The 72,089-nt window shown below is 40.0% G+C and overlaps 1 pseudogene; it reads right to left on the reverse strand.

Annotated features, from left to right (window-relative positions):
• Positions 1–29,820: 29,820 nt before the first annotated feature.
• LOC126021680 (uncharacterized) lies at positions 29,821–29,920 on the reverse strand (annotated as a pseudogene).
• Positions 29,921–72,089: the final 42,169 nt, after the last annotated feature.

Genomic DNA, 72,089 nt, shown 5'->3' on the forward strand with positions numbered 1-72,089 from the left:
TGCTGTTAAGAAATATTATAATGTGTTATAATCTGGGGACTTGAGGGACAAAGTAATTGTACATGGATTCTGTTTTATTTATCTTAATGTTCTTTGGCTGAAAGTTCATAGTTAAGATATCAGCAAGGGGACTTCTTCTGAGAATTATGTTATGGGTGATTGTTTTTCCACTGTAACTTTACCTGTCTTCTTTCTTTGCATCTTTGTTCTCATAATTAAAAATAAAAAATAAAAAAAAAAAGAATGTCTGACATGAGAAAAAGGACCTTGTACAGAGTCTTATGCATATTCACACCCAGTGAGTTTTAGGTGTCATTGCTGAGCTTCAGGAAGCATTGAGCTGAGCTCTGGGCAAAAGGAAAACAAGGGACAGGATGAAGAGATAAACACAGACAATTATAAGATGGCAGTTGATCTACTGGCTGCAATAGAAGGCTCATGGTACTACATGGTCAGGAACATCTTTCACATACACAATTCTACTTAATTTTCACAAGCCAAACATGCACAGCTGTTTTCTTTGTGAAATTTGTAGGACAGATCTAGATTTACCTGAATTCTCTTATTTTTCTGCATTTTCCAAGTTTATATCCTTGTTTATAATGGTGGGGCTTACTCCCCAAATTCCTGTACTTAATGTCCCAAGAGATTGGAGGCAGGATTTGAAGGGTGATCTTTTTTTTTTGTTTTTGTTTTTGGGCCACACCCGGTAATGCTCAGGGGTTACTCCTGGCTATGCGCTCAGAAGTTGCTCCTGGCTTGGGGGACCATATGGGATGCCGGGGGATCGAACTGTGGTCCGTCCAAGGCTAGCGCAGGCAAGGCAGGCACCTTACCTCTTGCGCCACCACCCGGCCCCATTTTTTTTTTTGGGTTGAAGGGTGATCTTAACATTTTTGGGGAGAATGGGGAAGGACTTTTGGGCCACACCCTATAGGGTGTGCTCAGAGCTTACCCCTGGCTCTAAGCTCAGGGATCACTCTTAGCAGTGCTGAGGGAGCATATGGGATGCCTGAGATCAAACTCGGGTCTGCCCTGTGCAAGGCAAAGTTCTTACTCACTGTATTATTGCGGGGGCAATTATAATTCTTTGTGATTCTCAGCTGTAGTAATCCCCCCTCCTTCAGGTGCCCTTTATTTACTTATGTGGTTGGCAAGAAAGGAGATGAGAAAGAAAGATGATAGATTCCTGAATATCCTTTTGATTCATAGCTTGAGGAATGAGTTGGTGGACATAAAATTCTGGAAGAGAAAAGTCACTCAGCCTCAAGCCTTGTTCTCAAGAAGTTTTTAATGTAACAAGGAGACAGACAAGAAGTGGTGCTCAGTCAGCATTTGCAGAGAAGGTGAATAATTCTGCCTGGGCAGGGTGTAGCTTCAGAAGGGAAGGCTGTCTGAGCACTCACTTTGGATCTGAGTCTAACTCAGGTGAAAAATACAAGTGCTAGAGAAACAGTCTCAGGATGTGGAAACTGCACACAGACTTCTTAATTCAGTAAATGAGTAGCAATATAAATAACGAAAGGTGTGGTTTAGAATAACTAGAAAATAGAACAGTATTTTTGTGTTTGTTTTTGGGTCACACCTGGCAGCGCTCAGGGGTTACTCCTGAGTACACTCAGAAATTGGCAGGCTCAGGGGACCCTATGGGATGCCGGGATTTGAACCACCATCCTTCTGCATGCAAGGCAAACACCCAACTCCATGCTTCTCTCTGGCCCCTCCCTCCCTCCTTTTTTCCATACAGCAATACCCTTGGCTTCTGCAGTTGATATTTTCATAGACAGTTATATTATGGAACTATGATCAAGCATTATGTATTTGGGGCCACACCTAGAAGTGCTCATTGCTTCTTCCATGAGTGCTCAAGGAACCAACCACACAGCACCAGGGATTAATCCTGTGTCCCTTAAGCAAAGCATGTACTCCAGGTTTTTGAGCTATCTTCCTGGCTTCCTAAACATTATATACTTATATATTTGGAAATTTGGGCCAACCGATAGTGCTTGGGGGCTATTCCTGCTGGTGCTTCGAGCAGTGCTCAGGGGACCATGTGGTGGTGGGCACTAAATTTGAGCCTCCTGTGTACAGGGCCTACACTCCAGCTCATTTCTCTCTCTCTCTCTCTCTCTCTCTCTCTCTCTCTCTCTCTCTCTCTCACCCTTTAACATTATGTCTATGCTTTACCTGTAGAGACCATGGTTTGGTTAAAACAGTTGCATCATTAATTGATATTGATATATTTAAAAACATAGCATGTGGCTTTGGGAATATTTTCTAAGGCTGTGTCTGTCCTTAGGTAACTCTTGGAAGATGGAGAAGGGAAAGAGGGAAAGTCTTACCGTGCTTTAAAGCCCAGTAAAGCAGAACATATGCCAGTGGTGCTCAGTTCACCTGCAATAGGTCCATAGAGTTCTTGCCAGTGACTGTTTTCTCTTTGTTATTAGGAAATCAGATTTGAGGACTCCTATGTAAGAGAGATACTGGGGTGGTCCTGGACCACACTCAGGAGAAATTCTGGAGGCTTTGTAGGTGGTGTGTAGAAATGAGGGTGTTCGGGGAGCATCAACTCTCAGGGCCAGGGTCAGGTTCTGTCTCCTGCTCTGTCTTCTGCTCTGTCTCAGTGCAGTTGCCAACCAGCTGGGCAGCTCCAGTGTGAAATATTTCACCTCCAGGGAAAGAACCAGTTTTAAGGTAGGAGGGAAAGCTATTTATTCCTCTTTTTAAAAATAGAAAATGGGCTTGGTAGGCATGGAACCTGTGTTCAATCCCTGGCAAGCCAGAATAAAATAATACAATAGGGGCTGGTGAGCTAGTACAGGGGTTTAAGCACTTGCCTGGCATGAGGTGACCTAGGTTTATCCCAGAATTTCTATCTGGTTCTCCAACAGCACTAGGGGCTTCTACTGATTTCTCCACTCTACCCCTCCCAAAACAAATACATTTGTAAAGATTTAAAATAATTAAACAGGGGCTGGAGAGATAGCATGGAGATAAGGCATTTGCCTTTTATGCAGAAGGTCAGTGGTTCAAATCCCGGCATCCCATATGGTCCCCTGAGCCTGCCAGGAGCGATTTTTGAGCATAGAGCCAGGAATAACCCCTGAGCACTGCCGGGTGTGACTTAAAAAACAAAAAATTAAACAAAATAAGGCAAAATTGTTCTCAGCTTTCAACATTCTTTTTGCTTGATGCTGGACCATTCTTCTCTGCACATCCTACCTTAGGTTTCGGGGGAAAGCAAACCTAACTCCTATATTCATGGATTATAATGTATTCCAGGACACACAGATATTACAAAAGGAGGTCGAGTGTAGTCTTCAGATGATGAGAATTTTGGTGAACGTATGAGTTTATGATGATACTCGAGCATGAGCCGAATAATAGGGAATTAAGGCATTTTATCATAATTCTTATTCATTTCTAGAAAAAATTTGCTCAACATAACATAAGCTGGGCCCACTCAGATGGGGGGCATGCATATGTTCCCCGTTCTGCTAGCTCATGGCCAATTGGAGTGTTAGCTATTTATAAATTCAAGGTTGGTGGCACCATTTCCCCACCGCCCAGCGCTGCCTCCTTCATCAAAGATCTACTGGTAGGTGTCGGGAGCAAATTTTTTCACAAGCGTTTTCCGGCCTGAAATATGGACGGGGGAGGAAACGTATGGTGCTGGCAAGAGTAGGCCAGAGCCTGGGAGGGGAGGACGGGTAGTGAGGGCCATGGGAGTGGGGTGTCCGAGGACAGATGGGACCTTCCCTCTGGGAGGGAAAGGCCGCAAAGAGATGGGCTGGAGGGGATCTTTGTCTCCTTTTTCAAGAAGAGGAAGAGAAGGAGAGCATGTTTTTGCCTGGAGATGAACTGGACCTCAAGAGGCCTGCAGGCCCTTATTTTGGAAGGGGAGTCAGGAAGGCAGGACACTGCTTCTGGGTATTGCTCTGTTGTCTGGAAGAGGGACCCCAAAGACAAAATCTTTTTCTTTGTTCAGAGAACCATTTCAGCTTGCGAACTTGTTGTGGTGGAAGGGTAAGAAACATGAACGATTTTTTTTTATTAGTACCAGAGACTTAAGTCCAGGACAGGAAAGATTCAAGGCCACAGCTTGCAGTTTAATTTCTCTGGGGTTGCTTTGGATTACATGCTCAGGCTTGAGCCAATCAGGAGAGCCAGGAGGAGGGTGGTATGGGCCAATTGGCTTAGACTGGGTCACATGGATGCCTAGTGGGTGGACCTTTCCAGTGAAGCATAAGGATTGACAGCCTAGAGTTGGAAGGATAAAGGATGTCATAAAAGATAAAGGATGTTACAGAGGTGGGGTTTGGGGTTTGTGGAGTGTCATTTGCTGAAGTTTTGCTAACTTGTCTTATAAATGCTCCACGGAGTTCATAGTTACTTTAAAAGATGAGTCTGGTAGGTAATACCCAAGATGGTGTCTTTGCTACTGATTTTACCCAGTCGGTTTTAAGCATCTAGACAACCTTTAAAAATCAGATCCTATCAATGTACTAACCATGCTAATCATCCTCTGCCATTTGCCATTTCTCCGTCTCCAGGACCAAGTGTGGTTCTATCTAGGCATGGGATAACAGAGGCATTGGGTCTGTAGAGTGGTGAAGACTAGGGTATTACCTCAGCTCTAAACGAAGAGGCCAATCTAAACTGCCATCTAGTGAAGAGGAGTGTCCCCATTTCTTTTTCTCCTCCTCCATTCTCAGATCATCATCTCACTTGTATTTCTACCTGGGCATCCTGGACGCTCAGCCATGTCCTCTCCACACTCTTACATCACCTCACTAGTAGCTCACTAGTACCTCATTAATTGGCACTGAGTCCTGCTCTCCCTACTGGAGTCCTTCTGGGTTGCACAAGCCTGTGTGATCTGGCCCCTCACCCTCCCGCCTCACCCCACAAATCATTCTGCACATCTCCTTTTCTAGTCTTCCTTTCCCTGCCAGTCAGGTTTGTCCCTCTGCTACTCCACAAAATATGGAAGGCCCACTTTCGTCTTTGACCACAACTTTCTGTTGAGAGTTACCCTCTACTCCCTTTTCCTCTCCAGGGCTTTTAGGGTCCATCTATATTCAGTGACCTATTCTTTGACTCTGCCCATTCTCTGGGTTATCTCTTCCCCTAAAATCACGACATTTTTTAAACTTCTTCTATATTTATTAGTATGATAGCACAATAACCCCCAAATTGCTTAACATCACTCCATTTTGCACGATCACACACACCTGAGTTTACATGTATTTCTATACATGCTATATATGCTTGCATCTACTTAGATATTATAATGGCTCTGTAAAAACATGAGTTCCTTGAAGATAGAATATATGCCGCAATATAAGAAATTCCTTACATTTTTTCCCCCTTTAGTAATTATGTTGACTATGATTCCATACAAAGCTGGCTGTGATGCTTTTGCATATTTTTTGGGTTGTAAGCTCACAAGGGGTTGGTTTCTTTAGTTTCAGTGCATTTACACACCTGATTCCTGGCAGTCAGAAACTGATTTCTGTGCTAGGAATCAGAGAAAACAGAGTTGCCAGGCACAAACTGCAGATATTGGAACTGTACTCTGAGAGTGTTGTACTGTGGATGGAATGTACAAGTGCTTGCATGGCAGATAGCCCAGGGGTCTCAAACTCAATTTACCTTGGGGCCACAGGAGGCAAAGTCGGGGTGATCCTTGAGTGTAAAGTCAGTAGTAAGCCTTGAACATTGGAGGGTGTGTCAAAACAACTAAAACAAAACAAAACAAAAAAAGATTCCTCTGGGGCAGGGCCACAAAATGTTGTACGGAGGGCCGCAAACGGCCTGCGGGCAGCGAGTTTGAGACCCCTGGTAGCTATTGTCTATATCCTAGGTGTTAATTAAAAATTTTGGGGGAAGCATTCCTGTTTCTATTTAGTCAATCAGGCCAGATATTTCACTGCTTACATCTAGGGTTGATGTCTTAGGCCTGGTCTTAGGTCGAGAGATGTTGGGGGATTGCCAAGCTATATATGCTGGTGCTTGAAGTGATCATGTGGTCCTGGGAATTAAAACTTGGGTCCCTGCATATTTCAAGGCATGAACCCTCAAGTCTTAAATAATTTCCCCAGTTCTCAGTTATTTTTTTGGGGGGAGGGACTCACCCGGTGACGCTCAGGGGTTGCTTCTGGCTATGCGCTCAGAAATCACTCCTGGCTTGGGGGACCATTTGGGATGCCAGGGGATTGAACCGCAGACTGTCCTAAGCTAGCATGGGCAAGGCAGATGCTTTACCACTTGTGCCACTGCTCTGGCCTCATTCCAGTTCTCAGTTTTAAAGTTAACTTTATTGATATATGTTGGGGGTATCTTTCTGCTTGAGCTCATTATTGACTACTACAAAACTATTGTCAAATAATATGACAGAAAAATTAAATAATAAAGAACTCATGATAGAGAGCAACACTCTTGATTCTCTCATCAGCAGAGTTGGTCTTTATTTCCATTGAGCATTATTCTCTCCACAACTTCAATCTAGACAATTTACTGGTATTGGCTTATATAATCTTAGACTTTATTACTGGTTCTTTGTAGAAGTGAAAAAATGCCTGTTTTATTAATACTTCAACTAGACTTTGATGGTTGCATTACTGTTTTGCTCTTTTGTATTCTTCTAATTCTGAATCTTATCCTAATATTTTATTCAGTTTTTGTTTTAAATATGTAAATTTATATATTGATGGATGATTTAATGGAGTTTAACAATGGGTGGGTCTAATAATTAGCTTCTGTCTATAACATTGTGTATACATCAGAGAATATAGTTCCATGATGACCTTTTCCATATTGTGTTACAGTAAAAAAATTGTACTGATCAAAATAATGAAATAAATTAAAATCTTTACAACACATTTTTGTTAAAAGTGTTAAAAATAAAATATGTTGAAAATATGCAATTATTTTTCTATTACACACACATAACAATTGATATTCTCTTATCCCTGTTCCACAGAGCTTAGGTATTAATACATAACATTGTGGAATGGAAAGACTGGCCTTTTGCATGACCCTTTATTGTTATAAATTTAATTTAAATCATTTACTATGGAAAGGAGTTGCCTTATTCTGAAGAGGAACAAAATGAACAGACAAATTGCTGAGACATGGTAAAACAAAGTTGTGTCCATTGGGGACAAGACTGAGAAACAGCTGGGGATTGCTGTGAGGGGAGACAAACAGACAAAAGAGCTACCTTTAACAGCATGTTTACTTAGATTCAGGCAAATTTGGGCCACATTCTTGATATGGTACAGCTCCAAGAGACATGAAACAAAATGACAATAGTATATAAAAATCCATGGTGGAAAAACTGGCCTTCCTCTCAATCCAGTATTTTAGGAACTCAGTCAATCTGTTTTGCAAGTATCTTGGTAGAAACATGTATTTACAAAGACCTAAGATCTTTGTTTTCCTTCTTATATTGGAGCCTTCTGTAAACATGCCTCCTCCTCCTCCTCCTCCTCCTCCTCCTCCTCCTCTTCTTCTTTTTCTTCTTCTTCTTCTTCTTCTTCTTCTTCTTCTTCTTCTTCTTCTTCTTCTTCTTCTTCTTCTTCTTCTTCTTCTTCTTCTTCTTCTTCTTCTTCTTCTTCTTCTTCTTCTTCTTCTTCTTCTTCACCAGTATAACTGGACCGATTCTTAAAAACTTAATTATTATTTTTTTACCTTTAAAATGTATTTAAAAATGCATCACATAGTTGACATAATTGATTATAATACATTTGTTTCTAGAACAGCGAAAGCAAAGTTATTTAAAAAAATTAAAGAGGGGACTGGAGCGGCACTGGCTCCCAGGAGTTCTTAACCCATTAGGTATCAAGACTGACCTCCTACCCCAATAAGCCATCACCCTGCACCCAAGCGAAGGGACACCTACTCAGACACACACCTCGTACCCAGCAAGAAGCTACAACCAACACCTCTACTGGCTCATGCTATGTGGCCCTCCACATCCTTCCCAAATATGGACTGTTGTTTGATACTGGACTCAGTACCAGAAGGATCCCCAGTGCAAGAACTCTACCTGAGCCCTTTCTGCTGCAAATTTTCTCTCAATCTCAAGTAGACCAGGGTGTGTGATGAAAATGTGCCCTGGACCCCACACCCCACAAGAAAATCTTTTTTTAAAATTTTTTTCTTTATTTCAACATCTTGGTTACATATATGATTGTGATTAGGTTTCAGTCATGTAAGAACACCCCCTTCATCAGTGCAACATTCCCACCACCAATGTCCCAAATCTCCCTCCATCCCACTCTACCCCCACCTGTTCTCCAGACAGGCTTTCCAGTTCCCTCATTCATTCACATGATTGTGTTAGTTCTCTGTGTAGTTATTTCTATAACTGCACTCACCACTCTTTGTGTTGAGTTTTATGAAGTGAGCTGGAAGTTCCAGCCCTCCTCTCATTGTCTCTGAGGATTGTTGCAAAAATGACATTCATTTTTTCTTAAAACCCATAGGTGAGTGAGACTATTCTGTGTGTCTCTCTCTCCCTCTGACTTATTTCACTCAGCATGATAGATTCCATGTACATCCATGTATAGGAAAATTTCATGACTTCATCTCTCCTGACAGCTGCATAATATTCCATTGTGTATATGTACCACAGTTTCTTTAGCCATTCGTCTGTTGAAGGGCATCTTGGTTGTTTCCAGAGCCTGGCTATTGTGAATAGTGCTGCAATAAATATAGGTGTGAGGAAGGGGTTTTTGTATTGTATTCTTGTGTTCTTAGGGTATATCCCTAGGAGTAGAATAGCTGGGTCAAAGGGGAGCTCAATTTCCAGATTTTGGAGGAATCTCCATATCGCTTTCCATAGTGGCTGGACTAGATGGCACTCCCACCAGCAATGGATAAGAGTTCCTTTCTCTCCACATCCCCGCCAGCACTGATTGTCCTCATTCTTTGTGATGTGTGCCAATCTCTGTGGTGTGAGGTGGTATCTCAGCGTTGTTTTGATTTGCATCTCTATGATGATTAGTGATGAGGAGCATTTTTTCATGTGCCTTTTGACCATTTGTATTTCTTTCTAATAAAAGCGTCTGTTCATTTCTTCTCCCCATTTTTTGATGGGATTAGATTTTTTTTTTGTAAAGTTCTATCTGTGCCCTGTATATTTTGGATATTAGCCCCTTATCTGGTGGGTGTTGGGTGAATAGTTTCTCCCACTCGGTGGGTGATTCTTGTATCCTGGGCACTATTTCTTTTGAGGTGCAGAAGCTTCTCAGTTTAATGTATTCCCATCTGTTGATCTCTGCTTCCACTTGTTTGGAAAGTGCAATTTCCTCCTTGAAGATGTCTATAGTCTCAATATCATGGAGTGTTTTACCTACATGTTGTTCTATATACCTTCTGGTATCAGGTCTGATATCAAGCTCTTTAATCCATTTGGATTTTACCTTCATACATGATGTTAACTGGGGGTCTATGTTTGCTTTTTTGCAAGTGGCTAACCAGTTCTGCCAGCACCACTGTTGAAGAGGTTTTCCCTGCTCCACTTAGGACTTTTTGCTCCTTTGTCAAAAATTAGGTAATTGTATGTCTGGGGGACAATGTCTGAGAACTCAAGCCTATTCCACTGACCTGAGGGTCTGTCTTTATTCACATACCATGCTGTTTTGATAACTATTGCTTTGTAGTACAGTTTAAAGTTGGGGAAAGTAATGCCTCCCATTTTCCTTTTCCCTAGGAGTGCTTTAGCTATTCGAGGGTGTTTATTGTTCCAGATGAACTTCATAAGTGTTTGATCCACTTCTTTGAAGAATGTCATGGGTATTTTTAAGGGGATCACATTAAATCTGTACAATGCTTTGGGGAGTATTGCCATTTTAATGATGTTAATCATGCCAATCCATGGGCAGGGTATGTGTTTCCATTTCCATGTGTCCTCTCTTATTTTTTTGAGCAGGGCTTTATAGTTTTCTTTGTAAAGGTCCTTCACGTCTTTGGTCAAGTTGACTCCAAGATATTTGCGTTTGTGTGGCACTAATGTGAATGGGATTGCCTTCTTGACTTCCTTCTCTTCCCTTTCATTATTGATGTATAAAAAGGCCATTGATTTCTGTGTGTTAATTTTGTAGCCTGCCACCTTGCTATATGAGTCTATTGTTTCTAGAAGTTTTTTGGTAGAGTCTTTAGGGTTTTCTAAGTAGAGTATCATGCCATCTGCAAACAATGAGAACTTGACTTCTTCCTTTTCTACCTGGATTTCCTTGATATCTTTTTCTTGCCTGATCGCTATAGCAAGAACTTTCAGTACTATGTTGAAGAGGAGTGGTGAGAGCGGACAGTCTTGTCTTGTACCAGAATTTAGAGGGAAGGTATTTAATTTTTCTTCATTGAGGATAATATTTGCCATTGGCTTCCACAAGAAAATCTTAAAAGACGATGGGAAAGCCTATATTTTTTTGATAAGTTAAAGACATATATGACACTACTTCTTAATCTGTTTATCACCAAATGTAAGGTAGTCTCCGGCATCACCTTATTCCCTTACTTTTTAAACTTATTTTCTCTATTTTTTCCTTTATATATGTGAGTATGTATGTATATATGTCTTGTTTCTGTTTTCTTTTCTTCCTTAATTCCACTTGTATTGGTTCTGATTGATACAAAAACCTACAAGAAAAAGTCTTGCCTGGGATAATAGCTCAGGTCAAAACCAGGGCACAGAGGGAATGGAATCTGACACTCTCACCCCAAAATACACCAGCAGTATAATATAACACTATGTCTTCTTTCAAAGGCATACTAAAGAAGGGGAAATTTTATGTATAGAAATAAGCTCTTATATACTAGGGATAAGAACTCATACACTTTACAATACAGGAGCACCTCTCACCTTGAACATATGTCATGTGGACCCAACTTAGATTCCAGGTGATTGAACAGTGACCATCCAACCCCGAACCCAAAGATCTCAGACATAGAACTGACATAGCTCTCTGCCACAGCTCCAGGAATCAATCTCCCTCTGGGACATTCCTAATACTGCTCTGACACCAATGTATACCGTCTTTGATATGACATCCTGACAACAGGAAATGGCAACAACTTGGTCTAAGACAGGTAGTCTTACCTCACCTCCTAACAATAAGGTGAAAGCAGAAGACATGTCATTCTTTGATTTGTACAAAAGCTAAGTTCATTATCTACAGAAGACTGACTCTGATAACCATGACTGGACAGAACTCATCCTGGGATTAATAAAAAGAACCCTAGTCTAGGCTCTGGCCTATGATATGTACAACAATCAAGATCTTTAATTTCAGAGGTCTGACTGAAACAACTACAAAAGAGCAGATCATCCAGAAACATAATGAAAGACTCTATCCTAGGCTTTGTCCTAGGATCGGGGCAGAAACCCAAGACCACTAATTACAGAAGACTTATTAAAACAACAGTGATGGATCACAACACTGAGAACCATAAAGAAAGACTTCATCCTAGGCTCCATCCTTTGACCTGTGCAAATATCAAGATCTCTAGCTACAGAGGCATGATTTTATCACCCATGACAGAGCAGAAAGTTTCCAAACACCACAGAAGGACCTAGGGGAGAGTAAAAGAGCATGTACAGAGCCTGTAATTATTCCCATGACAGTATACTTTAAGGGTGGAAAAACCCTGTATCTCTTAGGTCAAGGGAATTCTCTTTCTAATCTCCCCAATATTTACTGTGCCTATGCAAGAAAAAAAAATAGAAGCATAAATAATTTTTTCAGTTGTGTTATTTTGTTGTTTGTTGCTGTTTGTTTTTATTTTTTTTGTGCTTTGTTTTGTTTTTATTTCAGGACTGTAGTTATTGTATGGCTGCTGTCTATATTACTCTGGTGCTTTTTGAGTTTTTTGTTTGATTTTTTTATCTTTTATTTTATTTATCTATTTTTTATTGTTGTTATATTTTTCTTCTTTCTCCTTCCCTGCTCTTAAACTGATAGATATAGCCTCTAGAGGGACTCCTCTCATTTTTGCTTGTTTCATTTTTGCCCCATTTTATTTTATTATTATTTTATTACTAATATTATTATTTTTCTCTTTCCTTCAAACAGAATCACACAACTTGAACCAGCTTGTTTTGCCCCCCCCAATGGAGGGGGAAATAATGGAGGGTAACAAGACCAAACAGTCATATGAACACTAAGTAGAAATAAAAAAAAGGATCAAACTTAAGCACCAAATCCAAAGCCAATGACAACAGAATTGATACCCAATTTACAACATACTAGACACAGAGCGGACCACCTATACTAGCAGCCTGCGGGGTCATAGAGGGGAATAAGGAATGTATGCTGGGAACAGGAGTGGAGGACAATATTGGTGGTGGGAATGCCCCTGATTCAATATCACTATGTACCTAAGATATTACTGTGAAAGATTTGTAATCCACTCTGATCAAAATAAAAACTATAATTAAAAAATGAAAAGAGGGGTGGTAGGGGCCGGAGAGATAGCATGGAGGTAGTGAGTTTGCCTTGCATGCAAAGGACAGTGGTTCAAATTCTGGCATCCCATATAATCCCGAGCCTGCAAGGAGCGATTTCTGAGCATAGAGTCAGGAGTAACCCTTGAGCGCTGCCGGGTGTGACCCAAAAACCAAAAAAAAAAAAAAAAAAAAAAAAAAAAGAGGGGTGGTGAAAATAAAAATGTGTGCTCTATTACTGAGCTATATCTGTGGCCCCTGTACTTAATTTTTTGATGGGCTGTCATACTGTTTATCATTTTGGCTACACTTGCCTCTACACGCAAGGTTTTTAGTTTATCTCCATTGAGAATAATATTTGCTATTGGCTTGTGGTAGATGGCCTTGACTATATTGAGAAAAGTTTCTTCCATTCCCATTTGGATGAGAGCTTTTATAAAGAATGGGTGTTGGACCTTATTGAATGCTTTCTCTGCATCTATTAATATGATCATATGGGTTTTTTTTTCTTTTTTTGTTGATATGGTGTATTATGTTGATTGATTTACATATGTTAAACCATCTTTGCATTCCTGGAATGAATCCTACTTGATCGTGGTGTATGATCTTCTTGATGAGGCATTGGATCCTATTTGCTAGAACTTTGTTGAGGATCTTTGCATCTGTGTTCATCAGGGATAATAATAATATTGTTATTATTATCATTAGTAATAATATAGACCCACCAATATTGCACACTTATACTATCTTTGTAAATGAGAATGCAGACTTTCCAATCCTTCTTTCTAATAAAGTATATGAAGAACAACTTCTGCCTTTGTCAAATTAAGAGACAAAGATAGCTTAATTTTAGGTGGCATTAATTCCCTTTTCCCCTGAATTTCTCTCTTTATAATTGAGTTTGAGCACCTTTTCATCTATTAATAAGCTCACCTTAACTGAAAACAGAGATAAATCTTTTGTCAATTTTTATGTTGTTATTAACCTTTTAAAATATTTTGACAATTTCCTTTTTTTAATGTTTGACTCATTGCAAAATGTGGATTCATTCTGTTCTAAGGAGTAAGGTAATTATGAAGCTTAATTTTCATATTCCATTTATTGTATGAGAAATTACACACATATTATATACCAGTACACACACACACACACACACACACACACACACACACACACATATATATATATATATATATATTGAAATATAGAATAATTAGGACTGGAAATCTGTTTTTAAGTATGGTCTGCAAATCCATTTGATCTTATATTTTTATCTTCCTTATTCTATAGTAAGCTTATGAATATAATATAACCTGCTTTGCAGAGATGGAAGAATCAAGGATTTTGTGTGTGTGAAGCAAGAGAGTTTTTATTAAAATTTATTTAGAAATATGTGAGGAGAGGGTGTGTGATGAAAAGATGCCCAGGAACCCACACACCACAAGAAAATCTCAAAAGACAATGGGGAAATGTATAGTTCCATTATAAGTATAAGACCTGTATAGCACTCCCTCTTTACCTGCTTTTCCCCAAATGAATCATTTTGTTCCTTTAATTACTTTGTTATTTCATTTTTTTAAATCTTTGTTCCATATATATATGGAACAAAGATTTATGAAATATATGAGCACATATATTTTTATTTCTATTTTTATCTTTTTTGGGTGTGTGACCTATTTCCGTTTTCTTCTTTTTCCACCCCCAAATGCACTGGCAATATAATGTAGCACCATTTCCCCCTGCAAAGACACACTAAAAAAAAGGGGAAATCTTACATAAAAAAACGAGCTCTTATCTACTAGGGATAAGAACTCATACTTGTTTACAATACAGGGACATCTTCTACCTTGAAAATATGTCATGTGGACCCAACTTAGACCCCAGATGATTAGACACCATCCATCCAGCCTTGAACCTTGGATCCCAGACATAGAAACGACACAGTTCTTCATGACAGCTACAGGAAACAAATCCCATCCGGGACATCCTTAATACTGCTCGGACACCAACAAGTGCCAGCTCTAATATGATATCCTGACAACGAGGAAAATGGGAACAACTTGACCTAAGAGCACGTTATCCTACCCCTCCAGCTGACGATAAGACAAAATCAGAAGACTTGTCACCCTTTGCTCAGTCCAAAAGCCAAGATCGCAATTTACAGATGACTGGCTGATAGAACCAAGACCGGACTGTATGTATCCTGTGACCAATAAAAAAGTCCTAGTCTAGGGTTTGAGCTACGACCTGCACAACCATGATCTCCAGTTCCAAAGGTCCTTCTGAGACAATTGCAACGAAATGGGTCTTCTGGAAATACAATGAAAGACACTATCATAGGCTCCATCCTAAGATCAGTTCAAAGACCAAGACCACCAAACACAGAAGACGGATTAAAATGACACTGAGGGAACAGAACTTCTAGAACCACAAAGAAAGGCTTCATCATAAGTTCCACCCCTTGACCTGTGCAGATATTGAGATTTCTAGATACAAAGATCTGATTTTATCACCCAGGACGAAGCAAAAGTCTTCCAAACACCATGAAAGCACCAAGGGGAGAGAGTAAATGAACCTGAACGGAGTCTATAGTTAATCCCATGACAATATACTCCAAGGGGGGCTGGGCGGTGGCGCTAAAGGTAAGGTGCCTGCCTTGCCTGCGCTAGCCTTGGTCCCCCAAGCCAGGAGCAACTTCTGAGCGCATAGCCAGGAGTAACCCCTGAGCGTTACTGGGTGTGGCCCAAAAACCAAAACAAACAAACAAACAAACAAACAAAAAAAAACAAACAAAAAACACAATATACTCCAAGGGTGGAGAAACCCTGTATCTCTTAGGCCAAGGGAATTCCTTTTCGAATGACCCCAATATTTACTGTGCCTGTGCAGGAGGGAAAAAATAAAGGGCACAAAACAATTTTTTTCTTATATCTATCTAGGTTTTGTCGATTTCTTCGTTTTGGTATGGTTATTGAAGTTGTCTCCATTTATATTTATTTATTTTCTTCTTTTCTTTTTCTTTAGGTGCTCTGCCATGTTTTTTTTTTTATCTCAAGACCATGGCTTTTATGTGGTGCTTATCTTTATTGTTGGAGTGCTCACTGATATTTTATTTGACACTTTTTTTTTGTACTGTTGAGGTGTTTCTCCTTCTTTTTCCTCTTCGTCTCTCAAACCGAGGATGAGAGCCTTGACTTCGCCCATTTTTGGCGTATTTGATTTTTACCCAGTTTATCACTTTTCTCTTCTTCAAACAAAACCACATAACTGGAACTATCTAGTACCGCCTCCCAGTTAGAGGAGAAAACAAGGGAGGTACCAAGACCAAAACATGTGTAGGACCACTAAGTAGTAAGCTAGGCTCAGAGGGTACCACGTATTCTAGCAGCCCCGGGGGTGAGGGAGGAGGATATGGGAGGTAGGATGGGAATGGAGGTGTAGGGAGGATAATTTGGTGATGGGAATCCCCCTGATATTATGTTACTATGTACCTAAAATATTATTGTCAACAATATGTAAGCCACTATGATCAAAATAAAAATTATATTTAAAAAAAGAAATATGTGAGGAGGAGCTGGAGCGATGGTGCAGTGCTAGGGCATTAGACCCAGGACAGACATGGGTTCGATCCCCGGAGTCCCATATGGTCCCCTGAGCCAGGAGCGATTTCTGAATGCATAGCCAGGAGTAACCCTGAGCATCACTAGGTGTGGCCTCCCCCCCCCCCCCCGCAAAGAAATATGTGAGAAAAAAGAAATTTAAGTGAGAACACAAGTTTCTCCAGAGTGGAACTAGGCAAGCAGAGACATAGAGAAAAGCAAGTGAGATACAGATTCAAGTGAGAGCACGGACTTGAAGAGCAAGCCAAAGTAGAGTTTTTTACCCATGCTCTGGCCGGAATTTTAAGAGAGATGTGTTCATATGGGGGTTACAGTAAGAGCAAGAATGAAAGTGAAAACATTCACTGAGAAAATGCTGAGTGTCTTAAAAAAAATTAGGCCACGTGCATAGCTTTTCCTTATCCAAGAAGCTGGAACTTTAGGCCTGTCTCTCATATATTAGTAATCACAATGTCTTTGTGGATTATGTGACGGGTACTGTGGTAGCTGTCTTTTTTGATAGACTACAAACTCCAGAAGGGCAGGAAGCATGACTGCGCGTCTTTAGCAGCCAGCCAAATACTTGCTTCAGGAAGTAAATAGTGAATGATTACATTGCTGGAGTCACCAAACATACCCATCTCCTGTGCTGGGGACTACTCACAGTTTGGTACTCAGGAGTGTTCCAGGTGGTACTTGAGGGACCACGTGGCATAGTATAAAGTCAGGGGCTCCCACAGGCAATGTTTGCAAAGCAAACACTGAACAGTCTTTCTGTCTTCTCTCCTCCTTTCAACCCTGCAGTTTGTGGACTCTTCAGGGAGAGAAACTGCATCTTGATTTTCATTTTTCTGACGGTGACCAGCCTTAAGTGTTCATGCTATGCTTTGGGAAGAAATAAATTCACACTATTCATAGCAGTGACAGTGATCAGTCACTGCTGGTCTAGTCACGACTTTATGAAATCAAATTTTGTTCACGCAATCATTTAGATCCCAGGAACTTAGGAAGTTGAGGAAAATTTCAGTGTTTCCTGTGAGCCCTTTCATTAAAACTGCATAGACATTAATACATCAATTCTATTTTCTTATTGTCTAAGGAAAGGATGAAGAAAGACTGGATATTCCCATTGCTGTCTGATAACTTTGAAGAGGTCTTAGGAGAAGATCAAACACTGGTATTTCCACTCGAATTCAAATGAATTATACTGGCTTAAAAATTAAAAAAAATTAGGGGCCCGGAGAGATAGTACAGCGGCATTTGCCTTGCAAGCAGCCGATCCAGGACCAAAGGTGGTTGGTTTGAATCCCGTTATCCCATATGGTCCCCCGTGCCTGCCAGGAGCTATTTCTGAGCAGACAGTCAGGAGTAACCCCTGAGCATCGCTGGGTGTGGCCCAAAAACCAAAAAAAAAAAAATTAAATATTAACAAAAGAAATTATTTTATTTAAAAATATATCCCTTATCAATTCAGTAATTTTTGTAGTTCTTTTTTTTTTTCGGGCCACACCCATTTGACGCTCAGGGGTTACTCCTGGCTATGCACTCAGAAATCGCCCCTGGCTTGGGGGGACCATATGGGACGCGGGGGGATCGAACTGCGGTCCGTCCTACGCTAGCGCTTGCAAGGCAGACACCTTACCTCTAGCGCCACCTTTCTGGCTCCATTTTTGGAGTTCTTAACAAATTTTAAAATGTGACCAAAGCCTATTTTGGTGAAATTGTGCCTTTGGGAAATGAAGGTTGCTGCTTCATTTTCAGAAGACAAAAAAGAAATCAAAAGTATTTTCGAACTTCAAAAACTTATTTTTCAGTTCTAGACCATATCATCTCATTGTGAAGAGCTGACTGCAATGCTCAACTTGCAAGGAATTAATTTGTGAACTGAAAATCAGTAAAATGTAGTTCCAGAGTTATCTAATTAAGTGAGGTCACTTAAAAAAAAGGGGGCTGCTTTCTAGGGAATGATAAAAATACACCCAAACAAAAAAAAAACCTTTCAAAGAACCTACAGTCAGGAGATCACCAAGATAGAGCAATTGAGAAGGGAACCCATCTGAGAAAGAAACAGCAGCTTCTGCTACGGAATCTGGTGAAAATGTTACCATATAAGTAGAGAGGGCACTTGCCTTGCATGCTGTCAACATATGTTTGATCTCTGCATCCCACATGGTCCTGAGCACTGCCCGGATTGATTCCTGTTTGCAGAGCCAGGAGTAACTACTGATTATTATCTGTTATGCCCCTCCCCAAAGAAAAATCACCCCCCCCAAACTCACAAATCACAAACTAAAAGAATGAATTTACTACTGAACTCACAAGTTCTTGTATAGTATATGAAAGATTTGTATACAAAACTTAGTTGGCTTAAGAAGTTTTGGGGCTGGAATGGCCACACAGCAAGCCTTGCAGGCAGCATCATGCAGGCAGCATCATGCAGGCAGCTGACACAGGACAGACCCTGCTTCCATCCCTCTCCCAAGCAATCTAGGAGCAATTTCTGAGCCCAGAGTCAGCAGTAACTCTTGAGCACCGCCAGGTGTGGCCCATAACCAAAAACCAAACCAAAACCAAAAAAGAAGTAATAGCTTTTGGGCTATAGCTATAGCAGAGTGGGGAGGTGTCTGCCTTGCATTCAGCTGACCGAGTTTGATCACTGGCATCCCATATAGTTCCCTGAGCCTGCCAGGAGTAATCCCTGAGTGCTGCTGCCAGGTGTGGTCCCCAAACGAAAAAATAACAACAAAATTTGCAGTTTATTGTATGGTTTAAGTAGCCAGGTCCTGGTCTCTCCCCAGTGTCCTGACCTCTCCTTTTAGGCATGCCTGATGTCATCTATCCTGTCCCTATGCCATCTCTCACCTCCAGTGGAAGATGGCCTGATCTTGACCCTATGGCATTCTCTGTCCTGTGTTCCTGGTTGAAATCTGCAGCAGAAACCTTCTGTCTGTTCTGTAATCTTTCACCCTGTGGGCTGTGCTGTAGCAACTTTCTTCACCTCAGGCTTTCCTAGTCTCCATCCCAGCCACATGAGAGCACCCTCTGCTGTCCTGCCATTCCTCTGGAGGTAAGTGAGGAGGCAAAGACAGAGCATTGCTCAGCTGGGGGCTTCCTTTTATCTTCTACATCTCCTACCCCCAGCCCTCCATTATCTAACCTTTGCAGTAGGTGAGATTTAAAATAAGCATTTAAATGAACTAACTCACCTGTCACTCCTCCCACAGCCACTGTAATAATAGTATGTCCAAATTAGGCAAATCAACATTATAGAAAATTTCTGAGTTGTATACCACCTTGAAAATAATGTTGAATCTTCCTTGTATGTGGCACCTGATAGATAAAAAAAAAAGCTCCATTAAGGCCAAGTCCCCACTATTTGCATTACTTTGTATACGGTTGCTTTGAGTTCTGTTCCATATTCTACTCTTTTCATTGGACATGCTTTTTGAATCTGTATTTGCTCAGAGCAACATAGACCGGCACTCATGTTCTTTTAGTAAATATATAGTTCATGGGAGTCTAAAAATTATTTAAGGAAAGGAGTTTTATGACTTTCAAATGCATGCGGCTGTAACTGCTGACAGCACCAGGGGAAGTGGGGAAGTGGAAGTTACCTCTGCATTTAAGAGACTCCTGTAAGCGCCTTAACAGGCAGATAAGATGTGCTTGGAATGAACTCATCCCTGGTTTGAATGAAAACTGCTGGGAAGGTGGTGCTTAAGCAGTTTATGGTCTTCGATGCAAATAGAGCTGGCATTCCCTTTGCTGACATTATTGTTCAAGCTGCCTTTCAGAGCAGGTGCACCCACATTTCTGCAAAGGTGTGCGCCTATAACCTTAGAAGGCCTTGCACCTTTAGAATGCTGGAGAAACTGAGTTCAGAGGCCATACCCTGTTTCCGATCAAATGCTTCAAGAAGGATTGAGGTTTTATTATTTTCATAGACACTACCCACCCCCACAAACATCTGCCCCTCATATATACACATCTGATTATCTATCATGTGTAGCCAGGGCTGAGAAACATTAGTACAGAGAATGTGTTAACAATTCCATCATCTGCATCTTCTGACTTCTATAAACTTCTATAAGGTTATTTTTCATCCCCTTCATGATGCATTTGTCACATTGTCCAGTTGCTATGATGAAAAGGAAGCATCCTGAAGGACATATGTGCTAGGATAGAAAAATTAGACAACAGAACAACGTTTAGGAAATTTCTAGTTCTGTTTTAGGTAATTCGAATGACTCACTGAATATGTAAATAAGACATGATTTCGATAACAAAAGGTCAAAAGAATGATAATATTGCAAATTGGATTTTAACTGAGGGTAGCTATTGAAGCATAATGCCCCTCATGAATAGAACTCTTTGGGAAGGGCTTTGGAGAACACATGTCTGGTCTGAATAACTACTAGGGGCTAGAAAGAATTGTAGTTCTTGAGGTGCGGGAGGAGTGAAAAGGGCAAGAAAGATCCAAATAGAGGGTACAGTCACCCAATAGTGATATTAAAGACCAGATGGGGTAGGTGGGTGGCATGGTTGAGGAAACCTGAGATACTTTGGTGGAGGGTATGGTAGTGGAATGTTTTTTGCATGATATCCTGTCACTATTAAGAGTATAAATCATGGTTCCTAAAATAAGATTAAGCAAACAAACATGTGTCAACAAGGCCAGTGGAAAGGAAAATGTGAGCTTAGTCACCCCTAAATAAGTTGGATAGACTTTTCTCAATATAGTTCTCTTCCAAAAAGTGTCACTTTAGGAAAAATTAGACTTGTAGTTAGCCAACCTTTTCTCCTACTATTTGTGGTTAGTTAAGAAACATTTGATTCAGAATTTTTATTTAATATTATATTTTTCCATGTTCATTGGGTATAGAATAACAATATGAAAGGTCAGTGGGAGCTTGGGAATTATGGTTCCATTATTTCAAAAATGCAAGTTTAAAAACGACAAGTTCCTTTTCTTAAAAATAAAATTTTATTTAAACACCTTAATTACAAACATGATTACGGTTGGGTTTTAATCATGTAAAGAACACCCCACTTCACCAGTGCAACATTCCTATCACCAATGTCCCAAATCTCCCTCCTTCCCACCTCCCCCACCTGTAATCTAGACAGGCTTTCTATTTCCCTCATACATTCTCATTGTTGGATAGTTCTCAATGTAGTTATTTCTCTAACTAAACTCATCGCTCTTTGTGGTGAGTTTCATGAAGTGAGCTGTAACTTCCAACCCTCTTCTCTTTTAACAAACAAGTTCCTAAAAGCCAAGAAGCTCTTGTCCTCTTCTCAGTCTTTTTCTTTTCTTTAATTAAAAAAAAAATGGGGGGCTGGAGAGATAGTATGGAGGTAGGGCATTTGCCTTGCATGCAGAAGGATGGTAGTTCGAATTCCAGCATCCCATATCGTACCCTGAGCCTGCAAGGAGCGATTTCTAAGTATGGATCCAGTACTAACCCCTGAGCACTGCCAGTTGTGACCCAAAAACCAAAAAAAAAAAAAGTTTGACATTAGGAGTTATAGTATATTAGTAGTATTGTCTTAGGTATCAGGTTTCCACACCAAATTCATCTCTAGCATGTCAGAGTCTCTCCATCAATGTCTCAAGGTCCCTGTCTGTTGCAAGTCAGCCCCTGAAGAGGTTGGCTGATGGAGGGATGGAGGATGAGGTCTTTCCCCTCCAGCTCGGAGCACGCGCCTGCCACCCTGTCCAACCGACAGTTCTGAGGTGAAATGGCGGGTAAACAGCTCGCAGACAGTCAGGCTTGTGGAAATATTAGCTTTATTCAGTGGACAAGACTGAAGTCCAAAGACTCAGCATAAGTTCCAGCCAAAAGCCTCTCGCCTTCCACAGACCCTTGTTTTTATCCCCCAGAATCAGGTACCACCCAATGGTGGGATCAGATACCACCCAATGGTGGAAGCAGAATCAGGTACCACCCTAGGGTGGGGGCAGAATGCCAGGTCACACCCTAGGGTAGGGCACAATCACCAATCAGGGTAGGGTCAGTAACATAATAATCCCCTAAAATATTTACATACACAACACCAGTCCACATCCCATCCTTTAATGAACAGACTCAGTTCTGTAGGCCGACTCTCAGGTCTGTTATCACTATTTAATATCCTCTTAGAGTGTATCTGTATGATAGTCACATTTGAGAGATCATTCTGTATTTGTCTTCCTTCCTCTTAACTAACTCCACTCAGCATAATCCTCTAGTTGTATTCATGTAACAGAGAACTGCAGGATATTTTTGTAATCACAGTACTTAAATTTAAATTAAAAATATTAATAAGGAAAAAGATTTAGAGGGAAAACATTAAAAGTATTCAGAAAGCCACTTGTGGATCACTGACTCTTGCGATCATATAATGCTAGATTTAAAAAGACATAATCTAGTATAGTTCCCTAGTTACACAGATGAAGAAATTGATCACCATAAGAAAAATCTGGCATAATATTCATAAACCTGCTACCAGGTACAAGATGATAAGTAGCACAGCTGCTTTGAAAGAAAAATGTTATTTGATTCCCTACTTAACCTTAATCAAGAATAAATCATTCAACCATATCTCCTGTTTGGACACTTGATTTTTGCCAAACATCAGTATTTTTGTCAATATATTTAAGAAGACTTAAAAAGGAGGCCCAGAAAGATAGTACATCAGTAAAGCAGTCAGAACTGCAGGAATTTGAACTGGCTTTTGCTGGAAGCCAACTTGGGCATTTCTTGCTTTCCCATGCCTGAGAATTTGATCTCTTCAGCATTCTTCCCTGAGGGCCTGCCTTCTCCAGAGGTGAGTTAACCCGCCCACAGACTTTGGACCTTGCTGGGTTCTGCTGGGTGGCAGAAACGCAGCCATTCAGCCTTATCATGGCTGTGCATCTTCTATCTGATGAATATCACCATAACACATAGAAAACCCCACAATACAAGCGTGACAATGGGGAAATCTCGTAGGCAAACACCATGTACAGATGATATTTTCATCAATGGTGTATGGTCTAAATTTTTTTAAAAAAAAATAAGCCTAAATATAGGTCATATATACAAAACTTTGTTTTTAGTTTTAAATGTTGACACAAAGTATTTTACTGCATATATTGTTTGAAACTGCCCTTTTCTCTCTCAGTATTATCCTATGATATTTACTCATATTGATTTCCTTTTTCCCTTTAAAATATTTTTGGGCCAAATTTGGTGGTGATTAGGGCTTTCTCTTTGTTTTGTGCTCAGAGATCACTCATAATGGTGCTCAGGAGACCATAGTGGTGCTGGGTATTGAATACAGGTTGGCCACATGCAAGGCAAGTGCTCTTCCCACTGTACTATTGCTCTGGCCTTTCATATTGAGTCCTCAAGTGCTCTTCCCCACTATGCTAGCACAATTGTCTTCGTATTGATTCTTCAAGTTTATTCACCTTATTATGAATTATTTTTATTTTTTGGGCCACTCTCCATAATATTTAGGGATTATTCCTGGCTTGCATGCAGGAATCACTCCTGGCAGGGCTTGGAAACCATAAAGGATGCCAAGGATCTAATCTATGATGGCTATGTGCAAGACAAATGTTCTATCTGTTTTATGATCACTCTGGTCTCTCAATTGGTGCCCAGGAAGCTACACAGCCCTTTTCTCTTGATTCTCAATCTACTAATGGGTCCAACATGAAGATGATGTGAGGATGTGGTAGTGCTGCGGCCCAGTGTATGGAGACTGAATGAGAATTGGCTGCAAGGAAGGCATGTACCTAAACTTCTATACCATCTTTCTGGGCTTGAATTTTTTTCCTGACCTCAAATATTTTAAAATGTAAGCTCCTGTACAAATATAAGAAGGCCTTTTGGGTGAGTAGCTAGAAGAGGGATATCTAGAATTCTGGATATGAGGATTTACAATTTTATATGACAAATTTTTCTTAAAGTGATGGTGTCCATTTAAGTTACTTGCTGCTTATCACAAATATCTTCACTCTATCAAGTCTCTTATGAAGATGTGAGTTTAGTGGTTTAGATATGGGCACTACATGGAGGATACCTGGAGGCTAATACATTTGTTGTTATTGTTGTTATTGTTTGGGCCACACATGGTGATAGTTAGGAGTAACTTACATCTCTGCACTCAGAAATTCCTTTTGACAGGCTTGGGGGACTATATAGGGATCCAGGGATTGAACTTGGTTAGCCATGTACATGACAAGTACCTTATCTGCTGTACTATTTCTCCAGCCCCAACAAAAATCTTCTTAAATTGGATTGTGTTGATGGTTATATTAAGATATAAAGTGATTTTTTTAAAAATCAGGGTTAAAAGTCAAAATGGGACTGGAGTGATTTCTGAGCACAGAGCCAGGAGTAATGCCTGAGGGCTGCTGGGTGTGGTCCAGAAGCCAACCCTCCTAAAAAGGTTATTTTTTTCATTGACCTTGGTCTTCCACCTCTTCCCCCACCCTCACTCTGCCTCATGTCTATAAGAATTTCATCAGTTTATCTTGTGTCTGGCCTTCTTTTATATTCACCTAAGTAAAATCAACTCTTCCCCTGCCAAAGTTTAGACAGGTGGATACAAAGTTATTAATGATTATAATGGTTTATTTGTATTTGAAACAAAATCATTGAAAAATTCCTAGAGCAAAGATCTTGCATTAATCAGCCCAGGTTGCCATAATACAATACAGATTGAGGTAGTTAAATAACAGAGAATAGATTTTCTCACAGTTCTGGATGCTGGAGGTCCAGATGGAGTGTGAGCGGGTTGAAAGTGATGGGGTCTTGTCCTGGCTGGCAGGCACCGACCTTCTCCCTGAGTCTCCCACAGTTTTTCCTCTGCTTTGTGCAGACCAGGGGTCTCAGACATCCCTGAGGTCCCTCTCTATGTGGTCTCCATGTATAGACACCAGGTCTATTTTATAAGGCTCTCGACTCTTTGGTTTTATTTAACCTTATTTACCAGCAGAAAGGCTCCATCTCTGAATACAGTTATACTGCAAACTAGGGCTTCAACATATAAATTTAAGGGAAAAAACAGACCTTACACCAGTTTATTTACTTAGGACAGGTCATTTTGCCTGGGTATTTTGCAGATTCCAAAGATGTATAGTAGGAAACCTTTAGTCAGGCCAACAGAAATGATCAATAGCTTACTTGGGTCTACTTATTTGGGTTTGTATCCATGTCAGCCATTTAAAAGGCAAGTGCCTTACCCACTATCTTATCTCTCTAGTTCTAGATTTACTTTTTGGAAGAAGCAAAGTCAAAGTAGCATCAGAAAGATCCAATTAGACTATTTATTTTTTAGTTATTTTGTGTTGCATAGCAATTTACCCTATAACTATGTATATTAAAAAAACAAAAACCTTCTCATTATATTTATATCTTTTGTGGGTCATGAATTTAGGAGGTGCCTGGTCTCAGTGGTTTTGACTCCCAGTCTTGTACTATATTGATGTGATGTGACTATATTGACTGGAGCCCATGCACTGGTGGCTGGTGGGAAGCTCTTTATTCTTATAGTCTCAGAGCCTCTCCTCTATGTTCTCCAGTGGCCTTGGGTCACCTATGGGTGCTATACTCTCCAGATTGTGCTCTAAAGATATTAGGGAGCCAGCTAACTAGCTTTTCATGACCTCACCCAAGTTTTCATGTAACAGCACTTCCCCACTGAGAGTCAAAGGGAGAGAACACAGATGATGAAAATCCTCTTGCAACAAGACTATGTTGGATGGAAACTATTGTGGCTATGCTTAGAAAATGTAATTGGCTAGAATTTTGGAAAGAATTGTTTTTATAGTTTTCTGTATGTACAAAAATAGATCCTGACCAAAGAAAAATTTTCACAGTGAAGATGTATTGCTCTACCTGGGGGTTTCATTCACTTGGGTCTAAGCAGGGAGTGGAGAGCTTTGGAATCAGTGCTTGTTCTTGTAAAGCCTTTCATAGGTTGTGAATTAGTTTCCTGTTTCTTCAGTTAAATCTCAGTAAAGTCTATTGCTTCTCTTGATGGGTCCCAGAGAAGATCTTGGAGCTTATCTACCAGGTCAAGGCCACTCAATGTTGAATGTTATTAGCTTAGTTATTCTCTTTCTAAGTCAAAGTCCTAACACCTTGTGCTTCGGAATGGGGCACAATTTGGGTCATTTATTTGAAGTTAGGTCAGAAAAGTAGTCCTAATCCAATCTGACTGTCTTTCTTATGAGAAGAAGAAGTGTGAACATATTCCAGTAGCTCTTCTGCAGACAATCATATATGTAATATATATTATATACAGCAGAGTATCTTACTCATATAAGATTTCCTTAGAAGCTTAAAATCTTGCCTTTAGTTCCCTCAAACATATAGCAACTGGGCCAAAGGTGGTTGCTAACCCAACCTGTATACTTCCCATGACCACCCTATTTGCTCACAAAATTTGACATTCTTTTATTTCTAAGGCACTTCTGTTACCCACTCACTTCCTTCTTTTTTCCCCTCCCCTCACTCCCTTTCTTCTTCCCTCCCTTCCTTCCTTTAAACTTTTTAAAATTGAATCATCATGAAGTTCACTGTTATTAAGTTGATTATGGTTGAGTTTCAGTCATACATTGTTCTAATACCCTTCACAAGTGCACATTTCCTACCACCAATGTCCCCAGTTTTTTTCTTGCTTGCCATCCCCAGACTGCCTTTATGAGAGATATTCCTCCCCCCCACACAAACACATACCAAGAACTTTTAAAAAATGAATTCACCACATTAAAATAATCCTTGTACAAGAAATTGTATATAAATCTGCAAGGAATATAGTTGTGGGATGTAAACAACAGATGGGTCCGAATGTGTTGGTTTTCCTTGAATGATCTTGAGTTAGCATCATAGATACTGAAAGTGGTGTAAGATAATGCTGCCCTCTGCCAAAAGGGACAGCTGGGTCCTTAGGAGCTTTTGGACTGACCTAAGGGCCTCCTCTGCTGTGCTTTGGGTTCCAATATTCATCTTTGCCTCTCCCCTTGCAGGTGGTCCAAGTTTATTGTAGACTCTCCCCACCCTCCTGGATTCCAACTGTGAAATCATTTATTTATTTATTTTTAAGAAATACTGGAAAGGAAAGGCTTAAGATTTTAAGTATTTCTAAAGATCCCCCAAACCCCAATTTTATGTTTATGTTGGGGCTGCCTTCTGGATAAATTGTTTTTCCCCCTTCTCCTGTCTTTACTGGCTGGCTTTGAACAAGTAAGTATCTCTGGCAGAGTGTATAGGTAGGAGAAGCTAATGGGGTATATTTTGGTCTGAAGTAGCTACTTGCTCCTTTGTCTGAAAGCCCCCATTTATGGGCTTTTATAGATTTTCCAGAACGCAGTTTCCTTTCAGCATAAAACTTCTCTGAATGCTGTTCACCTTACCAAATAAAATCTCAGCCAGAGGCTAACACAATAGTAGACTTGCTTAGAAAATATATTTCCGGAGGTGACTGGTTGGAAGAAAAGGGGATACATGACTGTGAAATGGTTCTGAACCCCCTGCACATTTCCTCTTCAGGGAAAATAGACTGAAACAGAGGGAAGGATTGATTAAATGCTGTTGCTTTGTTTTCTAAATATAAGCATGATCAAATGAGATCAAATTTGACTCAGTGTGAGAATAAAAGGGAGGAGGACTTATTTTTAGATTTTTCATTTTGACTGATTGTGTGTGTGTACCCCACAATAATTAATGACAGTTGATATTAGGAACCTAAGAGAGGTGACAATGAGAAAAGTCTGAACTCACCTGTTTTGAGTGAAAGGGTTCCAGCTATAAGGTGGGGGGTCTGAAGATATGTGAGAATGGGACTTACCTTATACAACTCTTTTACCCAACATAGGATACACAAGGGTTTGAGAGAAATGTAAACTGCAATAGGAGTCCTGTATAATTAGAACCTAATGGGGCAGTAAAACAACCTGGTATTCAGTCAAAGTCTGAGTGCTATCTTCCTAGAAAAAGCACCAAAACAATGGAATAAAAAAGAAGTGGAACTTTATTGGCAATGAAACAATTTAAATGGGGATGAATGTTCACCAGCATGGGCTGGACAAGAGTTTCAAAAAGAACGAGAAAGGGATCTGGCTTTATGTCCAGCATTAATAGAGTGATGGAATAGCTTCTGCATATTCTAATATTTCAGGTATTGCACACATTCACGAGAATAAATGGCAGGCATGTGCAGTTAAAGGGCATACAAAAAACATATCTGCCACGTATATAGAAATACAGACATTTTATGGAAGTGCCTTTTAGCGTGTAACAGAGACCCAGGAGGCTGGAGGCTCTACTGTGCAGACTCCACTGGCCAGTCTTATAATTGCAAAGATGCTCTTAAGATCCCACTTTGACCCAAACAGGGCTCATAGAAGACAGCTTCTCTCAGAGAGAGGTTGTCACACCCTCCAAACTACATGCCTCAGGTTGTCTGTTTAGCTTTCCTTATCTTCAGAGAGTCCTTATATAGGTGGGAAGACTAAAGGTGCAGCTGCAGAAGGTATTGATAGTAGGTTAAAGGGTATTCAGAAAAGCAGCTTAAGGAAACCCTTATAATGAGTTTTAAAGAATGGGGAGGCTCACACAGAGAGAAGGCAGTTCCCCAGGTCTATCTAGAGAGCAAGAAAGTGGGTGGAAGAGTGTTTTGGCACCCAGAATTTGTCAAGGAGATGAGAAGCTGAAAGATTGAGGAAGGTCATTTGGGAGAGATCTTGGTAAACTTTTGGGGGTGTTTTTAAGGGGGTAAGAAAATGGTCATGAAGAAGGACACAACAGCTTTCTCTGGAAGAAGGTGACATGGCTTTGGAGAGACCCAATATCCCATTAAGACCTTTGGCAGGGGAGGGTGATATTCTCAGTGTTGGGTGGGTGTCTGGTATGCTCTTGACCTTCTAGGGAGATTCCTGCAACATGTGGAGCAGACAACTCAGAGATTCTCACCATCAGCTCCTTTCAAGTTACTGTGTTATTACTTTCATATTAAAAAATTCTTAGGATAATTTTAAACAACCATTTGCCTGGGTAGTTCAAAGAATAGTTTTATTATAAGCATAATTACAGTTTATTATAATTTTTCATTTTAAACCATCTTAAGGTTAGTTGCCAGCTCCATATTTTATCCAAATACATTTGTTCCAAATACTATGGATTTTCTACAAGACAGGAGGTTCTACACGTCCCACAGTGCCACTCTTTAAACCAGGAGATAAACCTGATCTTTTCCTGACATCTGAGCCTCAGACTACACTCACACTCAAGTGCTTCCAGTTGTTCCAACAGTGATCGTGAGAGTGAGAGAACCCAGTTTTCTTTTGTAGTTGTGTGTGATACTATGTGTGTTTCTAGGGAAGAAAGGATAGGGACAAGAAGAAATAAAAAAGGAAGTTCTTTCTAGATTTCAAAACCATTAGCCACAACAGAAAGCAATGCAAAAACCTTTTTTTTTTTTTTTTTTACAACCAATAACATAACAATCTATAGTTGGCCCAAATGAATAGTAGCCTGGAGAAAGTTGGATTCTTTTTTTTTTGTTTTTGTTTTTGGTTTTTGTTTGGAGGGAGCACACCCTGTGATGCTCAGGGGTTACTCCTGGCTATGTGCTCAGAAATTGCTCCTGGTTCAGGATACGATATAGGACGCTGGGGGATCAAACCAAGGTCCATCCTAGTTCAGTTGCATATAAGGCAGATGCCCTACCTCTGTGCTATACTCAGCCCTGAAAGTTTGAGTCATTTTGAAATCTTTAAATGCATTTTTTTTTAATATGGAATCCTTCACGAATTTGCATGTCATTCTTGTGCAGGGGCCATGCTAGTCTTCTCTGTATCGTTCCAATTTTAGTATATATACATTCTTACTCTTTTAAGGTTTTGTTTAACTTATATAACAAGTCTATATGCAAGTTCTTGGTGATCAGTTAACACTCCACCTAGTAGAAAACTGAGGTGCTTTCATGCTGCTGCAGTTTCAGACAGCTGAACTAAGCACAGTTCTTAAGACAAAGAATCTGCCCCCAGGTGACCCGAGGAGTCCGCTTGTTTGAGTGGCATCTGCCCTGTCAATTTTGTCCTAGAATACTGAGTCTTAGACTTGCCCTAATTGCTTATTTCTTACAGCCTTCATCTTTTATTTTGCAAACATGATTTATTTATCTCTGTGTGATTACTTGTCCGGAAATTTCTCTTCCTCTGATATGATTATTTTTTTTTTTGCATATGCATACACATACAAATGGACTTTTTTGATCAGCGAGTGACCTGTTTCTTTGGTGTGAATGGTTGCTCTGGTTCCTTTATTGCTTCCTTCATCTGGCTGACCTTCAGCCTGCCATAAATGGGCACCCAGCCATCATCACAGTTGTCCTCACAATACTTAACACTGGCAAATGACCTACATGGCAGAGACTGGTAGCAAAGACTGAACTGCTTTGCTGATGCAGGAGGGTGTGGAAGAGGGCACTGAGTTGGGGCGTGAAGAGGGACAGGGCTTGGATTTGAGAAAAGTGACGAGTCTGCTTTAAGCTGGTTCCTGGCTTTCTTGCAAAGAACACAAACATTTAGCCAGCTTCATGCCTTACATTATATATCTCCATGAGCTACATAGAAATCAACCATACTTTGACTCATGCAAAGAACTAAACCACTTCCAGGGCTTCCAGGGAGGGCAGGCCCTTCACCTTTCACACCTGCACTGGGCAGGCAGGGTAAGATACAGGAGCTTGTATCTAGATCTTGGATCATCTTTCCTCTGTCTCAATCTTCCTTCTGTTCTTCCTGGCATCCACCACCAAATGAGCTCAGCCTGGCACATAAGCTAGTCTGGCCCCTTTGTGGATTCTGGGAACATGCCTTTGCAGTTCATCATGACATGTGGCAAAGGGACTTGTGGCTGTTGGGCACTGTAGTTGTTGCCTCTCTTGGCAGCTACTTGGAGCCCCAAAGGGAGTGGGTAACCCTGGATGGTCATAAAATTTAGGCAGTGGAGATAAGGGCAGAGACTGGGCAAAGTGTTTTTCTTTTCAAGGGCCATTCTTCATCCAAATATGCTTGTTTCAAAGTAATACTCTATTTTGGAATAATATTTTGTTTTCAGAATGTTGAGAAAAAGGAATATAGAGGTTGGAAAGACAAGACATTTGGTTGGTTAGGGACACATGCTTTGTATGCACCAAAGCTGAGTTTGAACTCACACCACGTCCTCTTTCCACTTGCACTACAGGGCAGAGCCCTGGCAGCCCTGTCTGAGCATCCCGAGGGACGCGCTCTGGAGGTCCCTGGGAGCTGCAGCATCCTGGGGCCTCACATGGAACCAGCAGGCCCAATTGACTGAATATTTATTGCCAGAATTGACTCCCTGAGCACAGCTTAGGAGATTCCACTTACCTAGAAAATAAAAGGTCTCAGACCTTCTTCACTCAGTTTCCACTGCTCAATGGTTATGTCTTACATATGTAACTTGTACAATCACATATTCTTTTCCTCCTAATTTTTTGCCCCTTTCCAGTATCCTTACCACCAGATAAAGTCCTCAGCATCTTTACTGCACCAATATATTATATGCACCATTTAAGGGCAATATAATCTTCCAGGTCCTGAATATACAAATTCAAGTGGAGAAATACACTTGTCCTGATAATGGTGCACATGCTAAGTGAATGGTGGCTGCTGTATTTAGCTGGGACTACAGGACTCCTTGAATTTGGAGGCAAAAATTTGACTTGTGCTTCAGTACCCAGAGGGCTGTGATGTTCCTAGAAGCCTCAGCATCACTGGGCAGAATGAATCTTAGTCCTGGGATTTGATTCCAGTCTTGTCCAGCCTGGGAAAGGAACAAAGAGAAAGGGATCCTTTGCATTTGCTGTTTCCGAAGTCTGTATTCTGTTGATGGAGGTAGGGGGTAGCAGTGCCCTCAAGCTATCCCTGTCCCTGGCAGCTTCTTCCTTCTTTACCACATCTTGAAACAGAACAGGCCTCCTCTTCTCAGTACCCTGTGGCTTTTTTTTTTTTCAAGAAATGTCTATAAACCTTGTTATTGAAGTCTCCTTCCAAGTATGTTGCCTGCTACTGCCAGTTCCTTCTTCATATGGCCCCACTGTTTATATGCACCTTTGGATGAACAGCTTTCAGTGTTGCTCTCTTAGCTCATGACCCTCATAAGGGGCTTTGGGCTGGCCTTCCCCATGCCATTCTCCAACAACATCCTTCCTGAAACTTCCTATCCTTCAGGAGATCTCTAGGTCTGATTCCCATTCCTGATGCCTGTTCTGTTTTCTTTGAACCCCCATCCCCAATCTATATTGTTAGTTGATTTTTTTACTGTTGGTTTCTCAATACAGTTTAGCTGTAGCTGGACTTCAACTCCACCACCAGGACTCCCTTTCCTATTATATTTCATTGTGTCCGGCACTCAGACGGGAAGTTTGATGAATCCGTGCCTGTTCTCTCTGTGCTTGCAGGAGGAAGTGTTCCCATGTCTTTAGGGTGAACCAACAATTCTAGGCCCTTCTAGAACTATCTGGAAAAAGGCAATCTATAATCAAATTATTCCATAGCCACAGAAAAGCAAATGATCAGTTAATGCTAAATATGTGATAAATTTTATGTGGTGTATATATTAAATTTAAAATGTCTTGACTTCCAGTTTTTCTTTCTGTGAACTAGGAATACTAATTTAGTAAGTATTTACTTGACATTGTTGATATATTATTGATAATTGTGACTTTAATGAAATGATGTATAATGAAACAAGTTTACTTATTTATTTATTTATTTATTTAGTTTTGGGGCCATGCTTGGTGATGCATAATGTTTACTCCTATCTCTGTGCTCAGGGATCACTCCTGGCAGGGTTATCAGGAACTATATGGAGTACTGGGGATAGAATACTGGGTCAACTTCATATAAGGCAATTTTTTTTTAAATTTTTATTGTGACCAAAGTGCATTACAAATCTTTCACTGCATCATTTATGGTACATAGTGATAATGAATGAGGGGCATTCCCACCACCAGTGCTGTCCTCCCTCCGCCCCTATTCCCAGCATGCATCCCACATCTCCCTCCTTTACCCCCCCAGTATGCCAATGCAACTGGTCTCCACTTTACAGTTTATTGTAGATTGAGCATCCATTCCACCGTCATTGGAGATAAAAAGGATAAGAAAAAGGGGAGAAAAAAATTTGGTGACAACTACCAAAAAAAGAAAGGAGAAAAGAAAAAAAAAAAAGAAAAATGTAAGAAAAAAGAAAAAAAATGGACCTGGCAAATAAAAATAAAAATAAATCTCTAAATAATAGCCACAAGTGTGAAAAGAAAGAGAAAAGTGGAAGAACAAAGAGAAGAAAAATAAAGTCAAAAACTAACAAATCAAAACAAAACAAGAAAAAGTATGGGTGCTGGAGTGGTAGGGTTTGGCGTTCCCCCCACTTTTTTTTTTTTGCATAGGCACAGTACACATTGGGGAAAAAAGGGAATTCCCGTGGCCTAAGAGATTCAGGGTTTCTCCATCCCTGAAGCATACCATAATGGGATCAACTCCTGGCTCCATAGATACTCATTACCCCATCCCAAAGGCTTTTTTGTGATGCCAGGAAAGTTTCCTCTCGGTTGTGTGTGAGAAAATCAAGCCACTGTAGCTAGCGATCTTGGTATTTGCGCAGGTTATAGGTCAGGGGCTAGGATAGAGTCTCTAGGTTCTAGAGGTTCCTATCCATCGTTGTTGTGTTCAGTCTTCTGTAACACTTGCTCCCTGTTTTCGTTCAGTCCCTAAGCCGAAGCCTAGGATATTATGGATCCAAAGGTTCTGCTTAGTCTCTGTTGTCCAAGTTGGACCTCTGCAATAAGACATCTTCTTGTTGTTGTTGTTGTTGTTTTTATGTGTCCTGAACTACAGCCTAGGGTGGGGTTTTCCTTATTAGTCCCAAGGTAGGCTCTGTTCAGTCAGTTGTCAAAGTCAGTTTTCTGTTGTTGGTGCTTTTATTTTTCACAGTTCAAAGGACAATTGCTCTTCTGATTTTCTTTTAGTGTTAGGTGATGTGATAGGACAGCTTGGTCTTCGGTCAAGTTTTCTCCCAATGGAGCTTAGTTCCTGGTGGTGTTGCCCGGGGCTGTATCATTTCTACGTTGGGGATCTGGGGTTTCGGATTGGACTAATACTGTCCAATCTCCTGGGGACTGGTTACATCCACATGACACATGTTCAGGATGGGAGGCACCCTTCTGCTATAAAAAGTGAGTTCTTATCCCTAGAAGATAAGATCTTGTTTCTGTGTCTATGGTTTCCCCTTTTTTTACTGTGCACATACAAAAACGTATGGTGTCATACTGTGTTGCTGGTGCTATTCTTGGTAAGGATGACAGGCTGCATACACAGTCTCTGTCGTCTGATTTTGTTCTGAACTTTTATCCCAGTCAAGGCATTTTGTACCAAGCAGCACTGAAAATGGTAAGGATAGAGAAAAAAAATGTATATATTAAAATAGAAAAAATAAATAAAAGTGAGTTTAAAAGAAAAGGTATTCGAATAAAACAAGTGGTGGAGGAGGCTACTTGTATATTTAGGAATACACATCTTAACATGTATTGTTATACAGGCATTGAGCTTCCAATAGGCAATATAAGACTCCCAATTAAGTCTTTTGATATATTCTTGTGGGGAGTAAAAACCAAGGTACTTTTCGATTCACAGGCCTTGGAATTGAGTTTGAGAGATGCTTTGCTGCATTACGAGACCATATAGTGTCTTTGAGCTGGGAGTTTTGCTGAGGATTATTCCTGTATCATACAACAGTTCACAATTTGGTGGGGGTGAAAGGGGCCATCAAGCATGAGTCAGCAGGCATGCTGGTTGTAGTTCTTTGCTGATGCATGAGAAAGGGGACCCAGAGGGTGTCTTTCACTGAGGAGCTGGAAGGTGGTCTGTTGGTGCAGGAGGTTAATCTTGGTGCCTATCGAGTTAGGAACTGAGGGAAAAGAGGGTTAAATTAGGGGAAGATAAAGGATCAGGATTGAAAAATAAGGGGATAGAGGAGACACAGGGGAAAGGGAGAAGCAATACATGGCAGGGGCTATATACAATACATATATATGAATTGTTTGTGATTTCGGCTTGGAGTCAGTACGGAAAGTTACATCCATAAAGACTGACTTTAAAGATCTATTTGAGTGTTATCATCCAAATCTTTGGTATTCCGTTTCCTTTCTAGGAACCGTCTAGAATGAAGAACATTTTTAGATAATGCTCAAAAAGTATATTTGTCGCGCGGCCGCATTTGCGCCCGCGTGGTTATAAAAATTAGTATTAGTAAGAAAAGACATCGCTGCAGGGGGTCCAGTATGATTACGGGAGGAGTTTCCCTCTTCCCCCCTCCCCCAGAAGCACAGTTGCCAAACCTGGCCCTGAAGACCAGTTTGGCATGGGGGGATCTCGGTCTCCTGGACTAGTTGGTCAGCCCAGGAGGCCATTGGCCAGCTGTCTGCCCAGTTTCCCAGCCATACCTGTAGGAGAGGAACAGTAATCTTGACATGTGGGTCCAGCTGCAGCCTCCCTCTCCAGTATGAAAAAGCACAGGGAAGGAGTTTGCATCTTCCCCATCCCCCCAGAGCTCAGATGCCAGACCTGGCCTTGAAGGCCAGGTTGGCGTGGGGGGCTCTCGGTCTCTAGGACTAACTGGTCAGTCCTGGGGGTATATAAGGCAATCTTTATACTATTGCTCTGGCCACTAAAATCAATTTAATCAGAGATTGATTGATAGAAACAAGAGGTACGTTGATAGAAATGAGATAATTAATTTTTTTAAATAATAATATCTTTATTTAAACACCATGATTACAAACATGATTGTAGTTGGGTTTCAGTCATAAAAAGAACACCCCTTTCACCAGTGCAACCTTCCCATCACCAATGACCCAATTTCCTTTCTCCCCACCCCCCATCTGTATTTGAGACAAGTTTTCTACATCCCTCACTCACTGACATTGTTATGATAGTTCTCAGCATAGTTATTTCTCTAACTGCACTCACAATTCTTTGTGGTGAGCTTCATATCTTGAGCTGTTCCTTCCAGCCCTCCAGGAGTTAAGTTCTTATGACTTATTTCTGTTGAAAAAAATAATCACTAATATTTTACATAAAGACCCCCAATAATTGCTTAGTAAGCAATTATTTAGAATCATTTAGTCTTTCTATTATTGTCCAACCAACCTTTTCCAGTTTGAGGTCATAGGTAGCCAGAACTTCTTCCAGTAGCTTAGGATACAGATGAAAGACAGCCCTGGCAGGATGCTTTTCTCTCCCTCACCCACAGTCCCTCTGATTGGTCCTACTGAGAACTTCCATTGAGCCTCACCCCATTGAACCCCATCTTTGAGAGGCAGAAGAAACCACACCTGGAAGAAGGTGTAAATTCCTGACTGGCAATGGCATTTTCCACTCATCTATATTATAACAAAAGGATATCTAATAAAATGACATTTTTTTCAGGGATCTAAGAGATAGTTTAGGGCTTAAGGTGATTGTCTTGTATGCTTTCCACCCCTGATCTACTCCCTGCACTGAATATGGGCTCCCAAACACCAACAGGGGTCACTATATAAGCATATAGCTAAGAGTAGCCAGCCCTAAGCACAGCTGGTTGTGGTCCCCACTCATAAAATAAATTGTATCACTCTAGCATTTGCTATGTTTTCCAAACAAGGTTTTTAAAGGATAAATATAATGCTAGATATGGTCACATACTTTCTGAGGTGATTTAACACTTAATAGATCAGATCTCCTCTACCTATAATTCTTGAATTATTTACTGGAAAAATTATTTCCCACCATCCTAAGGCAAATATACAAGAAATCTCTAATAATAGTTTCCTATATCTTTTTTTATGTTTATGCCAATGATTCTGTCCTTCTTTATAGCAAAAATTTATTACAGTTTGCACTTGTTTTATTTTTATCATATTTCTTCTTTAAATAAAGGTCATCACTTATATGATGACTTTGATTGCTCTTTTCTGATTTTATTTATTATGGACAATTTTGAAATTCTAAGTAGATCAAGGTTAGCTTGGGGATGCTTTTGTCTCACTACTTGGAAGTACCCAAGGCTCCATAGGAGCCAGAGCTGGCTCCACTAATGACTTGATCTGAAATGTGTGCAACATTACAAATGGCAGCCTCGTGGGTAGACAGGAGTCTGTGGTCTCAACTGAGTAACTAGTAGGAAGGCAGGAATGGATTCTGTGGGAGGCTCACATTTCTCCAAAGGGCATGTGGAAATGTTCAGTTGAGTATCACCGCAGGTCACAAACACAGCTCTTCTCCTGTCCAACTGTGGGTGGCCCCTGGTTATCTTGACTCATTGCTGACGCATGCACATTGATGAATGTGGGGTGGGGTGATGAGGATGGGGAGGGTTGCAGCTGCTGTTGCAAGTAACCTTTCTCAATAAGCCATGCTAAGGAATTAAGTCACGTAATCACTGTTTGATGCCTTCCACCACCCTGGCCCTAGCCTATAAGAATAAGGTGAGGCATCCTGGATGTCAAAGGAGATGGGGAGCAACTTCTGGGTTGTACTCTGGCAGCAGAATGACTTCTTCAAAATTGCGAGGATAATTTAATGGGTCCTATTATCCTTAGAACTAAGATATCAGTTACCACCGACTTGCTTTGCCTTTTCCTCTTTGCTCTGAGACATGGTGCTTAGGGTGTGAGGATTTCTTTCCTGACTTTACTGTTCCCATCAGGCAAGTACATAAAAGATTCCTACACTCTATAACACGACACCTCTTTGATGCTTAACTCTTTACATATGATTTCGTCAGGGGTAGGGGAGCTGTGCTGCTCAACTCAAAGAGGCCACACAGAGACTGAGACGCTCAGAAGCAGCCTGGCTTTGTGGGTGTTCCTGTGAAACTGAATCTCCCTTTGGATTTATGGCTCTCATCTTATTCATTTGTTCCCCTTCTTCTCTCCCTTCTTAGATAATTAGTCTTCATGCTTCAGCTGTTGGTGCAGCCATTAATATTGACGGGACGAATGAACGAGCTACATCATGACCTCTGGGTATCATCAAGTCTTGGAATGCGATAGGGGAAGTGGATCACACTGACCTTTTTTGAAATGGGAACCCGAGATGGCAGTGTTGACTCCCTGACTGGTGATGCCAATAGGAACATGGACAAAGAGAGAAAAGATGCTTGGTTTCATCCCACGGGGGAGGGGAGAGGAATGCTAGGTTTCCTTTTCAAAGACTGGATTTAGGAAGTAGAAAAAGTGGTTAGTAAACAAGCAAGGAAAAGGCAATCACTCAACAGGGAATGAGCCACAGTGAAGTAGGGGACGACTCAGAGTTAAGAGCTCGCCACCTGAATCCCCAGGGGTGCTTGAGGTCGCATGCTGTTCTAGAGACTAAATTGCTGCAGTAACTCATGACACGCAACAGCGTGTTGGAGAGGTTGATTTCCATGCTGAACCACACCTTGTGGAGATCAAGGATCCTTATTTCTCCTTTCCCTGCAAACTGACCACCAGCTTTCTGACACACGTTTTAAAATTTCCTCTTTCTTATAGCTCTTAACAGAAATAGCAGCCCCAGTTGACACCGTTTTGTGTAGAACTCACATAAAACTTGTAGAATCATAAAATCTGAAAAATTTAGGGTATATTTAGCTGACTAAAATAAAACAAGAAATGAGTCAACTTCCAGGGAATTTGGTTTTTAAAATACATTACATCTAATTTTAATTTGGGACCTTTAAAATATCTTTTTCTTCCCTATAAATAAATGCTACTCCCCATCTCTCCATCCCACCATCTTAAAGCCAAGTATTATGGCAGTACAAAGAACTGAATAGAAAAGAGAGAAAATGGATATTTTCCTTTGGAAAAGAAAGTTGAAGCTAGAACTCAAAGCCACTTAAAAAATATGGAGGAATTTATTACCTAATCATGTAATTACTGAACAGAGCATGAGTAGACCTTAACTTTTTTACATCTGTTTTTCTACAGAGTCAGCCTTCATTAGCCGGTAGTCATTAATTTAAATTTAAAACTAGAACAGGATTGCTGTTATCAGACTCCTGAATGTGAGAGCAGATGTTGAGAAGATGCATTCCTGTGTAGGAGTTTCTCACCTTTACTTGAAAGTTTTTCTTTTGGTCTCCCACGATGTACCTAAGAGTGCCTAAGAGGACCTAAGCAAAGGGGAAGACTTTAGCTAAAGATTTATATTTATAGTCCTTGATGAACTGAATACATTTACAAGCTTCATTTTGAAATCGTAATGTTCTAATGTGAAGCAATCCAAATTCCAAAATCATCTAATCAAGAATGACATCAGAGGCAAACAATCTCTATATGGAGTAGGTATAATTCCCTCTGTAAATCTTCAATTTAGAGCAGATGTTTTAATTCTGTGGATTAAGAGAAATGCTGAGCTTAGTGGTCCGGAAGACAATTATTTCAGGAAGGTGAGCCAGCATAAAACTTGGTTTTCTTACACAAAAAGAAGAGACCATCCATAACTCCTGTCCCCACACTGTAGCTCCCAACCTTCATCCCTCAGCAAAAATATGAGCAGCCAAACAAAACTGAGAGGTTATTGCCAAAGGAAAAAGGCACTTTCCAGGACAGCCTGTGGATGATCCAAATCCTATACAAATGTGAATATTTTTTCTTCCATGGAAGAGTCTCTTCCATGGGAGAGTCTCTTCCTCTAGTCTCCCAGGCCTTTCTTTTAGGACTGAGAACAAAAAAGAACAGCAACAAATTCTTGCAGCTTTCCAATTTCAAATGAGAGCTATTTTGGTTCATTGATTAAGCGAGGCATATGGATTCAGAAATACAAGATCTGTATGTTTCACATTCTCATCATTTGGCATTTTGCTTAGGTAGACCTCCTAATGGCAGGAGGGTGGTGAAGGAATCCTTTAACATGGCCTGGTTATTGCAACGTTTGGGTCCTGGCCCCCCATCCAGACACAGAATTTTCATCTCCAAAGGTCTGTTGTTAACAGTTTATGCAGCGTTGTCAGAAGCGGCATTCATTCTTTACTGTTTTCTTATTGCTTTTATAATAAATATTTACAGATTTATTGCATACTTATTTTCCAAATGGATAGACATTTTTAGAAATGACATTTCTGAAAGTGCAGAAGCTATCTGGCACATATACAGTGTATCTTACCATGTGTTTTCTGACAAGAGCATCATCGAAACTGTCTCTGTAGCTTATCTGATGAGACTCTATTGCAATACGTTATATCAAGTTTATGGCCCCATTCTTCTCCCCTAAGCTTTTTATTTTTACATCTGACATAGGGAAAATGGCAATATTTTCTTTATTCCCTAGCTAAATAATCTCCAAGAGCTGCAGGAACTTCTTTCTTCTTACAAATGTAGTGGAAAAATCTTCATTCTACACATTATTTTCCTGCATCGGGAATCTCTTTCCAATCCTATTGTAAACTTATTGAGTCATAAAAAGAGGAACAGATAAAAAGAGAGAATGTCATATAGCAAACAGTAACTTTCTTAATGCTAAGATATAAATTGTTTTATAATATTCATTGACATTATATGAAGATATTAGAGCAAGATACTTTTTGAAACTACTTGATATCATAGTGTAATAAGGAATAGCAGGTTTGTTATTTTTTTTTATGACAGTGTATTTTTTCCATGACTTAGAAGAAAAGTGGTTCTAGGATATTCAGACAACTATAAGAATATATAATAGAGTGTAGAAAGACTTCCATATTATTGTTAGTTGTTCTAGCTTTGAAAGTATTGGATGTTTTGGACATAAGGTACTTTTTTAATTATCATGCCAAAGTCTTTTTATAATCAAGTTATTTAATATTTAAAGGACTATTTATAGTATTTCCACAAAGATCAAGCAAAAGTATAATAACCTCTATGTTACTTAGCCTATCTGTTGGAGGGGTAGATCTGGATAGTAAATACTTACTAGCCCTTGCATTTTTGTAGCAGTATTGGAGCCCTGGCATTTGATAGTTGGTCTTGACTTATTTTGCCCCCAAAAGAGTTCCAAAGGCAGGTAAGTTATGCATAAAAGAAAAAAGAAGATAAGGATAATTGGTGGATGTTTTAAGGAGGGAGAGAGATTTTGATTAATTACAAGAAATATTCTGACTATACAAGTTTTTGACAATGGTCTTTTTCTACAGACACCGAGCTCCTAACTAATATGTGTATTCAGACACGGCTGACTGATTATCCATTAAGATCAAATTAAAAGGGATTCCTGCATTGTATTATTTGGTGTTTTAGGTCTCAAGCTCATCAATTGCAAGTATTCCAAGAATCAGTGTTTTATTAATTTACATATGTAGAATTTCATTCAAGTAAGATTTCACTAATTTGTTGTTTGGAATAATTGGGTTGAAATCTTTTATTACACAGCACATACTTTTTTTTCTTTTAGAAGAGAATATAGATAAGATTTCGGAATGATTATAAAACACTTAAACTGCTGCCATGTTTAAATGCTTTTAGAGGCATGAATTTGTTTAGAAAAATGACATAATATGATAGTTTATCAAATATCAAAATATATTAGACAATACCTCTTAATAGCTAATATTAGGAACTTGAAAGAAGTAAAGCTGTGCTTCTTTGGATGTCACCACCAAGTTTTGATGAGTTATCTTCTTCCCTACAGCCTGACTAGAGACAGTGATAGGAAACCCGAGTAGATACATAATAGGAAAATAAGTAAAACCTGAATACACAACCTGAAAAGAAAATAAGAATGACAGATGCTATTCTGGTTTTTCTTTAGAACTCATAGTATAATATATCAAGTTCCATCAGGAAAATTATAGTGACACTCTGTTAGATACATTATTTATTGATCCTGAACCAAGACTTAAGTGAATTTCTGCTCTCAATCCTAATACTGTGATCGTTATTCTAGTACTATGTCAAAGAAATTGGATTTATTTGCAAGGTGAGAGGTGGCTGCCCATAGTTCAAGGAAATCAGTCAGCCAAGACAGGTGGATGGCCAGGTGGTGCCCATTTTTTTTCATGGAGATGAGGCACATTTAATTTTAAGTAAAAGATGCAGAAATGATTGCTATCATGAAAAGTGTTGTAGGCAAAGATGGGTCCCCACAGAATTAATTGGGGGGTCCCTGGTTTTCTAGGTTCACATTTACTTTTCAGAAAGAATACAGAGTACAGAAGTGGGCTTAGTGCAAGATTCTTTATTTAGGAAGGAAAACTAGATGGAGGGAAAGCTGACCATTGGGAGAATGAAGAACAGTTGCATTAAAAAATGTTGAGTTTATCAAAGTTCAAGTTTAATAAAGAGAGAGAGAAAAAAAACTACAGAAGGAGCATTCTGATCCTAACAAACCTTAAGTTAAAAGGGAATGAAGGGGATTGTGCCTAGACCCAATGAATTTTCTCTACAACAGTCTTTGCAGGACTTCAAAGCAGCCAGTTACTTTCCTGTCTCTGGGAAATGTTGCTCTTAGCTTTGGGGGAGCCTTGAAATGATCCATTGGTGGGCACATACCTGGTTGGGTCTATGGGGTCACTAGGCTGCACAAACCTCACTAAAGGTGATGACTGTGATGCAGCTCACTTAGCTGGCAGTTTGTAGCTTGAAGAATGAATTAGTTTTACAGTTTACTCTTCCTGCCACAATATACACTAATGTCAGATAAAAGATCATAAAATGAATGGAGAGGAGAACCCTACCTAGACGATATGCCATTTAAATGATATATCTTTTCAAGGGGACCATTTTAGGACACTGAGTAGTTAGGGCTTCTAAGAGTGTGGGTACATTTTTAGATTATCCATAAAGTCATAATAATATTGAACTTCACCTGGGTTCTGTGCTCAAGAAATCCTTCCTTCATTTTGATTTCTATGGAATTTCTAACCACAATAACCCCAAGTTCATTATATTTTGAGACAGGACTGGTTTTCTTTTTCTTCATATTGTTTCTGACACACTTGAATGACTGCTATCTTTCTCTGCAAACACTAGATTAGTTTCTTTCTTTGAAAGCAAGCGACATTTAGCTTGGGTTTTTCAGAAATGTTTATCTTTTTTTTTTTAATGTTTCATGGCTAAGACTTTCTTCAGAGAGTTACTTGAAAGAAAGCAATGTTTACCTAACCTTTTTCTTTTCTTTGACATATTCGTTATTAATGAACATTGTGCCTCTTGAATTTGTTTATATAAGATCATAATCTTTTTTTTTGTTTGTTTGTTTTTTTTTGTTTTTGGGCCACACCCGGCGGTGCTCAGGAGTTACTCCTGGCTGTCTGCTCAGAAATAGCTCCTGGCAGGCACGGGGGACCATATGGGACACCGGGATTTGAACCAACCACCTTTGGTCCTGGATCGGCTGCTTGCAAGGCTAACGCCGCTGTGCTATCTCTCTGGGCCCAAGATCATAATCTTAATGTAGTAGTGCTTTATTTTTTTTAAAAACGTCCAAATTATATTTTTGGTCTTGTAAGAATAAATTTAAATTCTGAAAATAATAGAGAGAATTGATACACAATATATTAAAAGGTGAGCAATCAAGTTGAACAACTCCATTTTGGGTCAAAACCACGTTATTAAAATTAGGATGATCATTTTTCTTTTGTGATGTATATACAAGCCAGCTGTCGAAAACACAATCCCAAAAGTGGTGGCACAGCTTAAACAAACTCTGGCCACTTGGGGTAAGCATATTGTTAGAAAACTGCTATTTTTTTTTTTTTTTTTTTTGGTTTTTGGGTCACACCCGGCGATGCTCAGGGGTGACTCCTGGCTGTCTGCTCAGAAATAGCTCCTGGCAGGCACGGGGGACCATATGGGACACCGGAATTCGAACCAACCACCTTTGGTCCTGGATCAGCTGCTTGCAAGGCAAACGCCGCTGTGCTATCTCTCCGGGCCCGGAAACCGCTATTTTTATTTTTATTTTATATTTATTTATTTATTTATTTTTATTTGCCCCAGTGCCTCTCTCAGAGGTTCTTGATTATTAGGGTCATAGTTCAGTGTGGGGTTCCAAAGAGGTGGGGCTGTTGAAGCCCTGGTATCCAGAATTATCTGGTGTCACTCAGGGTCCCCCCAAACTATATTTGATGATCTTCGGGAGACCATGTGGTGTTAGGGATAGAACTGCGTGGGAGGCATGTGCTTAAACCCTATACTGTCTCTCCAAATTGATTTCTAAAAACTGTTAGTTATTTAGTATGATGTCTTAAGTTGGAAAGATGGTATTATTGGGGCATAAATGCTTGTTTGGCTCTTTGACCCTAGTTGGATCATTTGTACTGCATATGGTCTCTGAAGCACCTCTAGGAGTGATCCTTGAGCATAGAGTCAGGAGTGAACTCTGAGCACAGCAGGATGTGGCCTGTCTTTAATTCCAAAGTATAGTTTCTGGCAGTTTGAGGAGAGCAGTGCTATTCTTCCTTCCCTCTTAATTTCCCCATCTATATGATGGGGTTTGATAAGGCTAGATTGCTAACATTCTTTTGTTTGTTGTTTTTGCTTTGTGTTTACTTTTGGTTCTGCACTCAGGAATCACTTCTGGCAGGTTCAGAGGACCATATGTGATGATTTGAATCAAAACCAGTTTGACCATATGCAAGATAAGTGCCTTATCCACTGTACTATCAGTCTGTCTCAGCATTCTTTATTCCTTTAATGCTATGAACCTCTCAATCACTCCACGGGTTCATTTTTTTTTTCAGTACTACAGAATTATTCAAGTTTGGAGCTTGTAGGTAGCTAAGCAATATAGAAATGAAAGGTTTGGTCTTTACTATTTCTCCCTGGCCAAAGTTCTTGTGTTATATTGTGTGTTAGTATAAACTATGTGTTATACAGTGAAGTTGCCAGAGGTTAATTCCTAAGGGAAATTAGAATTATTTTCACTTAAAGATAGGATTTCCTAAACGAGATTATTAATCAGAAGAACAAGGACAGACTAAAGGAGTCTGTGACATCTATTATCGATTAAAAACCTAAAGAAAAATGACTTGGTTAGTTTGGCTTAAGCAGTAGAATACTGAGTCTAAAGACTGTTTTTATAGGTTTTGTGTAGTCTAGGTCTGTTCTAAATTATTTAACTCATCAGTACATTCAATTCTCCTCATTTCTTTTCCTTCATTGTGGTGATAATTAGGGGTTAGATTTTTTTTTTTTTTGCCATAGTGCTACAGATCTGTTAGTTTTGGTGCTCACTGGAGCCATATCTTTTAGGAGGTGTGCTCAAACACATCTGACAGTGGCCCTGGAGTTTAGTCTGTGCACTGAGGTGGAGCATTAGGGAGGGGATGTTCAAAATAGCAGAGTTGTTGGGACTATGCTTGGTGCATATTGTGGTACAGTGGCTGAGCTCTTGGCCCCACATGTATAAGTAGATATTCTAAGTTCCTGAGCCATATCCCAGGTCCTTAATGCATTGATATGTATCCTCTGTGCAGGACAATTTTAATGGTCATCATTTCACTGTTGATGATTTGCAAAGCAGGAAATTAGCACAGTTTGGGGCACTAATTGTGTGGAGCTCTGTCCTCAGGGCTCAAATTCATCTCTTTACTACTCCTGCCCCATGCCCCATGCCCCATTCTGTATTTCTTCATGGGAGTAGAGGCAGCCATTTTGGAAAGAATCTATGCAACTCTGCAAACTCAACACTCACAAAGTGAGTCAACAGAGCATCTTCCTGCCCTATCATTGTAATGCACATAATACTTTGTCCAAGGATACAAAACGAATTGGCCATGAAATCAAGGAACTCCTGGCCTTTCATTTTTAACCTCCAAGCTCTTTCTTATTCATTTTGCTAGTTTATTCTTGCAGCTGACATTGTGCAGAAAAAGAAGTCTCTTTTAAGAGTTTCTTTCTTAGGCCTTGTCATTCCACAGAATTCTTTCATGTTTGGTGCTCCTGATAATATGTGGTCTTTGCGAGGACTCCTGTGGTTTGACACCAGCCTGCACTAGAGATTATGGCAGCTTTTGTTTTCTTAAAGCACTGGCCGCTCTTGGAATTTAGGCTTGAGAGAACAGTAGTGAAGTTGGTTTGCCTCCAACAAGGCAGTCAAGTGTAACTAATACTGTGTTATTAGCACGGGGTGAAATTTTCAACTTTCAGTATCTTGATGAAACATAGACAATAAAAATTGCTCAGTGACTTTTTCTAACCTTTCTAACCTGTATTTTACTCCCCAAGACCACGAGCCACTTTGCATTCTCAGACAATAAGCCAGGGAGTTGGAGAGCATGCCACTCACCGAGAAGGACGGCTTCCCCCAAATGAAACAGCTACATTTGGCAAATTTAAGATTCAAGAAGATTTAAAATCTTCCAGGTACTGAACTATTCTTCCTAATGGCAGATTGAAATATTGTCAAGGCTGATGGAGTGAGAATCTCTCATTAAGATCTTCTTAAAAGAAAGGAGCTGAGCTGGTCAAGTCCCCAAGTGTGCTCGGAAAACATTTCCTGCATCCCCATGGATATTTAATTAATCTAATTGTTTTGAGACTTTCTATTGGAAAATACAGTAGAAATAAAACAATACAGTGTATTAAAATCACAGTGTCTTAGTCAAGGCCCATTAATATTGTAAGGATAGAAATACATAGCCATATTTTTATTGGGGGCTTGTCTAGTGTTTTTCTCTCCTGTAGGCAGTTTGGAAAACTTGGAAGATGTGTGACTTTGAAATGTACTTTGTACATTTGTACATTTGCCAGGAATGAAGTGATCAAGGACAGAGTGTATATTTATTATATAAGAAGACTGAACACATTTAGTGTCTATTTCCAGTTTATCCTCAGGTTGAGCTTTAACATCCTACAGGGTTAGTTTCAGCTTCAAAATGAGTCAACTTGGAGATTGTCTTGCCCCAAATTCTCCTGTTGTCCCAGGTCTATTCTTCCCAGAATGTTTTCTTACTGAGGTGCTCCTAAATTCCTGATCCAGCAAATGGCTATTTTCTAGTTGAAGACAATTTTGACTTGGGGTATGGGAGTTGGTGAATGCCATCTGAAAAACCTGGGAATGATGGCTGGGAAGAGGGGCTTTACTGTATGAAAACTACTTGAGTTGGGTTGGATAGATGCCTTACAGCCCACGCTGGACAGCAAGCTTGGAAGAGAGGAAGTGGAGTCTGGTTGAACTGAATATCAGTAGAAATAGGTCGACACAATGGGCTATGCATATTTTAGTAGTCTTCCAGGAAACTGTTGCATATTCATGAGGGAAAAAAGTGGATTCACATTGCACTTATAGAAAATGATGGAGAAACGTCATTGGGTATATTTTTGGGCACAATAATGAAAAGAATAGTGACTGAAGGCCTAGGAAAGCTTCACTGCTCAGTCCCCACATTCTTGGTGCAGTTAAGGTCCTGGGGTCCTTCATTGGTACAAAGTGTTCTTAAGGTTCTATCTTGGCCTAATCAGAGCCAAAAGAATGTAGCCAGGCTACTTCTCCCAGGGAGAGCTGCTCATAACCTCCAAGTTGTAGCCTTCAAGTTAATTCTTTAGTAGTTTTTTTTTTTTTTTTTAACTCCAGAGAGTCCTTCTAAGTTTCAGGGAAGAAGAGTAAGTGGTTGTCTGGGGGTCAGGGAAGCAAAGGGCCAAAGTTGCGGAAAATTACTTTGATTTTAGAGACAGCATTCTCTGCTTTCAGAAGAGGTGGTAGAGCAGTTCCTAGGAACCAGTGAGGAGGTGGTAAAAGCTAGAACACTTAATTGTTTTAGGAAACCACAAATCACAGTTTGCTTTGACACTAGACTGAGAATATTATTTACATCTACTATGTGATATTCTTTATTTTTATTATAAAATCTTTGTTTAAGCACCATCATTACAAGCATGATTGTAGTTGGGTTTCAGTCATAAACAGAACACCCCCCTTCACCAGTGCAACAGTTCCACCATCAATGCCCCCTTCCCTCCTCCCAACCACTACCTGTATTCAAGACAGGCATTCTACTTCTTCTTTTAATTACTTTTTGGGTTTTGGGCCATATTCAGCTGTTCTCAGAGCTTATTCCTGGTCCTGTGCTCAGAAATCACTCCTAGGTGCTCAGGGGACCATACAGGCAGGGTACTGGGGATTGAACCCAAGTTGGCCAAATGAAAGACAAGTACCCTACCCACTCTAACCCCCATTCATGTTGCTTGAAAAACAAAAGCATTGAATTCCTTCCTTCCTCCCTCCCTCCCTCCCACCCTCTCTTCCTCTCTTCTTCCCTCCCTCTCTTCTTCCCTCCCTCTCATCTTCCCTCCCTCTCATCTTCCCTCCCTCTCATCTTCCCTCCCTCTCTCCCTCCCTCCCTCCCTCCCTTCCTTCCTTCCTTCCTTCCTTCCTTCCTTCCTTCCTTCCTTCCTTCCTTCCTTCCTTCCTTCCTTCCTTCCTTCCTTCCTTCCTTCCTTCCTTCCTTCCTTCCTTCCTTCCTTTCTTCCTTCTTTCTTCTATTCTTTCTTCTCTCCCTCCCTTCCTTCTCCCTCCCTTCTCCCCACCCTCTTTCCCTCCCTCCCTCCCTCCCTCCCTCCCTTCTTTCTTTCTTTCTTTCTTTCTTTCTTTCTTTCTTTCTTTCTTTCTTTCTTTCTTTCTTTCTTTCTTTCTTTCTTTCTTTCTTTCTTTCTTTCTTTCTTTCTTTCTTTCTTTCTTTCTTTCTTTCTTTCTTTCTTTCTTTCTTTCTTTCTTTCTTTCTTTCTTTCTTTCTTTCTTTCTTTCTTTCTTTCTTTCTTTCTTTCTTTCTTTCTTTCTTTCTTTCTTTCTTCTTTCTTTCTCTCTTTCTCTCTTTTTCTCTCTCCTTTCTTCAGGGGTTAGTCCTGGCTCTGCTCTCAGATCAATTGTGGCAGGCACAGGGGATCATATGGGATGCCGGGATTCAAATCACCATCTGTCCTGGATCTGCTGCATGCAAGACAAATGGCCTATAGCTATGCTATCTCTCTGGCCCCCAAAACAACGGTTTTGAATATCATTTACATTCACCGTGTGATATTCTTTTTTATTATAAATTATTTATTTAAGCACCATGATTACAAGCATGATTGTGGTTGGGTTTCAGTCATAAACAGAACACCCCCCTTCACTGCACTGGCTAAGCTGTTAATTCACCTGAAGGCATCTGTGTTAACTTTAGATCAGTGCTAGAGGCTTTGATATTTTTAGGTAGGAATTTAGAAGATATAACCCAAATGTGAATTACAAGTCTTTCACAGTTGTATTTCAGGCACATAGTGACAGTGAATTAGGGCCATTTTCACCACCAGTGTTGACCTCTCTCCACCATAGTTCCCAGGATACATCCCATAAGTCTACCTTTAGCCCCTAGACTGCTAGTCTAACAGGCCACTTTTGTGTATAGCTTATTGTAGTTTGGGTCTCTTGATTTTATTGTCATTAACTTTGGTTTGGGTATTTAGATCTGACTATTTTTTATTTCCACTCAATGCTCCTGAGACTGCTTGTCCCTGAGTTCCATCCACTTTATTTTTCTTCTCTCAATTTGTAGGACATAGAAATATGAGGTAAAACAAGATAATTCATGTTCTATGATTCTGTTAAAAAGGCAGAGCCTTTATCTAGAAGGTATAAATAACATTAAAAGAAGAAAAAAAAGAGAAGAATAAAAGGGGGGGAAGATGTGGCTTTTTTTTTTGCATAAGCACAGATAATATTGGGGAAATTAGAAAGGAAATTTCATTGACCTAAGAGATACAGGTGTCTCTACCCTTGAAGCATACAGTTTTAATAATGATTACAGGCTCTGGGCATGTTAGTTGTCAAACTTCAAGGTCTTTCTTTATGGTCCCAGGAAGAGTTCTGCTCAGTTGCAGTGGTTGTAGTCAGTCTTCTGTAATTAGAGATCTTGATCTTTACACAGATCTTAGGATGGAACATCTTCTGATTTCATCTCACTATTAGGTAATGAGGTAGGGCAACCTGCTCTTAGATTAATTTATTGCTTTTTCCTTGTCACAGGGTGTCATATGAACCCACCCGGGAGAAAGATAGTGCCAGAATGGCAGTAGGGCCCCCCTGGGGGAGTTTGATTCCTGGTGCTGGTGCAGGGAACTGTGCCAGTTCTAAGGTTGGATGGTTGATGTTCGATCAATTAAGGTCTAAGTTAAATCCTAATGAGGGATTATTAGTTACAATCTTAGAAAATATGGGGGTAAAGTTGTTTATAAGCAAATTAACATTATTACTTTTCTTGAATTCTGTATATTAGCAATATTGTTTTAAGTTGCCTTTAGAACAATTGTTTTATTTTTAATATAAAATCTTTATTTAAGCAGCATGTTTACAATCATGATTGTAGTTGGATTTCAGTCATAAACAGAACATCTCCTCCACCAGTGCAACATTCCCACCACCAATGCCCCCACTTCCCCATCCCTGCCTGTATTCGAGACAAGCATTCTACCTCTCTCACTCATTAAGATTGTCATGATAGTTGTAAGTATAGTTATTTCCCTGACTGCACTCACCACTCTTTGTGGTGAGCTTCATATTGTGAGCTGGTCCCTCAGGCCCTCATCTCTATTGTCTCTGGGCATTATTACAATAATGTCTTTAATTTTTCTTAAAACCCATGGATGAGTGAGATTATTCTGAGTCTATCTTTCTTCCTCTGACTTATTTCACTCAGCATAATAGATTTCATGTACATCCACGTATAGGAAAATTTCATGACTTCATCTTATGTTCCACAGTTTCTTTAGCCATTCATCTGTTGAAGGGCTTCTTGGTTGTTTCCAGACTTTGGCTATTGTAAATAGTGCTGCAGTGAATACAGGTGTGAGGAAGGGATTTTTTGAATTGTATTTTTGTCTTCCTAGGGTATATCCCTAGGAGTGGTACAGCTGGATCATATGGGAGCTCAATTTCCAGTTTTTTTGAGGAATCTCCATATTGTTTTCCATAAAGGCTGGACTAAACGGCATTGACACCAGCAGTGAATGAAACTTCCTTTCCACATCCCCACCAGCACTGATTGTTCTTGTTCTTTGTGATGTATGCCAGTCTCCTTGGCATGGTACCTCATTATTGTTTTGATTTGATTCGCTCCAATGATTAGTGTTGTGGAGCATTTTTCATGTGTCTTTTGGCCATTTGTATTTCTTCTTTGAGGAAGTACTTTTCATTTCTTCTCCCCATTTTTTTGATGGGGCTAGATGTTTTTTTTCTTGCTAAGTTCTGTCAGTAACTTGTATATTTTGGATATTAGCCCCTTATATGATGGGTATTGGGGTGAATAGTTTCTCCCATTCTGTGGGTGACTTTTGTATCCTAGGCACTATTTCCTTTGAGGTGCAGAAGCTTCACAGCTTAATATAGTCCCATCTGCTTATCTCTGCTTCCACTTTTTTGGAGAGTGCTGTTTCCTCCTTGAAGATGACTTTAGTCTCAATGTCATGGAGTGTTTCATCTACATGTTGTTCTATATACCTGATGGTTTCAGGCCTGATATCAAGGTCTTTAATCCACTTGGATTAGACCTTTGTGCATGGTGTTAGATGGGGACCTGAATTAGCTTTTTTGCAAGTGGCTAACCAGTTATGTCAACACCACTTGTTGAAGAGACTTTCCCTGCAAAACAATTGTCTTAAACATTGTTTAAATGTTGCCTACTTGTAGAAATAGTCTGTACCACCCCTCTCTTCCATGGTAGGTTATTCCCCCCCCACCCAATCTGGGGACATGCCTGCTGCTCATTGCATCAGAAGGTGACAATCTATCTTCCAATTTGATTTGGCCTTGACTTATTTTAATCAGTAGATTAAGTGACATTACATTCAAGAAAGGCTTTATTATTTTTTAAATTTATTTATTTATTTATTTTATTTAAACACCTTGATTACATACATGATTGTGTTTGGGTTTCAGTCATAAAAGGAACACCACCCATCACCAGTGCAACATTCCCATCACCCAAGTCCCAAATCTCCCTCCTCCCCACCCAACCCCCGCCTGTACCCTAAACAGGCTCTACATTTCCCTCATACATTCTCAATATTAGGACAGTTCAAAATGTAGTTATTTCTCTAACTAAACTCATCACTCTTTGTGGTGAGCTTCCTGAGGTGAGCTGGAACTTCCAGCTCTTTTCTCTTTTGTGTCTGAAATTTATTATTGCAAGAATGTCTTTCATTTTTCTTAAAACCCACAGATGAGTGAGACCATTCTGCGTTTTTCTCTCTCTCTCTGACTTATTTCACTCAGCATAATAGATTCTGTGTACATCCATGTATAGGAAAATTTCATGACTTCATCCCTCCTGACAGCTGCATAATATTCCATTGTGTATATGTACCACAGTTTCTTTAGCCATTCGTCTGTTGAAGGGCATCTTGGTTGTTTCCAGATATCTTGCTATGGTAAATAGTGCTGCAATGAATATAGGTGTAAGGAAGGGATTTTTTTATTGTATTTTTGTGTTCTTAGGGTATATTCCTAGGAGTGGTATAGCTGGATCGTATGGGAGCTCGATTTCCAGTTTTTGGAGGAATCTCCATATTGCTTTCCATAAAGGTTGAACTAGATGGCATTCCCACCAGCAGTGGATAAGGGTTCCTTTCTCTCCACATCCCCGCCAGCACTGTTTGTTCTCATTCTTTGTGATGTGTGCCATTCTCTGTGGTGTGAGGTGGTATCTCATTGTTGTTTTGATTTGCATCTCCCTGATGATTAGTGATGTGGAGCATTTCTTCATGTGTCTTTTGGCCATTTGTATTTCTTCTTTGTCAAAGTGTCTGTTCATTTCTTCTCCCCATTTTTTTGATGGGATTAGATGTTTTTTTCTTGTAAATTTCTGTCAGTGTCTTGTATATTTTGGAGATTAGCCCTTTGTCTGATGGGTATTGGGTGAATAGATTCTCCCACTCAGTGGGTGGCTCTTGAATCCTGGGCACTATTTCCTTTGAGGTGCAGAAGCTTCTCAACTTAATATATTCCCATCTGTTAATCTTTGTTTTCACTTGCTTGGAGAGTGCAGTTTCCTCCTTGAAGATGCCTGAAGTCTCAATATCCTGGAGAGTTTTGCCTATGTGTTGTTCTATATATCTTATGGTTTGGGGTCGGATATCGAGGTCTTTAATCCATTTGGATTTTACCTTCGTACATGATGTTAGCTGGGGGTCTAAGTTCAATTTTTTGCAAGTGGCTAGCCAGTTGTGCCAACACCACTTGTTGAAGAGGCTTTCCTTGCTCCATTTAGGATTTCCTGCTCCTTTATCAAAAATTAGGTGATTGTATGTCTGGGGAACATTTTCTGAGTATTCAAGCCTATTCCACTGATCTGAGGGTCTGTCCTTATTCCAATACCATGCTGTTTTGATAACTATTGCTTTGTAGTAAAGTTTAAAGTTGGGGAAAGTAATTCCTCCCATATTCTTTTTCCCAATGATTGCTTTAGCTATTCTAGGGTGTTTATTATTCCAAACAAATTTCAAAAGTGCCTGATCTACCTCTTTGAAGAATGTCATAGGTATCTTTAGAGGGATAGCGTTGAATCTGTATAATGCCTTGGGGAGTATTGCCATTTTGATGATGTTAATCCTGCCAATCCATGAGCAGGGTATGTGTTTCCATTTCCGCGTGTCCTCTCTTATTTCTTGGAGCAGAGTTTTATAGTTTTCTTTGTATAGGTCTTTCACATTTTTAGTCAAGTTGATTCCAAGATATTTGAGTTTGTGTGGCACTATTGTGAATGGGGTTGTTTTCTTAATGTCTATTTCTGCCTTATTACTATTGGTGTATAGAAAGGCCATTGATTTTTGTGTGTTAATTTTGTAGCCTGCCGCCTTGCTATATGAGTCTATTGTTTCTAGAAGCTTTTTGGTAGAGTCTTTAGGGTTTTCTAAGTAGAGCATCATGTCATCTGCAAACAGTGAGAGCTTGACTTCTTCCTTTCGTATCTGGATTCCCTTGATATCTTTTTCTTGCCTAATCGCTATAGCAAGTACTTCCAGTGCTATGTTGAATAGGAGTGGTGAGAGAGGACAGCCTTGTCTTGTGCCAGAATTTAGAGGGAAGGCTTTTAGTTTTTCTCCATTGAGGATAATATTTGCCACTGGCTTGTGGTAGATGGCCTTAACTATATTGAGAACGGTTCCTTCCATTCCCATCTTGCTGAGAGTTTTGATCAAGAATGGGTGTTGGACCTTGTCATATGCTTTCTCTGCATCTATTGATATAATCATGTGGTTTTTATTTTTCTTGTTGTTGATGTTGTGTATTATGTTGATAGACTTACGGATGTTAAACCATCCTTGCATTCCTGGGATGAAACCTACTTGATCATAGTGGATGATCTTCTTAATGAGGTATTGAATCCTATTTGCCAGGATTTTGTTGAGGATCTTTGCATCTGCATTCATCAGCGATATTGGTCTGTAATTTTCTTTTTTCGTAGCATCTCTGTCTGGTTTAGGTATCAAGGTGATGTTGGCTTCATAAAAGCTATTTGGGAGTGTTTCCACTTGTTCAATTTCATGAAAGAGTCTTGCCAGGATTGGTAGTAGTTCCTCTTGGAAAGTTTGAAAGAATTCATTAGTGAATCCATCTGGGCCTGGGCTTTTGTTTTTGGGCAGACTTTTGATTACCATTTTTATTTCATCAATGGTGATGGGGGTGTTTAGATATGCTAATCCTCTTCTTTCAACCGTGGAAGATTATAAGAGTCCAAGAATTTATCCATTTCTTCCAGGTTCTCATTTTTAGTGGCATAGAGTTTTTCAAAGTAGTTTCTGATTACCCTTTGAATCTCTGTCATATCAGTAGTGATCTCTCCTTTTTCATTCCTAATACGAGTTATCAAGTTTCTCTCTCTCTTTCTTTGTTAGGTTTGCCAGTGGTCTATCAATCTTGTTTATTTTTTCAAAGAACCAACTTCTGCTTTCGTTGATCTTTCGGATTGTTTTTTGGGTTTCCACTTCGTTGATTTCTGCTCTCAGCTTTGTTATTTCCTTCTGTCTTCCTATTTTTGGATCCTTTTGTTGAGTAATTTCTAGTTCTATTAGCTGTGTCATTAAGCTACTCAGGTAAGCTCCTTCTTCTTTCCTAATGTGTGCTTGCAAAGCTATAAATTTTCCTCTCAGTACTGCTTTTGCTGTGTCCCATAAGTTCTGATAGTTTGTGTCTTTATTGTCATTTGTTTCCAGGAACCTTTTGATTTCCTTCTTGATTTCATCTCGGACCCACTGGTTATTGAGTATGAGGCTGTTTAACTTCCAGGTGTTAAAGTTTTTCTTCTGAGTCCCTTTGGAATTCACAAATAATTTCAGAGCCTTGTGGTCAGTGAAGGTTGTCTGCAAAATTTCTATCCTCTTGATATTATGGAGGTATGTTTTATGTGCCAGCATGTAGTCTATCCTGGAGAATGTCCCATGTACATTGGAGAAGAATGTGTATCCAGGTTTCTGGGAATGGAGTGTCCTATATATATCCACTAGGCCTCTTTCTTCCATTTCTCTCCTCAGGTCTAGTATATTCTTGTTGGGTTTCAGTCTGGTTGACCTATCCAGTGTTGACAAAGCAGTGTTGAGGTCCCCCACAATTATTGTGTTGTTATTGATATTGCTTTTCAGATTTGTCAACAGTTGTTTTAAATATTTTGCTGGCCCCTCATTTGGTGCATATATGTTTAGGAGAGTTATTTCTTCCTGCTCTACATACCCCTTGATTAATATAAAATATCCATCTTTGTCCCTTACAACCTTCCTGAGTATAAAGTTTGCATTATCTGATATTAGTATGGCCACTCCAGCTTTTTTATGGGTGTTGTTTGCTTGGATAACTTTTCTCCAGCCTTTTATTTTGAGTCTATGTTTGTTCTGACTATTCAGGTGCGTTTCTTGTAGGCAGCAGAAGGTTGGATTGAGTTTTTTGATCCATTTAGCCACTCTGTGTCTCTTAACTGGTGCATTTAGTCCATTGACATTGAGAGAAACAATGGTCCTGGGATTTAATGCCATCTTTATATCGAAATTTGGTGTGTCTTTTGGTCAGTCTTGTCTTAGATTAGGTCTTTCAGTTTTTCTCTTAAGACTGGTTTTGAGTCTGTAAAGTTTCTGAGCTGTTTTTTGTCTGTGAAACCATGTATTCTTCCGTCAAACCGGAAAGTGAGTTTTGCTGGGTACAGTATTCTAGGTGAAGCATTCATTTCATTCAGTCTTGTCACAATATCCCACCACTGCTTTCTGGCATTTAGTGTTTCGGGTGATAGGTCTGCTGTAAATCTCAAGGATGCTTGCTTGAATGTAATTTCCCCTTTTGATCTTGCTGTTTTCAGAATTCTGTCTCTATCTGTGGGATTTGTCATTGTGACTAGGATGTGTCTTGGGGTGGTTTTTCTTGGGTCTCTTTTGGTTGGTACTCTTCGAGCATGCAGGATTTGATCACATATATTCTTTAGCTCTGGGAGTTTCTCTTTAATGATGTTCTTGACCATTGATTCTTCCTGGAAATTTTCTTCCTGGGTCTCTGGGACTCCAATGATTCTTAAGTTGTTTCTGTTGATCTTATCATAGACCTCTATTTTCATCTGTTCCCATTCTTTGACTAATTTTTCCATTGTCTGTTCATTTGTTTTAAGTTTTTTTTCCAATCTCTCCTGTTGTATGAAATTGTTATGTATCTCATCTTCCACAGCACCAAGTCTTTTCTCAGCTTCTGATACCCTGTCCCAGAGCTTATCCATTTTGTCATTCACTTCATTTACTGATTTTTTTCAGGCCTGTTATTTGACATGTTATTTCAGATTGGAGTTTTGTGATTTCTGTCTTCATATTTTCTTGATTCTTATTAGTGTTCTGTTCTATTCTATTCATGGTTTCTTTGAGTTCTTTGAGAATATTCCATATTGCTACTCTAAAGTCCTTATCTGAGAGATTGATTAGTTGGTTGGTCGTTAACTGGTCATCAGAATTGTCATCTTCATTCTCTATGTCTGATGCTGGCCTGCGTTGTTTCCCCATTGTCACACTTGTATTGTGGGTTTTTCTACGTGTTGTGGTGGTATTCATTGGTTATATGATGCAGGCAACACACTTCTCTGGCTCTGCCCTTTCTGGATGGGCCGACTTGCCTCCAAGGTAGGGGAGTCCTCCGTGGATGAAGCCTCACACAGGATCAAATCTTAGGCCCAAGCACGTAGCAGAGAAGACAGTCTGGAGAGAAATTCTTGCTTCTGTGATCCAGCACAGTTCTTAGTGTGGTTTTTTTCTTTTTGTGATGGTGTTCTTTTTTTAGAAAGAGCGCACGGCTGCGTAGCGAAGTGGAGCTAAGTGCCTTCTGGAGCCTCTTTTCAGCCCACTCTCAGGAGGTTCACGCAACAGGATAGCAGAAAGACACACACAGGCAGCACTCACAGTTTTTCACAGTCGGGCCCCACTGGTCAGGCGTAGTTTTCACTCGCTGGGCAGCTTCAGAATGCTGTATTTTTGGGGTTCACTTCCCAGGACTCTGAGGAGAGTCACTGGCTCGCTGGGTAGCTTCCGAATGTAGTTTCTTTGGGGTTCACTTCCCAGGGCTCTGAGGAGAGCTTCCAGAGTTCAGGAAAGACAGAGAAGGGTAGGACAGGGCTCCCTTCCGGTGCTCAGTTTCCTCAGAAGAAGCACAACCGGGTGGAGACTCTGCAGGTAGAGCAATCAGCACTCTGCCTGGAAACCCCCACATCCAGCCATTTCTTACTCACTCACTGGCTCGCTGGGTAGCTCCCGAATGTAGTTTCTTTGGGGTTCGCTTCCCAGGGCTCTGAGGAGAGCTTCCCGAGTTCAGGAAAGACAGAGAAGAGTAGGACAGGGCTCCCTTCAGGTGCTCAGTTTCTGGTTCGCTGGGTAGCTTCCAAATGTAGTTTCTTTGGGGTTCGCTTCCCAGGGCTCTGAGGAGAGCTTCCAGAGTTCAGGAAAGACAGAGAAGGGTAGGACAGGGCTCCCTTCTGGTGCTCAGTTCCTCAGAAGAAGCACAGCCCGGTGGAGACTCTGCAGGTAGAGCAATCAGCACTCTGCCTGGAAACCCCCACATGCAGCCATTTCTCACTCACTCACTCACTCACTGGCTTGCTGGGTAGCTTCTGAATGTTGTTTCTTTGGGGTTCGCTTCTCAGGGCTCTGAGGAGAGCTTCCAGAGTTCAGGAAAGATAGAGAAGGGTAGGACAGGGCTCCCTTCCGGTGCTCAGTTCCTCAGAAGAAGCACAGCCCGGTGGAGACTCTGCAGGTAGAGCAATCAGCACTCTGCCTGAAAACCCCCACATGCAGCCATTTCTCACTCACTCACTGGCTCGCTGGGTAGCTTCCGAATGTAGTTTCTTTGGGGTTCGCTTCCCAGGGCTCTGAGGAGAGCTTCCAGAGTTCAGGAAAGACAGAGAAGAGTAGGACAGGGCTCCCTTCCGGTGCTCAGTTTCCTCAGAAGAAGCACAGCCCGGTGGAGACTCTCATTTATTTTAATTTTTATGTAATAATTTTTTAATTTGAATTACTGTGACATATAGTTACAAAGCTGTTCATGATTGAGTTTCATTTATACCATGTTTAACATCTTTCCCTTCACCAGTGCCAGTTCCCACCACCAATGTTCACAGTTTTCCTCATGCCCTAGAGTTATCACTTTTAAAGGCTTTATCAATTTCTACTTTGGTTCTTACCTTCATTTTATGCTCTTCTTAATAAAGAAGCAAGGACTCAACTGGGAAGTGAAGAGGGTCCACAGAGGAGAGCTTCTGCAAGATGAGAGGCCTGACTAGAGGACTCAGTTTTACTGAGCTCTAAGATGAATGTCACTACATAGGGATCTTAGCCTGTATATCATGTGGCAGAAGAATTACCCTGCTGAGTTCAGCCAATCTACATACAGAACTGTGAGGAATAATGAATTATTGCTTTAAGCCATTAGGCTTGCTCTGTAACAAGTTAATAAAATGTTATCCAAAAATATTTGTATATGAAGCAAATTTCTTAGATTTCTCATACGCATTCTCATAACAGTAAAGTTATTTCTTAATTGTTTAATTATTTCATAACTTCCTCCCATTTAATATAATTTATTGCTTTTAGACTGGGTTCTCAGAATCAAACAGAAAACATAGATATCACCAGCTGACCAGCGAAGGCCATCTGTGGTCCAAGTACTCACTGACCTTTTTAGGTGTACCCAGAATAAGTTTGTCCTGTTATTTTCAATTTTAAGATGCTCCCATGAATGAATACTTGATTGATTTTCTATTGATTCACAAAAATCATACTAGTTTATGTCAGAGAAAGTAAAACAAAGGAAAAAACCACCTGTGACTTTGTTGTTAGGAGTGGTCAAATTTACATTTAAAAATTGTCAAAGATTTATTGGTTATTTTATTTTCTAAATTATCTTGTTTGGTGTGTTGTTACAGTGTCTATAAAATGGTTGGGTAAAAGATAAACAAAGTAAAACCATGAGAGCCAGAGAGATAGCATGGAGGTAGGGCATTTACCTTGCATGCAGAAGAACGGTGCTTGGAATTCTGGCATCCCGTATGGTCTCCCAGGAGCCTGCCAGGAGCAATTTCTGAGTGTAGAGCCAGGAGTAAGCCCTGAGCACTGCCGGGTGTGACCCAAAAACCAAAGTAAAACCATGAAAGTAGTGATTTAATGGGACTTACCTGCCTAAAGGTTGAATTAAATGTAGTGATTTCTTTCCTTTTTCTCTTTATTTTCTTTTGTCCCGATTCTTTCACCCTTGACTAGGCTACAGGCCTGATGTAAGTTAGGGTAAGTAATAAAATTGTAGGAACTTTTTCCCAGTAGAAACTGTGATTTATATACTTAACTCCTATGTAACACCTCCCCTCCAGGCAAGCTACAGAAAAATTTCAGAGCCTAGTACAAGAGGGAATGTGATTTGTGGCAGAGAGGTACAGTTGAGAGCAAATGTAGCATGAGATAGTCATCACTGATTGACTATACCTGAAAATAATTTTGTTGCTGCTATTGCTGTGTGCATGTGTGTGAATACACACACATTACTTTGTACAATTCTAACTAAAATGTGTGGTATAATACTTGTATAAGAAACATGACACTGTGGCCGGATAGGTGGCGCTAGAGGTAAGGTGTCTGCTTTGCAAGCACTAGCCAAGGAAGGACTCTGGTTCCATTCCCCGGCATCCCATATGGTCCCCCAAGCCAGGGGCAATTTTTGAGTGCTTAGCCAGGAGTAACCCCTGAGCATCAAACGGGTGTGGCCTGAAAAACAAAACAGAAAACAAAACAAAACAACAAAACAAAAAAAGAAACATAACACTTGGGCTGGAGAGATAGCATGGGGGTAGGGCATTTGCCTTGCATGCAGAAGGATGGTTGTTCGAATCCGGGCATCCCATATACTCCCCCGAGCCTGCCAGGAAAGATTTCTGAGTGTACAGCCAGAAATAACTCCTGAGCGCTGCCGGGTGTGACCCAAAAACAAAAACAAAAACAAAAAAAAAAAAAGAAAGAAAAAGAAACATGACACCATAAAGTTTTACATAAGAGAGGTCTGGGTCAGACCGAAAGAGGAAGGAGGAAGGTTTTTGAAAAGAAAAAGGGAGACAGACGTGGGTCAGACAGTTGGAGAAATATGTCCTTATCAGCCCTTTCTGGGCCAAAATCCCAGAGTAAAACTGTGTTCTAGAGAGGTTACAGCAGAGTCATGTGCAAGTCAAAAGAAAATAACGCCCCAGTTCTATTTGTAGCTGAAAACATCTCAGAACAAAATACTTTCTTTTTTCCCCCTAAACTTATGTGTTAGTTGAATTCTCAATGGCAGAATGATATAGTAAGGAGATTCAATGCAAGGTGCAAATATTAGCCAAGAAAGGGCAATTCAGTTGGAGAGGAGGCCAGGCCCTGGAATGGAAAGTGATGAGAAAATGGAGCTAGCGAAGTACTGAGTGAAAAGTAGAGGAAAAGAGTATAGAGGGAAGAAGAGAAAAGAGTGTATTAGGAAAAAGTAGATTTGAAGGAAGAATACAAAGCCAGCTAGATATGGACATGAGACAGAGTGAGCATTTTAAGAACCAAAGACAGCGAGAAATTATATCTATAAAAATGTATAAATTTTAAGGTTTTTTTTTTGGGGGGGTCACACCCTGCAGTGCTCAGGGGTTACTCCTGGCTATGAGCTCCGAAATTGCTTCCAGCAGCCTTGGGGGACCATATAGGATACTGGGATTTGAGCCACCATCCTTATGCATGCAAGTCAAACATCTTACCTCCATGTTATCTCTCTGGCCCCAAATTTTAAGTTTCAATGATTATAGTTTATAGTATAATACAGTTATTACATATATGTAATTTATCTGATATACTATAATTATATTTATTATTTATACAATTTTTAAATGTATCAGAATTTACGTCTATAATATGACCTTTGAGCATCTCAAAATGAAGTATGTCTAACTGATCAGCATGTAAAATAGCAAGGCCAAGTTGGAGTTTTATATTTGGTTCACCTACTAGTTCCAAGTGACATTCTGGACCCTACTTTCCAGTACCAATAATTTATGTCATTGGCTCCAAGAAACATCGTGGAGAAGGTATATGCGATCTTTTAAGGAGTCAAATTTATGAGCAACATTATGTGTCATTGATTTTATCTTGGTGCTCAAGAGAAAAGCATTAATATGTCATTTGTCTTTTATTTCCTTGGTAGATACCCATGGTTTTCTCTCTCTGAGCCAGATCTTTTTTGTGGTTTGATGAAGACATGTAGAGACGAGAGGTCCCTTTCTCATTAAACTGAAACAGTCTGTTGTTTATATATGTAGAGAATATAGATGCCTATATATATTATAATGAATTACAATGTGGATATTTAAAAGAAATTGGTTTGATTACTATGATTGTCACACCTCTTTTTTTTTTTGAAGAAAACCATATTTCTTTTGGGCCTTTGCAGAAATTTTTATTGTAATGGGAGTTATCTTTAAATTTTGTTTATAATTCTGAGGTATTTATAAACTCACCCACTTACAAGAAATGATATGAAAACACTTTTTCATATCAATTTTCTCAAATGGCAATAACTTGCAAAATTCAAGTATATTATAATAGGAAACTGACAGGAATACAGTCAAGGTCCAGAACTTTTCTTTCATAGATGTGTCCATTTGCCACAATGTGAATGTTCCATAGTTTGTTAAACCACAGTTTGTACAGTTTGGACATCACATTGCTTCCAAGTTTGAGTTATTATTAATAAAGCTGCCACAAACATTTGTGTAAAGGTTATTTGTACAAAAATATTTTTGTTTTTATAATATAGGAGTACAGCATCTGTCTAGGAGTATAATCACTGAATTGTTTAGTAGTTGCTAGTTTAGCTTGTTGTTGTTGTTGTCTTGGGCCTTACTTAGCGGTGCTCTGGCCTGATTCCTGGCTGTGCGCTTAGGGATCACTTCTGGCAAGCTCAGAGGGACCATATAGGATGCTGGGGATGGGACCCAGGTTGACCACATTCAAGGCAAACACCCTACCCTCTGTACTATCACTCCAGCCACTAATTTAGTTTCTAAAGAGACTGCCAAACTATTTTCCAAAGTTCCAAATTGTTTCTATTTTCCATTTCCTCCAGCCACGTAAGACTGATTATTTCTTTGAATCAGTGACAAAATTGTGTATTGCCACTTTTTTTTTTTTAGTTGAGGCACTTTGATGGACTTGATATCTCCCTCTGCCTTTTTTTTTTTTTTTTTGGCTTTTGGCTTTTGGGCCACATCCGATGGTGTTCAGGTATTACTTCTGGCTACTTGCACAGGAATCACTCCTGGCAGGCTAGGTCGACCATATATATGGGATGCAAGGGATTGCATCCTAGTTTTCCTTCATGTAATGTAAAAGTCCTTGCTGCTGTGCATTGAGCTAGCCCTCCCCACCCCCGTGCTTTTAATCAACATCTTAAGGACTAAAGGTGTCAAGCAATTTCTGTATGCCAGTGATCTGGCTGCTTGTATCTGGGGAAAAAAGCCTGAACATATCCTTTGATGCATCTAATCTGTCCCCGTGCTCCTTGTCTTCATTCAGGGGAGTTAAGGCAGGGCTCGGAGAGCAAACTCAGCAGAGACTTCCAGCATTCCCGACGGGAAAAAAGTATAGATGTTATTTGAACGTAATTCATTCCTTGCTGAAAGAACAAAAGCTGCTTGTTTTATGTTAGCGTCTGTGTAACACCGTCTCACAATAGTACCAATAACTGTTGTCTAGCCCTTCTAGGTCCAGAGCTTTCACCCCACATAATGTTAGGATTTTTTTTTGTCTCCATGTTAAAGACACCGTTATCTTTGGCAGAGCCTGGTGGCTTGGCTCAGGGAGCAGGTGGGAACAATGATATCAGTTCCTTTTCAGTTTTTCTTTCTTTTCTTTTTTCTTCTCCTGGAACACGGTGTTACCTAGAATACATGAGAATCTGGCAGAGGTCTATATTTTCTTCCCCTGTCTCCTTTTCACACCATCTGTTTGGGTGTGCTAGAATCCACTGGAATGTCTTTACAAGGTGTCAAAACTCCGGGAACTCCACTCTCTTTGGCAGCAGAGAGGGAAAAGGATAAAGTGATCCTGGGAGTCTAGAGAGAAGAGAGAAGCTGGGGGGAGCGTCTGCCACAAATACAAAAGAGACAATTTACAGCGAGAAGGAGTCCCAGCCTGTGCGACTTCTCTCTGCATTTCCGTGTGCTCGAGGTCCTTGGCAGGACTATCTCGCAGGCAGCCTCTTCCTTGAGCCAAGGGGTCTCCAATGATGCAGTCAATGATTTCTGAGCAATGCTCCGGATCATCTAGATTTATTAGAACATCTTCGAAGCAGAAAACAAATTCAGGCGGGGATTTCGTGGCTTGAGCAATTCGCAATTTAACAAGAGTTCAGTTTAATGATGGGTTAGTATAACTTTAGTGAGCTAATAAGTCATTTCAAAGGCAGAATTTTAATTTTGTTCATTAAAATATAGAAAAGTAAAACAAGGCAAGACCAATCCCTCTGCCACCAAAATTTGTTTATAAATTTTATCCATTGAAAACCTAACTTGGAAGGAGTTCGACATTGACTTTAAACTGTTTGTTCACAGGCTCATGGAATAACATGGTTCTTGGATTCATTAACTCTTATTTATAAACTGAAGGTTGTTTTGGAATAGAAAGCATAACATTTACTAAAGGGAACATTGACATTATTTGTCTTTTTAATTAAAAAAGTACGAAGAAGTGAAGTCTGCAAAACACAAAATCTTAATATTGCAGTTGGATTTTCACTCATTAAAAATATATATCAAACCATTGTCTGATTGAAACTAAACACAGTTAAACATATATAGATATAAATTATATAATTTACATTTATTATACTTAATCCAGGTACACATGCAAACACATTTGTATATATAAATTATGTATGAAATACTCATAGCTAAAATTTATGTGGCTATATTTGAAGCTGTGACATCAGAGATAGGCTTAAAACACATTTAATTACATTACCAGCGTGTATAATCAGAGTTAGAACTACTGATAGATTTTGCTGACAAGAATTATGGAAAATGGCAGCTAATTCAGGATTGTTCTATTACAGATATTACAGGGGAAGCAAGTCTGGAAAGTTGATTTAGACTTCTGTATTTCTCTCTTTTATAATTAATGATTATAGAGGCATATTTTAAAGAAAAGATGTATGGTTAAAAAAAGGCATATTTGGGGCCGGGCGGTGGCGCTGGAGGTAAGGTGCCTGCCTTGCCTGCGCTAGCCTAGGACGGACCGCGGTTCGATCCCCCGGCGTCCCATATGGTCCCCCAAGAAGCCAGGAGCAACTTCTGAGCACATAGCCAGGAGTAACCCCTGAGCGTCACAGGGTGTGGCCCAAAAAACCAAAAAAAAAAAAAAAAAAAAAAAGGCATATTTTACAGAAAACCCAAGAAAGTGAATTCTAGCATAAAATTCTGATATCATTTTTAATAACTTGCTGCAATGTTTTACTTATATTCATTTAGTTGAAATTCATTGCAGGCTCCCTAAAAATGTAATGAATGTGTAAGTGAAATATAGAATATATAGCTTTGCAAGATACCTAGTTTCTTGTCTTTTAAAGGAAGTTTATCAAAAATATGCATTATTTCATTTGATAGAGTGTCCATAAAATGTATTCAGTGCAGAATAAATGAAAAAAGCGCTTTCCTCTTGAACTGCCACTGGGTGCTGTGGCCAATGATTTTTTTAATTAATTTTTTTATTTTTAATTATGAGAACAAAGATGCAAAGAAAGAGAACAAGGTAAAGTTACAGTGGAAGGACAATCACCCATAACATAATTCTCAGAAGTCCCTTTGCTGATATCTTAACTTTGAAATTTAGGCCAAAGAACATTAAGATAAATAAGACAGAATCCATGTACAATTACTTTGTTCCTCAAGTCCCCAGATTGTAACACATTATAATATTTCTTAACAGCACACAAGGCAATCTAAAGCCATAAAACATACGTAACTCCTTAAACATTACAGCCATAGTATTTTTTTACATTTCCATATACATGCATATTAGCTTAAGTTAACCTCAAATTTTAAATGGGTTCTTTTTAAGGATTAGAGCCAAAGGAGCACAGTAAAAATGGTGTTAGAGTGGCAATTGTTGTTTGCATAGGCCCACCAAAATATGAGGGACATGGAAAGAAATAACCTTGGCCTAAATACAAAGAGACCCGACCCCTGAAGTTTCCTGGCACAAGACCAACTCTAGGCTCCAGGCAAGCTAGATCGTCCAATCCAAGACACTGTCTTTAGTGCCAACACACTTTTATTTTTCACACAGTCTCTGTTGTTGGTATCATGTTTCTGTATTAAAGATCCTAGAATCTTCATATCCTACATTGAAGTCAGGATGTGGAGCGTCCTCTCATTTCACCTCACAATCAAAGGGCAATGCAGGGAGCCCTGTCCTGTAAGCAGGTCGTTGTTGTTGTTAAGTCTTCTCAGTGCTAAGGGAAGTCTCTTTTGAGCAGGTCGATGTCTGAGCAGTGTAGGGTCTTCCGTGGTAGAGGTTTGGTTCCAGGTGATGTTATAGACCAGCCTGGAAGTTTCGTGGATGGCTTCCCTGGTGTGGCCAGTGATTTTAAAGATCCTCTAAGTTGGGGTCAGAGAGATAGCATTATGATAGGACATTTGCCTTGCATGTGGGTACATTCAGGACCGACCCAGGTTCAATTTCTGCATCTCAAATGGTCCCTCCAGTCTGCAGGAGCCATTTCTGAGTGAAGAGCCAAGAGTAACCCCTGAGAGCTGCCAGGTGTGGTCCCAAAACCAACCAACCAACCAACCAACCAACCAACCAACCAAACAAACAAACAACCAACCAAACAACCAACCAATTAACCAACCAAGCAAACAAAAAAGATCCTCTAATGTTATCTCAGGTTGCATTTCTTCTAAGCAATGCAGAGAGGAGAGAAACTTTCTTTTATAACTCAGGCACCTTTAAGTGTTCACTTACAATGTTTCATTTATTTCCAGCTTGGAACTATATTCTTATAAAAATGTGATTTTTTTTCTTCTTTAAGCAGCCATGGCATAAAGTACTCTTCTTAAAAGATTAAAAGATTTTCAGGGGCTGGAGTGGTGGCTCAAAAGGTAGGGCTTTTGCCTTGTATGCACTAACCTAGGATGAACCACAGTTGGATCCTCTGGTGACCCATATGGTCCCCGAGCCAGGGGTGATTTTGGAGATTGTAGCCAGGAGTAACCCCTGAGCGTCACTGCGTGTGCCCCCAAAACCAAAAAAAAGTTATTTTTTTCAGACTCCCTAGAATTAAGTAACGTTGTGAAGATGCATTTTCTTTTTTTTAAATTTTTTATTTTTAATTATGAGAAAAAAAGAGGACAAGGTAAAGTTACAGTGGAAGGACAATCACCCATAAACAGAATTCTCAGAAATCCCCTTGCTGATATCTGAACTTTGAACTTTCAGCCAAAGAACATTAAGAAAAATAAAACAGAATCCATGTACAATTACTTTGTCTCACAAGTCCCCAGATTGTAATACAAAATATTTCTTAGCAGCACACAAAGCAATCTAAAGCCATAAAACTTATGTAACTCCTTAAATATTGAAGGCAAAGTACTTTTTTTTTTTTGGTTTTGGTTTTTGGGGCCACACCCGTTTGATGCTCAGAGGTTTCTCCTGGCTATGCGCTCAGAAGTTGCTCCTGGCTTGGGGGACCATATGGGATGCCGGGGGATTGAACTGCGGTCCGTCCAGGGATAGCGCTTGCAAGGCAGGCACCTTACCTCTAACGCCACCACCCGGCCCCTCAAAGTACTTTTTTTTTTACATTTCCATGCACATGCATATTAGTTTAAGTTAACCTCAAAAGTTTAAGTGGGCTGTTTTTCTTAAGGATTAGAGTCAAAGGAGCACAATAAAAACGGTGTTAGAGTGGCAATTATTGTTTGCATAAGCCCACCAAAATATGAGGGATATGGAAAAGAAATGCCTTGGCCTAAATACAAGGAGACCCTACCCCTGAAGTTTCCTGGCATAAGATCAACTCTAGGCTCCAGGGAAACTAGTTTGTCCAATAAAAGTCATTGTTTGTAGTGCCATTACACTTTTATTTTTCACACAGTCCTGTTGTTGGTATCATGTTTCTATATTAAAGATCCTAGAATCTTCATATCCTACATTGCAGTCAGGATGGTGCGGAGCGTCCTCTAGTTTCACCTCACAATTAAAGGGCAATGCAGAGAACCCTGTCCTGTAAGCAGGTCGTTGTTGTTGTCAAGACTTCTTAGTGTTAAGGGAAGTCTTTTTTGAGCAGATCGATGTCAGAGCAGTGGTAAGGTCTTCCCTGGTAGAGGATTGCTTCCAGGTGTTGTTATAAAAAACCTTGGATGTTTCGTAGATAAGTTCCCTGGTTCAGGGGTGAATGGAGGATGCCCATTCTTCTGAGGCCTGTGTCTGGTCATTATATCAATGCTCAGGGTGTAAGGTCCCATTGCACAACAAGTTTTGTGTGTTCCAATCTCTATTAGATAAGAACTTATTTGTATGTATAATATTTTCCAATTTTAATGTGCCTATGCAAACAAAGAACAATGCCACATCACATTATTGGCGCATATGGGGGCCGTAAGAACAAGTCCAACAATCCCCATGACATGGTTCAATCATAAGCATTAAACTGAGAGACTCTTTCACCAAAATTCCTTATTGAACAGCTCACAAAGAGAAGAAAAGATAAAAAGTGGGTAGAATCGTCTCTGTAAAAGAATACTTAGTAAGAGTTATAGCTGTTAAAGAAAATACACATAAAATATTCAAAAGACATATGTGTCCATTTTATGTCTTTTGAAATAGTTGGGGGTTGTTAAATCCAATGCACCACTTTGGTCTGTGATTAGGACTGTGCAGTACTAAAGTTAAAAAGAGTAAATATGGGGTACTGATGGTTGGGGGTGAGAGAGTTAAGAAGTAATAATGAGCTTTGTAGGGGTGGCGAAAGGGCAGAATCTGTTGGGGCAGGAGTTTCGGTCTTGGTGCCTAACAAGTTAAGAACTGAGGGTAAAGTTAATTAAGGGGAAGATAACGAATCCAGATTGGGATATGAGGGAGTAGAAGGGGCTCTGGTGTGGGGGAGGGAAATATATCAGAGGGGCTATATACATTGTATAGCTGAATTGTTTATGGATTAGGCTTGGCAGTCAGAGAGGACCACTGTATAGGAAGTCACGTCTACATATACACTGACTTTAAAGACCTATTTGAATGTTATCCTCCAAATCTAGAGCATTCCATTTTTTCCCTAGAAACAATCAAGAATTAAGAACATTTTTGGGTGAAGTTAAAAAGTATATATGTCGAAAATGTTGAAAATGAATACTAGTAAGAAAAGAACCCCTGAATGGGGTCCAGCATGCATATGACAGGAGTTTGTTTCCCCAACCCTACCCACAGGGCCCGATTTACCAAGCCCAGCCCTGAAGACCAGTCTGGCATAAGGGGATCTCAGTCCCCTGGACTAAGTGATCAGCCCAGGGGGTCTATGGCTAGCTGTCCTGCCCAGAGCCCCCAGTATACCAGTGGAAGACACCCAGAAGTCCTGGCATGTGGAGTCTTCTGAGTGCAGCCCCTGCCTCTGTAGTTTGTGTATGCATAGGGGAGGGATTGAAGATGCATTTTCTTCTTGGATTATATGATTACACTAAAAACAATTGATTCAGCACAAAGTTGGACATGGCATTTAGTAAATTCACATCATTACCAGCAACTAATAAAAATGTGTCATCCACTGCTTTGAGCAGGACTTCCAGACAATGTTGGTATTCTGCGTGACAGGCACTTGCAAAGGGGTTGACTCACCCAGACTCATTTGTATCTTTGAAAGTTTGCCTTATATAGACTATTAACACAGATCTTCCATTATGAGAGTTTCCAGATACTCAAGAATCTAAGACACTGTGGAGAAATTCCTGTGACTGATTTCCATTTGTGTCTCCCAATTATCCTTGTGGTTCAGTGTCTGAGAAGCTCCTGCATCAGAAAGTTTGTGGTGGATTGTAGACATCCCAAATGAGACCAGTCTGTTTTGAGGTTAATTAGGCATTTACTCTGCTTAGCAAAATGTCCTCCTCCACTGTTGGTGGAATACTCTGATCTTGGCTATTAGCCAGCCAGTTGGACTTTATGAAAGAGCAAGAAGTAGAGTTCAGTTTCCCTGCATTTCTAGAGTTTAGAGTTTAGGCCAGGTTTAGATTTTTTTTTAAAGTGCAGTATGGTTTTAGGATACCCTCAAAGTTCAGGGTATTTCCTAAAAATTTATAAAAAACAGTTCCAGAAAATGATGAAAGTCATTCAAGTTCAGAATCAACAGATTGTTTGAAAAGCTGTAAGGGAACTAGGCCAATCAGCAAGGGAAGTCTCTCTGCTCAGTGTGGGAGATTGTCCTATAGTTCCCCTGTCCCCTGCTTATCATCATTGGATCTATTTGTTGGTGGTTCACAAATGATAGGGAATAGCAGGAAATGCACCAACATATTGGGCTTAGAAAGATCAGGAGATCAGAACTAGAGAGTAGAGTTCAGAGACAAGCCCAGCTCAGAAGACAAGTGGTTTCAGATGAGCTCAGGAGTTTTTTTTTTGTTTTTATTTTATTTTTTTTTTAATTTAAACACTGTGGTTACAAGATTATTCACACTAGTTTTTCCCCCTAGATGAAGTTGTTTATGATTGAGTTTATGATTGATAAAATGTACAACAACCTTCACTAATGCACATTTCTCATCTCCAATGTCAACTGTCAACAGTTTCCCTCTCACCCTCCCTGATGCCCTCTTCACTCCCACCCATTCTCCCCAACCTGCTTCTGCTTCTCTTTCTCTCTCTCTTTTCCTTTTTGACACTATGGTTTGCACTTCTGTTAATGAAGGGATATAACTCATGTCACCATGCCTTACATGATGTCAGGAAGGGTTTTAAGATGAGGTACAAGTCATTCTGTCATTGTTTCACCATCTATGGGACAATAATACCTTCTCTTTATACCAGGTCTTGTCTGGAGTCTAGGTATTCAGCAAGGAACCACAAAGACTTAACAGACACCAAGTCCTGTCTCTTCAAGGTTTCTGTTCTTGGGGCCGGTGCGGTGGCACTTGAGGTAAGGTGTCTGCCTTGCCAGCATTAGCCTAGGACAGACTGCGGTTCCATCCCTCGGCATCCCATATGGTCTCCCAAGCCAGGAGCAACTTCTGAGCACATAGCCAGGAGTAACCCCTGAGAGTCACTGGGTGTGGCCCAAAAACTAAAAACAAAAAACAAAAGTTTCTGTTCTATAATATAATACATTATATACAGATTTAAAAAGTGAAAATTATTTTAGTCCTTAATAATCAGAATAACAAAAAAAAAGTTGCTGTTAAAAGTAATCAAGCATTTTTTTTTGAAATATAGTGGGAGCAGCATTGCTTAACAGTTAAAGAACAAAGGGCAGATTTAGAAGTCAAGTTTTTTTTTTCATAAAGAAACTATTTGGAAATGGAAGGAGATTGCATGTAAAACACTTTTAAAACAAATAAGAAAAAAACCACAAATTATATTTCCATTAGCTTCCTCACTGATTTTTTTTTTACCAAATTATAATCTCTATTTACTTATTGTTTTTCCTTTTTTAGCAGTGCTCAGGGCTTACTCCTGGCTCTACACTTAGGGATATGGGACACCAAGAATTGAAACTGGTTAGCAGCATGCAAAGCAAATACTCTACCCACTATACTCTCTCTCTCTGGCCCCAGCTTGTTTTTTAGGTACAGAATACAGGTCAACTTTCCTTGATGGATTTGAGGTCATTTAAAAATAAACAAATGAATAAAGAGTGAATATAGACAGAGATTTGCACAGTGTCCTCACATATATCTTACTTAAGTTTCTTTCTATCCGGTTACCCTTGATTTATGTAATGGTAATTGGATTACTGATCAAGATGAGATGGAGTTCCAGGTGTCTACAGTTTGAGTCTGGGATGCCCTGAGCAAGACATCACAGTGGGATGAGTAACACATTAGAACAGGGATGAGTAACACATTGGAACACTATGCAGTGATCTGTGGAGTTTGGAAGAAGAACATGAGTTGCTGATTGGGGATGAGAGAATGGACAATAAGGGGAGGCCATGCAGAGACACTAACACTTCTAACCATTTGAATCATCTTCTGGGAGTAGGAAAGGTAAGGGACTTCTAGACAGAGATAACAGTGTACACAGATATGGAGGTGCAGGAGTGGACCAAGAGGAACTTAAAGGTGCTTTAAGTCTTGGAGCTTTCTGTTAACTTACGCCTGGTGCTTTTTGTGAAGTTGTATGGATCCATACTTCCACCTGGCACCTATCTGGTTTTGTTTTTATTCTTCCTAAAGTACTTTTCTTAATATCCATGATTTCCTAGAACTTCAATCTTTTTATCTTCCCTAGCTATGAGAATGCTAAACTTCCTTTGGGGTTCTTAACCCTGTATTCCACATTCATAGCATGAAAAA

Source organism: Suncus etruscus, chromosome 10 (genome assembly GCF_024139225.1).
Source record: "Suncus etruscus isolate mSunEtr1 chromosome 10, mSunEtr1.pri.cur, whole genome shotgun sequence".
NCBI classification, from domain to species: Eukaryota; Metazoa; Chordata; class Mammalia; order Eulipotyphla; family Soricidae; genus Suncus; species Suncus etruscus.